Below are 72,089 nucleotides of genomic sequence, written 5' to 3'. Positions count from 1 at the left end.
AATCAACAGATATCATTCCTCCCAACAACCCCCATTCTATTTCAGTTAAACCATGATTATATCCGATTGACATGATTATGTGAACCTGCTATTCCCATTTACCTCCAATTACATCTTGCTATTCCGAAGGTCCATAATTCTGACAGTTCACTATTCCATTCTAAACTGGCGTTCAGATTCATGGAGGTCAGCAGCCTTTTGCCACCTCACACCTCTATACTGTGTCTCATCTCAAGTAGAGAGTAACGCCATGTTGGATTTCTTAATTAGTAGTGACAGATTCAAATTGTGCACGCTAACCTAATCACGCCGGGCGTATACACACGAGTAGAAGGACGATTTATCTGTACGCTAGTGACGCAACCGCGTAAACGCACCGATTCGAGTCTATCACTACAAAATCCAACATCGCCTTGCTCTCTCTCAACTTGAAACGAGACACAGTATATTGTTGACTACTCCCCATTCCAGATAAATACAGCACTAATTGTTTTGGATTAAAAAAAATATTATCTTATATTACTGACAATGAAGTCAAATTTGAATATTTGGTCAATTTTTGGAAATAAGGGCCAAAAGCAAGCGTTTTTATGGTGTTTTACGTATGCTGTGACAATCAAGCCCAAAGACTTGTACTAAGACTAACAGGTTATTTATATATTATATTTTTTGAAACCATATTTTCTGATACCTTTTTATAACCAATTATTAAAATTAACATAAAATATTTAAATTATGACCAATTTCATACCCTATACTCAAAATTTTGAATGCTTAGACATGTGCCAAGTCTGAATTTTGTGACTGCAAAACATTTTTGGCCCATTTTCCCTTAAATTGCAAAAATATTAAAATTTGACTGACAGTTGAACTAACTAAAGGATTAGGATTTAGCTAGGTTTCATTTGCCAAAATAAGATAATATTTTTTAAAATTCCAACAAAAAATAGTGCTGTATTTTTTTTTAAATAGGGAGTAGAATAACCAACTTGTCCAAATGTGACATGTGTAAGAATATTTTCGGTGTAAATAATAATGTAATGATTTGACGGACATCCTCTTCTGACGATCAAAGAATTATTTTCTCAAGTCACACAAAAAGTTGTAAAATATTTCATCACAGAGAATACAAGTATGGGCTATTCCACTTGAAATCCATACACCCCTATGGAAGACATGGCCAACACTGCTATAGTTTGATCAGCTCGTAATCAGCGGGAATTGTTAGGCTTTTACCACTACGCCGAAAAGTAGACACAAGAGTGATATAGTTGATCTGTCTGGTCTATATTGTGTGTGTTTTAAAGAAAATAGACAACATTATAGGACTTACAACATGAATAATTTGTGATGCTACTGGTGAGATGTCACAAGACAATTCTCGAAATACAAAATATAAATATTAATCACCGATGTTATAAGGCCCGCCGATTACGAGTTGATCAATCTATAGTGTAGATTTGAAATGGAATCACCCATTCAGGTAACCTCATTTGAAATTCATGCTCCCTATGTAGAAGATTAAGATCATGTCTTTCATCGTGGATTTCAACTGGAATAGCCCAATATATCATAATTCGGTACAATTACCGAATAGGGTGCAACTTGCTAGACTCGAGTCCAGTCCTCGTTTACAGAGTTTAGGGTTAGGGTTTAGGGTTGAGGTAGGGCAGACTAGTAGAGTTGCACCCTATTCGGCAATCGCTCCCATAATTCAGTTGAAAAAAGTCTGTCCAATATAATATAGTAATTACAATACTTTACATGATGTTACCCGCATTTGTTCATTACACGCCATTGGTGGTGCAGTAATGCCGTGTACAAAAGTCTTTGATTCTTTCACAGGCGATTTCTATCTTCTCTTCGGGAGCGACAGCACAATTCGAGCGTAATTTGGACACTCAAAACACTGCAAAAAAAAAGACAGTTGGATAAGATGTGAGATTATCCACCTGGAAGTACCTTTGAAATAATGGAAAGCATGCAAATATTTTTCTTTCTATAGGGAAAATGCATGATTTTTTGGCATTTTTTATCCAAAATGTGTGGTTTTTCTTCCCAAAAAGTTCGCATTTGCAATATTTAAAAAAATTGTATTTTTTTTGCAACAGTCTTATTTTCTACACCTTTTCTTTTTAAACATTCATTGTGTTGCAGATCACTATGGATTTTCTGATTTTAGTGAAAACTTCAGGTTTTTGACAAATGAGTATTTGAAATATGGTCATTTTGTGAAAATCTTAAAAAAAACTGGCATCTGAAAAGTTAATGGACCTCTTACTTACCTGCCCTGGCAAACAGAATACCGATTCCTCAGACATAAGCCTCTGTACAAATTCTAAATCATTTGTGAAACCTTTAAAATTGTGCACATCAATACCAAACTGAAATAAAAATGGTGACATAAATACAACATATTACCAAACAGAATAATTATGTGTACATTCACACAACACTATTTAAGAAAACACCAAAAAGTTCAGGTCTTGTTCCTTTATACAGGGGAAAACAATGAATTGATGAAGTCCTATGAACAAAATTATTTTTAGTAGGGAGGGAGAGGGTTGAACATGTTAATTATATTTCTATGATTTTTACAAATATCGATGTTATGTCACTTTCTGTTTTGTTACAAACGGGTTGCCCCGGAAACAAAACCTGTTACAGTTATAGGGCTGGATTCATTGATATTCTGGTTTGTTCCCTTACACTGTCTATTTACTGATTTTACAATATACAGAGTTGCCAAAGTCACTATTTGGTAGCCCAATTGGGCGACTTTTTAAGATTCTCCCTGCGACTTAACCATTGGTTTAAAAATGGGTGACTTTTCAACATTGGCTCCCATGGCTTTTGGTAGTTTCTGTGTCCATAGAAACCAATGGCCAGGGTTGCCAAAAGATTTCAGCCTGAATCGCGGGTCAAATAATCACCCAATTTTTCTCTTTACCATTGGTTTCTATGGGGCAGGAAACTATCGGAAGTCGCGGGAGCCAATGTTGAAAAGTCGCCCAATTTTTTTCTTAACCATAGGTTTCTATGGGACAGGAATTTGTCAAAAGTGGCGGGGAAAATCTTCAAAAGTCGCCCAATTGGGCTACCAAATCGCGGGTTTGGCAACCCTGCCAATGGCTATGAGAAAAAATGGGTGACTTTTTGATGTGACCATTGACCTTATTAGAGGTAATATTTTGAAGTGGAGATTTAAAGTTCATGCTCAATTTGAGGCTACTGACCAGAAGCATTTATAATCTGATTTATTCTGTATTGTGTTGATGAGGCTTAAGCATAAGCCATGCATGGCAGTGCATTCTGTTATTGTCCGAGTTCCAAACAATAACCTCAAATTATGCAGTGTATATAAGAATCATGTGTAAGAGGATCAAATGAAGCAAAATGAGTCTGATGTCGATCAAAATCAAAATTCAGTTGTTGCTCTCTTTATATGAGCCATTTTCAGAGCTTTATTTTGCTGAAAACCCCATCATAATTAGACTTAAATGGTTCCAGAGATATGGCTATTTCAGTGTTGCGTTGCTCAGAACAATAAAATACAAAGGAAGCTTGAAAACTATTATTGATTATATCTCAAAATCAATAGTCCAGACATCCGACTCATTTTGCTTGATTGCATCACATATACAGTAACTTACCATCATATACATAGCTCCTCTTGGCATAATGGGACTAATGCCTTCAATTCCTGATAAAGCTTTAAAACTCAGATCAGCATTTTCCTGTTTGATAAAAGTAAATAAAAATTACAAAAATCAGAAAAACAAATTCTGCACAAATAAAATAAACCAAACAAACAAAAATATGAAAATCTGAAGGCTAATACATGCTAATATGATGGCATGTTTCAGATGAATTATCTAACATAAAAGGGCTACATATCAAACTAACACAGGAAAATTCAAACATACAAGTTCAAGGTAATGCTTTTACAATGTATTTGTAACATATCAAAATACAAGGGGCAGAAAGAACAATGCATCAAACAACTTTAATGCTTCACATTTACACAAAATATATCAAAAAAGAATCTCTAATTAAACCATTTGGCTTTGGCTCACAGTTGCATATTTGGTATCATTTGGTTTGCACCAAAATATCAAACCTTCCATATTCAAGGCAGTTAAACTAGTAGTGCCCTATGTCATTACACCTCCATTTTTCTGATACAGCCAGGGTTCGCAGGTTTTTGCCGCAGGTGAAAAAAATTCCGGTTTTAACCGCTTGGCAAAAACTAAAAAAGTGATTTAAAGTTCAGGTTTTTTTTATCCCAAAGCGAATTATTAAATTAAAAAATTAGTTTCCTGAGTGTAACAAGGCCAGATTTTGTAATTAAAAGTAACATATTAAAGAATTAAAGGCATGCATTTTCATTGCTCTCTAGTGCATTTAACTGATATGTGGCATATCAAATTCAAAACTTTTCCATTTTAAGGACTTGATGAGACAAAAAATGTTGAATGATTCATTAAAAGTTGTATGTTTACTGTTTATGAGCTTTCTGTGTACTTGTTAATATTTGAGTGATATATATGAGCTTTTGCCATTTTTACCGGTTTAAACCAGGCAAAAACAGGTTTTTGCCAGTAATTGCCACTTTGTCGGCAAAAACAAAAACCAAACCCTGGAAACTGCTGAACCAGCCCCAGCTCCAGACAGTACCAATGGAGCTGCTGGAGGCAACAAGTTTCACGATCGTGCATTCACTTTTGAACAAAACAATAGGTGAAATGCTTGTTTGTGTCTTTCATGCGCAATTGTCACATTGTTTATAATCTGTGGATATTTTGTCCTGGAAGCTAATTTGCATATTCCTCCATTCACCAATATGGTTGTTGATCATCTATATAATATCTAATATCCATTTAATGAGTCTGTGGAAAAGGAAAAGAAAACACATACTGTATACTGACCTTAAATGTCTGCACTGCATATTCATAAAATGAATCTGGGCATTTCTTGAGGATATCTGGCATGGCTGCTTGAATGACTGTACAAGGTCCCAAGATCCGTGTGGATAACTTGAACAACCCTTTCCTCACCTGAAATAGTAGTCAATTTGAACAATATAATCAATTAATTGATATCACAAACTTGGTGCTCTATCTTCTTACTCTTGCAACGTGCAACCTCTGCGAATAAAAGTAAGCTTTTTGCCTTTGTGTGCGCTGAAACATTTAAGAGAAGTGACTGTTTATTATGGAGGGAAGGAAAGTTAGTTGTGGGGTAAATGTACCCCCTGGAGGGGCCACTTGACATTGATCAGGGGTATCATCCTTGAAAATGGATTTTCAAAATGCATCCCAAACATATATAAGCATTGATCTGAAAATGCACCCAATCAAGTATGGCAAGTGTCATTTCTATACCTTCAACAATTATTGACAATATTTTACTCGCTAAGTAAATTATCAATTTCATTAACTTCAAACCAGTTATTTGAGACACAAATCCCGGATTATACAACTGGAAAAACACTTTTAACAGACTTACAATGTCAGAAAATTAGGCCGATTTCATAAAACTTTTTTCTGAAAGGACCCTTTTAATACGTGTGATTTATTGAGCAAGGGGTAACCTTTTTCTCAAAATAACTCTTAGATACCCTATTCAGGTTACTTACAAACTGTGCTTTGTTATGGAAAATGACCTTTTTACATGAATTTTTGTTCACGGATGATACCCAATGGTCAATGGCAAGCAGCCCTCCAGGGATATACCAAAAAAAATTGAAATTAACATTAACCACACACACGCATAAAAAAAATGAGGGAAAAGGTATTTCTGTATGTTTGTAAATAGAGGCAAACTATGTAAAGACTTTTAAATTAATTTTCTTACATCACAACTGTTGAATCCATTAAAAGCAGTTCCCATAGTCAGACCCACACTGTCATTCTTAATTGGTTTCTTGTATTGTAATATTGTCTATATAAACATGCCAGGTGAAAATCTGAAAATGATTTTAGGTATGGTAGTCTGAAAATGATGCGCTGGGACGAATGCAAACACTGCAGCATGTCTGACTGAAGCAGTTATTTCAAATTCACCAAAGAAACACTTATTCTCAGTTCATTTCCAATATACCTGGACAAGTGTTACACAAACAGTGGTTATACATTTTACAGACCTGGCAATAAGGTGTTGTTTTTCTCCGGGTGATTTAGTCACACATGAGCCATTAGAAATATAGCTGATGTAATTATTTCTGTTAGTTGCAAGAATCAGTTTTAACCACAGCAGTAACATTCCCAAACTTTAATTCTAAGGGATTATGTTTTACAGAAAAACTACAACTGTACAATAGAGTACACCCTGTCATCCTCACTTATCCGGACCCTGGACGTACCAATCCAGATTCAGAGCTCTTTTGTACAGAATTCTTGGTTATCCACTAGAACGATCATCAAAGAACAAAGAAAAGTACATATTTGCCAATGCTTCGACACCTTACATTGAAGGCCATCTATGTGTTGTGTACACATGCAACTCTGTTATACTCCAATAGAATGAGATATTCCAGTTGAAATCCATAACCCCTATGGAAATAGTTAATCCCCTTTAATCTCACACACAGGGGGTGTAGATGGAGTCAACCATTCACATAACCCTGTTTGATTTTCACACTCCATGTGGGAAGATTACGGGATGTATGGATTACAACAGGAATAGCCCAATTTTTTCAATGCTATCAACTCATATGAAGCGATTTCTTGTGTCAATTTCAACACTTTTGATCATTGCAAAATTACACCTGATTCACTTCCTCGGATTTTCTATTATCCGGACATTGCTTGGTTACATCCATCATTGCCGGATAAATAAAGTTGGACTTTACTTTCAAATGCTAACAACAACTGATTGAAACTTCAGAAAAAAATGCAGTTATGGTGATGGATCCAATCACATCTGGAATGATTTCTGGATGATCAACTTCAAATCCAAAATTTAAAACATGCCGATATGCAACAATGCCTTTTGGGAAGAAAAAGACAATAGAGGAAGACATAAGACAAAGATGAGAGGGACAGAGAAGAGGTGAGTGGGAGCAAAAAGAAAAATCAAAACAATTAATACAATACAATACAATAAAAAGTACAAGAAACAAAAGAATAAACAAATCAAACAAGAACAAAAGCAAGCAAACAAACAAATACAAACAATCAAACAAACAAGCAAATAAACAAAGCAGCAAGACAAGGGACAAACCTTTGAAATTAACTTAACATTTAATAACAAATGCACTTATTCTGACTTGTGATATGCCAAAGAATATTGTGCAATAAGGCCAAATGAAAAAGAAGATTATAGTCTCAAAGCTCCTCCGAAGTTGCAAAATTTTATATGAAATAATATTTGAATCATTGCAGATACCATTTGCAGATTCAGGTAAACTCTTTACCTAATGCATTTGTACCAACTTCAATATTTAAATTTGCATATTGTATGCTTGCGAGCCACAAGGTGACAAGTTTTGCATAAGAAACGATACATTGAATAAACTACAGCCTTCTATCATTTTTTCAAATGGTTAAAAAATATTAAAATAAAAAAATTAAATAACTTGCATTTGATAATTTAGGCATGACTGACCTGAACAAATTTACTAAGGGATGAAATCAAAACTCGACCGGCGTTCGACCGCCGGTTCCGGGAGGTTCTGTCCGGTTAGAGCAGGTTTCTATTGTTCTAAACAAAGGAACGCGGTTCAACCGCCAGTCGGGTTTTGTTTCATCCCTAATGCTCCTGGGACCTTTGAGACTTACTTTTTCATTTGGCCTTCAAAACAACAACATGAAAAATAATAACAAAAAATATACAATTCCTTTCAAAATGATCAATCTAAATCAAATTTGGCAATCTGATACCATAAATTCACTCCAGACATGATTGGACCCTCCACATAGGATTGCAAGTCCCAAGTCAGTAAAATAAAATAAAAACCTCCTAGAAGTGAGAGAAAACATAGTTAAACAAAAATGTTAGAACATTTATCATCTATCGATCACTCCTGCTATCACCAACCACTCAGCCTAGACCACAGTTCTGTAGAAGAGACTGTAGTCTGTTCATCAACGATTTATTCCTGTCCTCACCTCCTCAAAGGCGCCATGTTTGTCGTTAATAAGAATCCATCCGACACGCCATCCAGGAACCAGATACCTATGTGGACATGTGATGTCATCATCAAAATGGGTCGAGGAAGAAAAATGAAAGAAAGATGATGTGAGTGATGGTTTGTGACAAAAGATTACAATGCTTGTTTATGTTATAATACCATGAAAGGGACCAGCAAATGCATTATTTTCACTTTTTGTTCAACTTCAGTTTATTCGCACCATACAGCTTCAACTGGACCGGTAATATATCTGATTACCAATGAATCCCTTAGCATACCTGCACCTTGATTCTCATTCACTTATGAACCATGGTATGATCCACAATGTGTATAAGGCCAAAAAAAAGGGTTTGTCTCAATGCTCGCACGCACATTTGTAAATATCGCACAATTTGAAAAAAAGGAAATGCAGAATTTTTTTATTTAAAAAAAAAAAAAACCACCATAAAAATACCAAGTCGTAAATAATAATAATAAAAAAAAATTGCATTTCGCATTTGTTTTCAAACCACTTGTGAGCTTGGAGACAAACCCTTTTTTTTGCCTAATGAACTATTGAACATGTATGTATGTCAACACACATGCAAAATGATCACACAAACCCTCTACATGAGATCATAAATTGGGGACAAGTAGGTGGGAAAATAGAGTACACATCAGTAAATCTGCCATCCCAACAAACAACACAGTATCAATAATTTGTAACAAATCCAGAAATTACTGGGAGTAAACGGATGTTAAACATGACAGTTTTGAACAACATTGTAGTACTTTCTCAAAATGATTTGACCAAATCTCCCGCTCCTCATCGTCTGCTTCCTGTTGAACTTGACATTGGTGGCACTATTTTATAGTTGAGCAATGGTCATAGATGTGTGGTAAAAAGTGATTCCCCTCCAACGTCAAGATCCAACGTAGAGCAGGCAACGAGGATCATGAGAACCAGGTTGGTCAGTGAGGAACATGTGCTAATTGAGAAAGGACTATGATGTAACTAGTACAAAACTGCCATTGAGGTATATTTAACAGCATTTTACACCCATAACTTCTTGATTTATTCAAGAACTTTGTAAAGTATGAATTATGGACAATCCTGATGAATATATTTACAGCACACCGCATCTTCTTTGATCAGTACTTACTAGCAGCCAGATACTGCAGTTTACTTTGGAAACAAACTGATTGAAAACAACCTTGCCAAAAGTTGTAACCACATACGGCAGCAATTACCACAAAATTAAGTTATAATATGTTCCAGCTATGGTGACACCTTGTGTCATCATGCTGGATAAATTCCATTCACTGTCAGAGGAGGTTTGTGGGTGTAAATGCAATGCAGCAAATAAATTTTTAATCAATACAGCATTGATTTGCTGAGAATTCAACAGGGCACCTATCTCATCAAATCATCACTATACCTCTTTGAAAGTGACAGATAGAGGTGTCTAACCACAAAATGCAGCAACTGCCAAGTTACCATGGTTACAGCAGTATCATGCACTGTAGCATTTCAAATATTATAGGTGTTTGTTTGTGTACCTTTTAGCTAATCCTCCACAAGTCAATACAGGAACCTCTGTTGTGATTGATGCTACTGAATGATAAGGCTCACCAGGGAATACCATGTTAGCATACACCTCGTCAGAAATGATTGGTAGCTGATACTTCTCGGCAACTGAGACGTAAGAAAAAAATAAATCACAGGGTTATCGACTGCTAAGTCGACACAAAATAAAATGCATGATCCTAGAAGGGAGAGGTTTTCTCAATGAACTGATAACAGACTCGGATGATCCCTACTCTTTTTGATACAATATGTATGCGCTTTTGCTGCACAAACCAAACAGCTTAACTAACATGCCATCTGAACCACAGTGGTTCCACACATTTCATAAAATCTATTTCATGTATCACACAGTGCCTTCTATTTTTTAGAAAATGCAATTTTTTAAAAATGTTTCAAATACCCAACTTTTCATGATTACCAAGTATCAAGACTCAAGTTTAGCTCATATTTAATAGTATAATAAAATATAATAAGGCCTAAAAATAGATGTTTGTTTCCTGTAGCAAGACAAAAAAGTCAAATGCGAAATGCATAAAATTTTTATAATGCATGTATTCCAATAGAAAAAAAAAATCTTTTTTGCTGCAAATTGGATAGGAATTACAGTGGATCTCTCCGACACACACAAAAAAATCATATTCAAGAATATTTATGATCTCCTTTCAACCTGCAGATTAAAAAAGTATTTAAAAAATGTGTGATGTTTTCTCCAGAAGTGTTTATATTATTTTTTTGTGATTTTTTTTTCCATTTTATTTTTTCTTTGTAAGTGAAAAATAAAATTCTAATGTGCAAAATACGCCGTCAAAAACGAAATGTACCTGCTACAGGAAACAAACTTGTTTTTTTTGCCTAATAATAAACTTACTTGCACATATGTCTTTTAAGTGTTCCTCACTATACACAGACCCACATGGGTTGGATGGATTATTGACCACAATGCACGCTGTTTTCTCATCTATTAATGATTCCAACTCTTTTAAGTCAACCTGCCACTCTTTCTCTGGCTGTAGAGAAATTGAACCAATGCAAAAAAACAAAACAATTATAATTATGATTGTTGTGCTTCCACCATAAATCTGGATGATCAAAAGTGCCCTCACACCCTGATTTGACATGATAAAACATATTTCCAAGAATATGATTGCTCCTTTTTTTTGTAAGCCCATCAGCATACCAGGTGATGATCATTATGATTATGTGTTTTCCAAATTATTCTTTCATGTGAAATTGAGAAATATACATTATCATGATTATTATTTTAATGAAATTTTACTTTTTGACAAACTTTCATGACATACCAGGTAAAGATTGTTATGATTTACCATAGCATGAGGCCAGGAAATTCCCCTCCCCCCACATATAGTAAATGCCCCCTGTTTTCCCCCACCCACACACACAGTCCAGTCAGAACCAAAAAAATCACCAGAATCCGACTGTTTTGAGCAAAAATGTTACACACATTTCAGAAAAAAATTCTTGCACCACCACTGGATTTTGAACACAAAAACAATCAAACACACCCCTACATATAACCTACCAACAAACTGTAATGTCTGCCTTCTATACCATATGAGCCGCACAGTGTATTGTAAAGGGAAAATCCCGGTCTTGGAATAAGAACATTCTGTCCTGGATTAGCCAACACTACCAATGCCATTTCTATTGCACCTGAACAGCCACATGCCAAAATAACATCCTGCCGGAAAAAGAGAGAGAAAATATGTTACAATTATCAAAATAACAAGCGGATGATATATTATTACAGGACATATCTTATTTCAGTAACTGTTTGTGCCTTTAATACTTCCTACGCTCATGGGGCATAAATACTTCCTACGCTCATGGGGCATAAATAATTCCTATGCTAAAGGGGCATAAATAATTCCTACACTCATGGGCATAAATATGCCACGAGAAAAATCCCACTCCTTTGCTCACATCTCATAAAAATGGCAAAGACACAATAAATAGTTCATGACGGCCATCATGGACATGCAATCAAGGGAAACATATACCGTATTATATTTGTTCCATTAACCACCCATGCAGCATGGGCCATGCCCCTATAAGCACCCACCCTGCAACCTTTTACACATGATCCTCTATATCATGATGTGCATAATCAATGCAACTACACAGGTATCAAACACAGAACCATCTACATCAAATCCATATTTTGGGCCAATGTTTTGTACATAATACAAGTATGTAAACTATATAAAAAAATAAGCACCCACACAAACAAAATGACTCAGTTAAATGCCCTGTGCAGTTAATGGAACAGATGCGGTACTACATATTACTTCATAAATATTTCAAATGGTTATTCCTCAATCGTCATAAACGTTTTTTTAAATTAATCATCTAAATTTAAACCTATTTGCTGTCAAAACCAGTGTCAACATGACAGCACATCCCTAAATACAAATGCACATTTGTTGCCATTACCATTAAGCCAAAAAAAATATTGTTGTGTTGCCCTCAACACAAGGGAAAATGGGAAAGTTGGGTCGGACGGTCCCCTCAAATATTAAATAATGCTTCTTCAATTAGGGGACATTTGTCAATTTTGACATCTGGATACCTGTTACTTATCAATTCAAGACTAGTCTTTCAATAAAATATTAATTTTAAGTGAAAAACATTGATTTTTTGAATAAATTTTTAAAATTCATCATTAAAAAAAAAAATGCAGACCCTGATTTTTCAGGATTTAGGGTCGGGCTGTTGAGGGCAACGCAACAATTTTTTTTTGGGGGGCCTTAAGCTACTTATGTCTAATCCATTACTGATTATATATCATAGCTGTGATGTATTTTGTGAACAAAACCTATTTTAGATAGTTCATTCATGTTCTAACAATGTTACATTACAGGAAATAATGGTGTGAATTTGGAATTAATAGTTTCAACACTAATTGGACAAGCCTGTATCCGAGGAATGACTAACACCTTTCCTCTGTAAGGTCATAGGACATATATACACAGGGGCATACTGCTGTATATTGCTCATACATGAACTCTTTTTAGTATTTGTTTATATTTAACATCCAAACTTATAAGCTGAAAATTCTATACCAAAAGATGAATATCCCTAAAATTGAGTCCCAATATAGTAGTGATATTGCAACAGGATGTTTAAAATGGATTGATATAGTTGGTGTCAGAATTGTATTGTGTATATACATTTGTAGGCCTATAAATGTAATGCTTGATGAACTTTGCTTTGTCCAAAACTAGCTCAGTAAGTTTTGTCTGCTTTAGGCCCATTCATGTACATGTCACTGTGTACTGCATGCAGGCAGTTGCAGTGACTAAAATGAGGTTCAAGTCATATACTGCGCCAATAAAGTATCCTTACACTTGGAAAAATAATCACAATTTCAACACTGAACAATATTGGGGTAAATTTGTTTTTTTAATAGATGCACTATCTAATCCTGCACATTATGACACCACATTGAATCCAATGTGACCTCAAGCAGTAAAGTTACAAGGAATTGAATAGACGAAGGTCCAGTTTTAAAAGTGACAAACTGGCCTATACAAAGACGCAAAAAGATTCCAAAAAGCGAAACAAAGAGACAACAGATTCTTCAATGAAGAGTTATTTAAAGCAGTTTTTATTTCAGTTTTTGCGTCCCTGTACTTTTCATATAACTTTCATTTTATTTGTCAGTTCTTTTGTTTCAGTTTTCTTTTGTTCCTTTTGTTTTAAATTAAAGCCAAACGCATAAATTAGCCATTCACCACCCTCAAACCAGATGTCTAGTCTGTGGAGTTTTGAATAGGCCAGTTTGTCACTTTTAAAACTGGACCTTAGTCTAATCAAATGCTTGTAACTTTGCTTCTTGACGTCACATTGGATTCAGTGTGGTGTCATAATGTGCAGGATTAGATAGTGCATCTATTGAAAGTGTAAGGATACTTTATTGGTGCAGTATAGATTGCAGTACATTGTACATGTAGATTAAAGTAAATTGAAATAAATTTGTCTTCAAATTTCCATTTATTTTAACTGACTTTGCTGAAGGTTCGGTCAAGTTTGATTCTAGTCACACCAACACCCTGCAGTGTCCAGTGCAGTGAATAATGAACCCAGCTTTATATCCAACATCTTGTTTGCTTTTCCAGTAAAGGACAGACACTTGGGTCCATGGGGAGGGGGTAAACAAGTTTGGTTTGGGTAGGATTGTGCCACTGGTAATTTGAAAGTGGATCCATCAATACACCAATTTTTCATGAAATTAGGATGATACATGTACCAAACATCAAAATTTGCAGCCAAATTTAACAAAAATTGTCTTAGTTTTTATATCGTCAAATTCTCACATTTTGGGGAAATTTCAACAATTTTGGTTACACTGAGGCAAAATTCCTCTAAAAATGCCAATATCATATGTGCCATGGTATACACTCTTTCAACAAAAGCTTCATATCTTCTTTACCTGATGTGTCAAAGGTGCTTCAGGGCATGTGAATAACTCCGCAACTGCTTTCCTTGGACCTTCCATACCTGAAATATGGAAGCAACAGAATGTTAAATTCATATTTGATATAAATATTAAATATGATTTGTAACCTAATTTAAAAGTGTACACATGCAACCAATGACATCCTAATGCGACAAAATATCTGATGCAATCAGACCAAAGTTGGAAATTTTTACAATTGAGTAGTAAAGCTTATGATGTTGAAATGCTTGGTTGCAAAGTTATGAACTTTTTGTAATTCCATTATCTTATCTTTTTATTGTTCTGGTTTTTTCTCCTTAATTTTACCTGTACATGTATCTCAATTTCATTATTACAGACTTTGATCTGATTGGATAAGATCATGTCACCTCATCCGATCATTGATGAAGACATTGTAAATTTCCATCCTGCCTGTTTCCTGCCGACTCCAAATTCACCCCTAAATATGTGATTCTTGGCCCCATTATTAGCACCCACTGGCTACTGATTCACATTGATAACCAACAGTTATGATATGAGCCCCACAAGTGGTCCCATGTGGCCCTTGACTCACCTACTGATGGCCCATAGCCATGATTTTTGACTCCGTGTGTTGCTTCAATGACAGCATCCTTCATTTCCTCACATGGCCCCAGGTTACCAAAGACTGTTGGATCACCTGTTGATGGGAAGTCAATAAATAATATTCAAACATGTAATATTTGATATAGAGAGAAAGAACATAGTAGGCCTAATGCAGTGAGGTAAATGCCATAGATGTAGAATCTGTTTGAAAGGTCATATAGTAGTACATTGTAGTTAGAACTGGTTAGCGAGCAATTTTAAGCTAGATTTATTCGACTTTAAAACTAAAAATTGCAATTGTTCTCTACTATTTGTGAAGACTGGTATAGGCCTATGGTCTAGCTTTCAATTGATTGCATCTCATAGGCATGCCAGTAAAAATGGGGAATTTATGAAGCTCTTTCCAGGAAATTATGTCATTTGGAGGATATTTTACATTTCTGAATTAAGATGTACAGTAAGAAATAGTGGGAAATCCTCCTTGGTTGGAAGGAAACGTTTATCTTCCCAGGGAATAACATTTTTTTCTGCCCTGCTCATAGGAAATGGTCATATTGTTTGTTTGATCTACATGCTTCATTTTAGACATGGTACAAATTTGGCAATTCCAGGAGAAAAATGGAATCTTAAATTGAGGAACTAGAAAGTTTTAATACTAATGTGAAAGATAGACAACCACTGGCCCATTAACCTGGACCTAAAAGGAAGTTAATCACAATAAAATTTAAGTGTGACTGTGTGAGACTTTACTGTTTGTTTGACATGTCATGCACATCATAAAAGAGATCACCTTGTGTTGATAAAATATGAAAGCTTACAGCTACATGTATAGTGTGTCTTGTCGCAAGTTAAGAGTAACACCATGTTGGATTCAGATTTGATTCGCGAATGCTGACCTACGCGTGTGGAAGGGCGAGTTTGGCGTCGCAGCGACGTAAACGCACCGTAACGCACTGTAACTGCGAAATCCATCATGGCATTACTCTCAACTTGAGATGAGACACACTATAGTGTCCCATATGACACAACTCATCATTATAACAACAATATTGATTATAATGCACTCCCAGGGTTGCAGATGTCATTAATAATCTATATAATCAACACATATGGTTGCATGCTGTATTGATCTCTCTCTGATAGTTAACAATTCAAAATGGGCACTTCTCCAACATATAATCAAAAACTTCCTGATAGATTCAGCATTATGTCATTATGGTTTATCAATATCCACTCATCACACAAATCACTGGCAAGGCAGCACTATTCAACACGTCTGAGGACAAATTTGAGTTTAATTTCAAATATAAATACTAGTACTAGTAGTAGTTCTGTACAAATGTATGTGTTGCTCTGGACAAAACAAGTGGCGTCATACATTTGACCCGCTCTGACAAAACCAGGAACAAGTCTCATTTTTGACATTTCATGATTTGAATAAAAATGTAAGCACTAGACAATAAGCTTTAAAATGATACCCAAAATTATATTTAAATAGCATAAATATTTTTCAAGATATGGATTATTTTGTAAATGATACCTTGATATTTATGCAAAATTGCTAAATTCTGAGTAATGAACCAATAAGTTTCCTGCCTTACACATGATTGAATACGAATTATCATAGTTCAGCTTTTATTTATTGATTTAAACCTCTTTTTAATAAGTACTTTCAATGATTTGTCCACTTGATCACACACACTAGGATCCACAACATGCTCATCTATCAAGGCATAGTTCTTTAACCCCAATACATTTGCACATTCATTGAATGACCTTTGAAAATGTGGGTACAAAAACTCATACTCAGAAACTTGAGGTCAAATTTTGCACTATGATTGTTTTTAATTGAGGTTATTGAACTATGCCATTTGGGATGAGACCATTGTGGTCCATAGTAACAGAATACCATGAAATTAAGAATTCCAAAATTTCATTCTTTATGGGAATGTCATCTTTAAAGGACTATATAACTCAAAAACATTTCTGGCGAGCTGCTCCGGGTTTTGTTGGCACTGGTCACATATATGTGATGCGATCAAGCAAAGTGAATATTGATTTTGAGATAATCAATAATAGTATTAAACTTCCTTTGTATTTTATTGTCCTGAGCAACACTAAAATGACCACATATCTCTGGAACCATAAGTCTAATTATGATGGAGTTTTCAGCAAAATAAAGCTCTGAGAATATATGGTTCATATAATGAGATTGAAAACTGAATTTTGATTTTGATCGACATCAGACTTGTTTTGCTTGATCGCATCACATATGATTCATTTGCAGGGACTAGAAATCATTGAATCATTTCTGGCAAAGATACTTATAGATTTGCCTGAGTAGTCCAGTTGATTCTAATTCTAGTACACTCAAGTTAAGGTCAGCACAGTATTTAATCAAATGATTAAAAAAATTCTTTTGCCTGAAGCAACTTTGATTTGCGCACTCTGTGACAAAACTTTGCCCCTGATGACTGGAAAATATATTTATTACCCAGGAACTCTGACAACTTGGACAAATATTTCATTCCAACATTTTTTTTTTCATGTATATACAACAATCTACAGGCAATGATTTCCCTCCAAATAGTTCCCTACTTGAGATTTATCATTTTTTAAACTCATTTACTCCAGGTGCATTGAGCTATTCCGCTATTCAAGTTGGAATCCACTACCCCTATGGAAGACATAACCTTAATTTTCCGCACAGGGAGAGTCTATTTCAAATGGGATTACCTGAATGGGCAACTACATTTGGTACCAGGATTTTTTTTACAGAGAAGGGGGCATGGGGGGGCAGAGTAAATGTCAGAGGTTTTACTAGAGTTTCGATTGGGGGAAAGAGTTTCGATTGGGGGAAAGAGTTTCGATTGGGGGAAAGAGTTTCGCCTGGGGGGGGGGCAATTTCCCCCATGCCCTCCCCCAAGCTGCCACTGACTGCCCCTCCTGTGTGGGAGATTAAGGTCATGTGTTCCATACGAGTGTATGGATTTCATTTGGAATAGTCCATCTTGTTTTGTGACCCTGGCACCCGGGGCACTCCAACTTAGAGGTGATGCGTATGTAGGGCTGTTAAGACCCCTGTTTCAACATCGCTGCCACCCAAAGACCCCATATTTTTTTACAAACACATGCTCTATCACCCGGGCCGAAGACCCCCTACCCCCTATTTTTCCATTTGATCTGTCACCCAAAGACCCTTACAAGTTCAATTTGAACAGCAACTTTCATTTTTTCATTTATCACTGATTTTGTTACTTATTTTGAAAAAAAAAACCAAAGAAATTTGAAGCCATTTATAACTAGAAATTCGATTTTCGAGGTTTCTGTGGCACTATTTCGGCTCTCACCCAAAGATTCCATTTTGAAAAAAAGGTCATGCTCTCACCCAATGACCCCATATTTTTTACATTTTGCTCTCACCGAATGCCAAAAATCATGCTCTCACCCAGTGACCCCATATTTTAGACATTTTGCTCTCACCGAATGCCCCTTAGTGTGAAAGTGCCAGCCCTACACCTATTGAAGTGCCCCCCCGGCAATTGCTGGCATGCACACATTTACTGCACTCACCAATGGACAATGCAATCACTTCTTTATCAGGGTTAGGTTCTAATTTCATTGAATCTACGACCGTTCGTATTGGATTGTATGTCCTCATGGACATCTCTGAAGCACTGACACTCCACTTGGAACGCTTTGATGGTGCCGCTTCTGAACCCATTGTTGTCTGTTACGTCTTCAATGTCTGAAAAAAATGACAGAACAAATTGGTACAGGTTACTTTTTTGTATTTGAAATAAATGTAAGCATTTGTATATTTAACTGTTATCAAAGCAAAACACTTTATTTTATTCTGCAAGCACTAGGAAGGCTACCTACAAGTATGATACAACCCCTTATCCAGCAGTCGACACAGCACCCCATAAGACGCTTGGGTGAAATGGGACAAATAAACCCTGCTCAACCTTGGGATCATCAGATTCATGAGTCCATCGCCCTAACAGCTGTGAAGCTTTGGTTATCACAGACACATTGGGCAATTCTATTGACGCTTCTCACCGTGCCCTGATGCGCTACTGCCTTGGAGTGCATTTTCCAGATCGCCTATCAAACGACAATCTGTATGCCCGGGCAAAAGTTGCACCCGCGACATTCACACTCACACGCAACAGGCTACGGCTTGTGGGCCACGCAATAAGGAGACCGGAACTGCCACTTTCCATCATTCTCCATCCTAACAATCAGGCCACAGAAGCCTATCGCCGTGGTGGAGCACTTCGCCGCACATATCTAGCTCAGCTCATAGGCGATCTCAACACCATTAACTTGACAATCAAGGACGCCTTCAGAGTAGCGCAAAACCGCACTGAATGGCAGAGACTTGTGGGATCTGTTAAATAACTGTATATTATAACTCTTTCAGTCACAACGCCTCATGTTCTTGAACTTGAGTTGCGTCACCTTAATAGTAGCCCTAACAATAATTAATTAGGCCACCGTATTCTCTACTTCAGGAGATTTTCATTACCAACTTTTGATAAATGTGATCCTCATTTAATTAGGATCTTGTTTTAAAAGTTGCTACCCTTTCTGTCATGACACCCATCATGTGGAACTGCCAGTTAGTTTGGTGAAGGTCTTGATTGGGGGGCCCCCTCGTTGGCCAGGACCTGGAGTAGATGACAATTTAGGCTTCATACTTATGGACAGGGTCACTGAAGATAATCGCTAGGAATGCACACAACTTGCAAGGGTGAAAATAAAAGCTTTTCTACCAGGACTCTGTTTGGGAAAAAAGTAAGTCCTGGCTCACCTGAATTTAGTCCGGACCAGAACTCACTTCCAGGACTCGCTTTTATAGTATAGTAAGTCAGTATTTTTACCAAAATGGTCTAAAATTAAATGGTTTAATAACTCCAATTCTGACCTCACATTCCAGTGAAACCCCTTTTTGGTTCACCATTTCTTATAGACTGTGTGGTCACGGGCTACGATTTCACCCATGCGCACAAGCATCAGGAAAAGTTCAATTTTTAAACTCAAGTAGCCTTCTCAAGCAACCTGTTTGATGTACCCCCGGTATGGTCATTGTACAAATGTAAAAATGGATGTACAAATGTATGTACATGTACATTGTACAAATGTAATCTCATTGACTAATCCAGTTGAAATCTTTACACTACCTATGGAAGATGTGACCTCAATCTCCCAAATTTCAAATGGGGATGAATCTGAATGGGTGACTCCGTTTGAAATCTACACGCTTGTGTGGGAGATTAAGGCCATCTTGTCTTCCAAATGGGGTGTATGGATCTCAATTGGAATAACCTCGGTACTCTGTTCTCAGGAGTCATGGATCCCTAAAATAAATTAAAACAAAAACAATTAACCAAAAACTACATTTTCTTCTAGTTTTAAAATAGGCAACATCCTTTTAACTGTCAAACAATATTTTGTTTTCTTGTTTACTCACTAGTAGTAGTAAACAATGATGTATACATAAAATATAATTGGTAAGGAAATCTTAGGCATTAATATGATTGCATGGCCAGCTGTTGCTTCAGCTTATCACAGCTGAAGTACGGTAATGCATTTGCTATTAAGTATTATGGCCTGTTTTAATGCATGTTGTGCATGAAAAGTAATAATATAAATTATAAAAGTAATAATATAAATTTATACAGCCTATAATATTAGACACTTATTTTTACAACTTTAGACATATATCAACACATGTTTTACACTTCAATAAATCAGTCTGTTAGAAGCAATTAAAAAATACTGTAATTAAATTTCAAATGTTGATATGAATATTTCGTACAGTGCTTCACAATATTAGTACAAGTTAGTTAGTACAATATTAGTATGTGCCTTGCAGGCAGGGTTGTTAGGTTAAAAATTGATGGTTAAAACTGGGCAGTTTGTTTTGGTCACCAATACAGTAATTCAAGAAAAATAACATTTAGTAATTATATAATAAGACATTTGAGTTAATAGCATTCTGAACATGTTCAACATGCTCAAGTTTACAGAAGCAAATATACCTGTACATACTATAATACAGTAGGCCTGCAATGTAAAATTTACATTTGAATATTTTACTTTCAAATTACTGCAGTGCTAGCCAGCCTAACAAGAAGGTAGAAAAATTTGTCTAAACTTGTTACCGTATTCTGGATATCAACTTCCAGACAGCCTACATGTATAGACAAAATAAACTTTTCATTTTCTTATTTTTAAAAATCATAATACGTGATTTGCTGCAAAGCGACGCCCTCAATTTTTCTGGAATTCTACTTTTTGCATGATTGTAAAAAATCTTAGACAGGCTCTCCACTGTCTATGTTGTAATAGGCCCAGTGGTGTATTAAAATACCACGCGCAAGACTGAGCCTGAAGTGCTTTGATTACCGTACTTATAATTTACGGGGGTACTACACCCCTGGCCAATTTTGTGCCTATTTTTGCATTTTTCTCAAAAATTATAGTGCATTGGTGGCAAGTAAGATATATAACAAATTAACATTTGCTGAGAAGAACGCCCTCAATTTTTTTTTTAATTCTGGTTTTTACACGATTGTAATGTACTTTAGTCAATAAAGAATTAAAGATAGGCCTACTCTGCAAAAATCAAGACTTTAGGTGTGGTAGTTTTGTCAAAATCCGAGATTTTGAATAAAACGATGGAACCGGCGTTTTATCATTACGATGGAAATATTAGTCAAACATGTACATGCACAGTACATACACGGCGTGTGGAATACACATACACACACACCCCGAGGATCGCACCGTATTACAACCGAGGGAGTAACATGCATGGGCGTAGTAGTAAATTCAAATTTTCTATGCTTTACCTCACTTGTTCGGCTCAAAATTAAAAGGGGACATATCTGACAGTAAAAGCTAACATTTTATGGAAAATAAATACTAATCTAACAATATAACATCGTGTATGCGTTCGACTAATAATTCCATCGTAATAATAAAGTAGGTATCCCAGGCAAACCTTAGTAAACACATTTGCTTGTCAGCAAAATTCGCCGACAATGTCAATGCATATTTACATAGAAATTTAAAACAACTGGCCGAAGAAGGAAACCTAATATGTTTTCTATACTTCACTCGACCCAAATATATGATTTTTTATGGTGATAAGTCTAGACAATCGCACATGGAATTTTAGAGGGATTTTGATAGCAGTTCCATTAAAAAAAATTGCTATCATAATGAGACTAAGATCTAGAAACACCCCCGAAATGCCGTTTTGGGGAATTTTGCTAGCTGAATCTTTTTGATGAAACTGAAAGTCAATCTTTGACAAGATGTAACTTTGCTACGGAAAGTGCTATGAAAAAAAGGTTTTCAGTTTTGGCTTTGTTTACTCAAGGGCTTTAATTTGATATATAAAATGATGCAGTTTGATGGCAAATTTGAATTCATCTAGCATACCTAAATATAGTCCGAGGTAAGGGTGTTAGTGAGTCCCGGGAATTCGAGTCCCGCCCGATAATCCTATTACCCGGTAGGAAATTCCCTGCCCGGGTACCCGAAATAAAAAAAAAAAAAAAATTCAAATTCAATGCATTTTGATATCATTAATAGAGTATGACATGAAAACTATGTATCAATTTTCATATTAAAATTACAAAACAATGTGCAAAATTTTTTTTTTTTTTTTTTTTAGGTCAACCATGATCCTAGCATTTATGTCTAGGTCCAGAGACACTACAAAACCGAAAAAAAACTTTTTTTTTTTTTTTTTTAATTTTTTTTTTTCAATTTCGGGTACCCGGTTACCCGCCCGAAAAATGCGCCGGGTACCCGGGCACAAAATTACCCGAAAATCACACCCCTAGTCCGAGGTGCTCTGACGATAACACTCCGATCGCCAGGCAATCTATAGTAGGCCAGTGGGACAACGAAAACGCTACGTGAACGAGCTAACCTAAATAAAGCGCCGAATCCGGCGTTTTTTATTTAAAATCTCGGATTTTGACAAAACTACAGCACCTAGAGTCTTGATTTTTGCAGGCTATATTGGTTTTAATAATTTAATCGTGTAAAAAAATGAATGAGTGAGGGCGTCCTCCTCAGTAGTCCGAGGTGCTCCGATCGCCAGGCAATCTACGCTTGTAGTAGGCTAGTGGGACAACGAAAACGCTACGTGAACGAGCTACCTCCTCAGCAAATGTTATAATATGGCTTTAAAAGTGTAACAACTACATTAGATACATTTTTCGATCAAATGAAATGTGTAGCGAATGATGGCATGCAATTGTATCTTCATTTATCATTATAACGTTATTGGACTAAGATCCATAGAGATGTCATTATGTTTTATGGTCTAGTGAAGTCTTGCTTGCAGGACTATGCATTTAAAGGGGCACTTCGTGATCCACAGCCTCATCCCCCCACTTTTCTCAAAAAAAAGTTGAGATTTTTATATCACTGGAATACTCTGGCTACATAATGTTTATGTACAAAATATTTCTTATATTATTTGTTTCGTTCTGGTGCACCAGAACGAAATTACTAGGTGAATTCAAATTTGCCATCAAACTGCATCATTTTATATATCAAATTAAAGCTCTTGAGTAAACAAAGCCAAAACTGAAAACCTTTTTTCATAGCACTTTCCGTAGCAAAGTTACATCTTGTCAAAGATTGACTTCCAGCAAAAAGATTCAGCTAGCAAAATTCCCCAAAACGGCATTTCGGGGGGGTTTCTAGATCTTAGTCTCATTATGATAGCAGCTTTTTTTAATGGAACTGCTATCAAATTTCAAAATCCCTCTAAAATTCCATGTGCGCCTGTCTTATCACCATAAAAAATCATATATTTGGGTCAAGTGAAGTATAGAAAGCATATTTATGTAGGTTTCTTTCTTCGCCAGTTGTTTTAAATTTCTATGTAAATATGCATTGACATTGTCGGCGAATTTGACTGACTAGCAAATGTGTTAACTAAGGTTTGCCTGGGATTCCTACAACGTATTGTCTATGGAGCAGTGTATTATACACATAAGGCCAAGTAAAAATAAAACATGTTTCACGTCCGGTTTTCAAAAAAAGGAGGAGGAGGCTGCTTTTTATTTTCTATTTTTATCGCAAAATTGGTGTAAATACCCATACTTAGAGCTGTTTTAGCGTATACAATAATGCCTGGAAAAAGAAGGAGGCCCTTTTTTATTTGTTGTTCTGAGAGTTACACCCCCTCCTATGATCACAAAACCTTCCTAAAATGTTTCTTGTATCTTAACAAGGCTATAGAAAGCATTCCAACTTCCTAGACATATTTTTTGAAAAGTTATAACTGAATTTCAAAAATAAAATATATTTGAGGAAACCTCAAAAAAGGAAGCGGAGGGGACGTGAAACATGTTTATTTTTTTATTTTGCCTAATCATGCATAACTCGCAAACGCAAAATCGGAATCAACTGAAATTTTGGGAATATGCTTTTTTTCGTGGATATGTACTGAAAAATGTCATAAAAAGAGGATGCTAGGATCACAAAATACTCCTTTAAGCCAAACATGCAAAGCTATTACTAGTATTTCATCCATGCATCGTCGTACTAAATTATGCCTGCCACTTCCACATACTTGTGCATAATACGGAAGGTCGAGTTGTGCCCATATAATGTTTAGGCCTATGTTAAACTGTATGTTATACAAATTGTACAGCTATCATTTCTACCCTATGACGAACCGACATACCTGTAAATCAAATAGCCCACAAAAAACTGGTCATCGCTGGTATTTTTCATGAAGAAAAACGACACTTTTTACGCCGAACATGTCCAAAACACGCCAGCTGACGTACAAGCCTCCCCACGCATGTACATAAACAAGCCGTGTTCATTGTTTAATTGTCACCTGCAGCTGTTCGCAAGAAAACTTTCTGCATAAAATTACCTGGGGTCGTTATCAGGCCTGAGACACACTGGCGCTTAGTTTGAGGACAGTCACTATGAGTTACTAATGTCGGCACATGCAGAAAATGCGTGATGGGTCGCCATTTTGTGACTCGTGCAAGCTAACACAAACAAATTATTGGACTTAATAATCTTTTCAAGTTTTAATAAAACGTGCATCTATCATGATAATATTACATTTTATTATTTTATTATTTGAATTACATAAGCTATGTCAATTTTGTGTCCATGTTAATTTTTATATGGATTTACCTGTGTTGATTTTAAACTGTTGTGAACGTGGAGCTACGCAAACTGGCAGGCGATTACCCACCACCATGCAATGCGAATACACGGAAACGATCCAGTTTAGGATGCATCGCAGTTCCTATTGTGTAAACCGCCCATCCAACCTGATCGTGTGCACAGGATTTGTGCTGGAGGCTAGTTAATGCGCACAACCAATGCGCAGAAGAAGACCTTGATACTAGGCGGAGCTTACGTTTCACAAGAATGATTGACAGCTGTGAGTAGGTGAAATTCTGTTCTGTGATTGGTACAAAAATATGGTTCTCGTATAAATGAATATATTATCCATGGCTTCAAAATTAGGAACCGTTTCTTCCACAGAGGCCTAGATAGGGCTCTATGGTCTCTACTCATCATACACGACCGTAGAAGATCTGGCCAGCGACGACGCTTGCCAATCAGGCTAGCTATTTGTACGGCGTGGCCTCTCATCCTTTATTATCTCTGGTCTTGTCACGCTGGTAGATTCGCCCATCCGTGATTACTGACCTGGATCTGACAGAAGATTGTGGAATTTACGATTTTCAGCAGCAGGATTTTATGAAACTGCCAATATTTGCAAGTATTCTGAAGGATCGGTAATAATTAAAATATTTTTCATGGTGTCGGTAGTGCAAGTTGAAGTTAGTGAATTTGTGGTTTTGTATGTTATGTGCAAGAGTGTTTTCAGGAAGCGTAAATAGGCAGGCCGTTATGCTAAACTCTCCATCTTATATGTAAGTTCGGCGAAGAACTGGACACATCACACGGTAGTGTGATGTGTCCAGCCTGGATATAGTACTAAATCATCATTATCAATATCATGTACATTGTCATTGCATGATTGACATTTCATGCATTGTCAACATCGACTCTACTTTCAACTCATTTTTACCACCATTTCGATCGTCTTATTTATCATCAAAGTTACAGTCGGTTTCTATGAGATACAAATAAACACAATACCTTATTAGAATAAGTTGTAATTATGCAGCAATGGTGAAATTCAAGCCAAATAATGCGACGAAAAAATACACGTGATGAGCACACACTCCGATACCCGACGACTGCGGTGTTGATATGATGACGTCAATTACCCGGCAAAAATTATCTGGGAGGTGTGTCCGGTTTTCTACGTCATGATTGGATGACAGAAATGGGCAGGTCTATGAAATAGTATAGCCGCTATGCTCTAAAATTTGGTATAATTGTGCATTTAGTGGTAAAAGCATTTAGTTTTCCACACGGTAAAATACTTTGGTGGCAGGGGCTGGAAAATAATCAAATATAGGGGGTCATAAAATTTTAGGAATTCTGAATAGGGGGGAGGGGGAGTTAAACACATTTTGGGTGTATGAACGGGGGGGTAAAAGTTTTTTTGGCACGTTGGGGTAAAAACTGAAGCAAAAAAAATACAAAATAGGCTGAAATTTTTTTCACGCAAATGTTCCAGTAAAATCAGAACAAAAGTACATACCAGATTAGAGTTTAAATCAGGCCAGGTTTAAATTTAATAAACATAAATAAACTTCAATCGAGAGAGATTGTGCTGAGGGAACACTCTGTGAACAGATTTGAAAATTTCACTCTAAAAAGATTGAACTTGATTTGCAGAGTGAAAGTTTTACTCGTATGGAGAAAAATATGTGATTTTCACTCTTGGTAGATTGAAATGTCAATCTTTTCGATTGACCCGAAGAGTCACTCCGAGCGAGGAGGATTGACTTTTTCACTCTTTAGAATTTAGAGAGTACAGCCTGATAGACGACACCCAAAATCATGCGATTATCTAATCAAATTGTCTTTTAACTTAATTTTGAGGTTTAACGTGTCAGTTCCTTCTGGTCTGCTCTCTAATCACTAAAAAGCTGCAATATCTTTGTTCTTCTTTAGTGTTTTCAACAGGAAAATATCTCTTTGTGTGTACTTCAATTTTTGAGAAATTGCCTTGGTGCCCATCTCAAATTTTCAACAGTTGCCACGCCCTTTTGAAATATTACTAATTTTAGGGTCTTAGCTAGCCACCCGTCTGGCCGTCATTTTAGACGTGGAGTTTGCTCCTGGGATGGGCAAAATTAATGCCTTTGACAGATGCTATAATTATAAATTGTATGTTTTGAGAAGCTAATTGACTTTTTTAGTAGACCCAATTTGTAGGCCATATCAACACATATTTGAACTCATTGAACCCCCCCCCCCCCCATGGGCTATAGACGTCTGGTAAATGTTTTAAAGGTCAAATTAGGAGAGGAAAATTGATTCAAATGACGGGCAACTCTCAATTTCTATCTAAGCGCCTTGCCTTTTCAATGAAAATGCAAGGTAACTGGACTTTCTCATGCTTTTAACACAAAGTGAACAATTATCAGCTCAGCTAGAAGCAAAATAGGCAGTGATTATAAAGGAACAGGGCGAGCAAATGAAGAATTTGTCACGAGAATATGAATGAGTATTTTTTTCCAATTTGATTGCCTGTTGGATCTGGTGGTGGGAGAAAAACATGTGTACAAATAATGGCCCATCTACCAGACCCCTTCAATGTAAAGTAAATAATTAGTATTCATTTAACGCCTATAGTCCCAAATTAAACCAAAACAAAATGTCGCAAATTTTGAAATTTGAATTTGATTCTCAGCCCGGGGGGGGGGTTCTTCGAAAAATTTTGTACGGGGGTGTGCCACGCAGACTTTCGGATGCTGACTTTCTCTATACCTACTTTTTGCTGTTTTTGCTACCCATCAGTATACCAATTTTCAAGAAAAAGCACCCAAAAAGCGCCCAAATTGGCCATAATTGGGCGCTTTAAAGGCACTTTTTCCAAAATGCGCCCAATTGGGCGCACTGGTCTCCACTGAAGACCCACCCATCGATATACCAAAATCGCTGAAAAGGTACCCCAAAACCGTGGCACATCCCCGTATACCTTCAACCAGGAAGAACCCCCCGGGATTCTCAGTAGATACGGTATAGCACCAGTAGGCCGAATTCGATTCGAAAATATATATCTCTCGCGCGCAGGGGACAATGGAAACACTGCAGCTATATACTATATTCAGTAGGTAGGCCCTAGAACAAAAAACCACATGCAATTACAATTATAAACCAAAACAAAATGTAGCAACATTTGAAATTTTAATTTGATCTTCAAAAGATAGCACACCAGTAACTAGTGATTCTATACAATATCAGTAACATGATTCTATACAATATCGCTTTAGTAATTCATATACTACTAAATCCGCCTGTGAAGCGGTTTCCGGTAAAAGTTTATCACGCCTATAGTCCCAAACTTTGCATAAAAATTCTAGAAAATCGGTACAATATTAACAATTTTAGTGTTGAAAATCGTGTTTTACTAGAACTTGTGAATGTGATCTCTACAAATTTGAAAAGAAAATGCGAAAAATTGAGTGATATTTACGATTATGTTTGCATGAACAAACGAGGTCAGAACGCGGTTAGCAGTCGGATCCGATGTAAACACGGGAAAATTTGGTCTTTTTATATTGCACTAATTTTCTCCAAAATTAGTCGGACCTAAAAAATGTGTAGTCATTATCAGAAATGTTATGCAGAATTTTGTTCTAGTTAAGATGATATCAAATATATATTTCAAAGTTGGACGTAACTCGACTTATGGCCAAAACGCGACCCCTATTTAGCACGTATAAAGTCTCTGGAAATCTTTTTGTGGTATGTACCCTTTATCTCGTTCAGCAGACAAAAACGACAACCAACGGGCATTTAAATTTGAGCTAGCTGCAGTTGATAGCAAAATCACACGAATCCGACAAAGACCAAAATGACATAAAACAGATAGAGAAATGTAAAAGCTTTATTTCAAAGTTTGTTTCAGCGTCATACGGTATTCGGTTCTTGAGATATTTCAATTTTAATATTACCCATGTAAATCAATTATGCAGGAGCTCTAGACATCGGCACCAGAATAGAGCAAATTACGGCATGTCTCGCCACGTTTTCTTTTAGTATAAAATTCGGCACTAGGCCGAATGCAAAGATACAAAGAAATGTTAAAATGACGAAGCTAACCCAAATTGATATCTTTAGAAGATAGTAAGCAAAAAAAAAAAATAATAATAATATTTAACAATTTTTTTAAAAAATGAAAAAAACCATTGCCTAGCACGCGTTGTAGATGATGATTCAGTACGGCGCGAAACGGCAAAACTGCATTGAACGGGGCTGCGCGCCGCAGAAAAAAATCGGCATTATGCCGACTGCAGAGCTATAAAGAAATGTAAAATGACGAAAATTTAAAACGGCACTTTTAAAGTAGAGATTATCATCTGCCTGTTTCTCTATTTTTATCTCCCCCCCCCTTTTTAATAGCGCGGCATATAGGCCGAATGCCGATTTCTTCAATTCGGGCAGAGTTAACGTGCGGTTTTAGGATTTTTTCGCTATATCTACTGAAGATAGCATTTAGAATCTCATCCCGATTCATTGCATCTTTCTACTCTAGAAGTAATTATATTATTTTCTCTAAATGTTTACTTCATCATGTAGCGGCGAGTTTTTTCTTTCTAATACATCAGTCCCGATCAGAAAGTTTAAAGCGATATTACAGACTCATCACTTTCCGCATCTGTCTGTTTCTCTATTTTTACCTCTTTTTCCCCCCTTTTTTTTTAAATAGCGCGGCATAGGCCGAATGCCGATTTTTTTTATTCGCGCAGAGTAAACATGCGCGTTTTAGGATTTTTTCGCTATATCTACTGAAGATAGGCCTAGCACTTAGAATCTCATATAGTCCCAAATGACGCCTATAGTCCCAAGTTAAACCAAAACAAAAAGTCGCAACATTTGAAATTTTAATTTGATTCTCAGTAGATATAGCACCAGTAGGCCTAATTCGATTCAAAAATATAGGCCTAGGCCTATATCTCGCGCAGGGGACAATGAAAACAATTTATTTCAGCTAAATACTAGTATTCAGTAGGTAGGTAGAACAAAAAACCACATGCAATTAAAATTATAAACCAAAACAAAATATAGCAACATTTGAAATTTTAATTTGATCTTCTGAAGATAGTACATCAGTAACATGGTTCTATAAAATGTCGCTTTAGGGTTCATATACCACTAAATCCGCCTGTGAAGCAGTTTCCGGTAAAAGTTTATCACGCCTATATAGTCCCAAACTTTGCATAAAAATTCTAGAAAATCGGTACAATATTAACAATTTTAGTGTTGAAAATCGTGTTTTACTAGAACTTGTGAATGTGATCTCTACAAATTTGAAAAGAAAATGCGAAAAATTGAGTGATAGGCCCTATTTACGATTATGTGCGCATGAACAAACGAGGTCAGAACGCGGTTAGCAGTCGGATCCGATGTAAACACGGGAAAATTTGGTCTTTTTATATTGCACCAATTTTCTCAAAAATTAGTCGGACCTAAAAAATGTGTAGTCATTATCAGAAATGTTATGCAGAATTTTGTTCTAGTTAAGATGATATCAAATATATATTTCAAAGTTGGACGTAACTCCGATCGACTTATGGCCAAAACGCGACCCCTATTTAGCACGTATAAAGTCTCTGGTAATCTTTTTGTGGTATGTACCCTTTATCTCGTTCAGCAGACAAAAACGACAACCAACGGGCATTTAAATTTGAGCTAGCTGCAGTTGATAGCAAAATCACACGAATCCGACAAAGACCAAAATGACATAAAACAGATAGAGAAATGTAAAAGCTTTATTTCAAAGTTTGTTTCAGCGTCATACGGTATTCGGTTCTTGAGATATTTCAATTTTAATATTACCCATGTAAATCAATGCAGGAGCTCTAGACATCGGCACCAGAATAGAGCAAATTACGGCATGTCTCGCCACGTTTTCTTTTAGCCTAGTATAAAATTCGGCACTAGGCCGAATGCAAAGATACAAAGAAATGTTAAAATGACGAAGCTAACCCAAATTGATATCTTTAGAAGATAGTAAGCAAAAAAAAATAAAAATAATAATATTTAACAAATTTTTAAAAAAATGAAAAAAAAACCATTGCCTAGCACGCGTTGTATATAGATGATGATTCAGTACGGCGCGAAACGGCAAAACTGCATTGAACGGGGCTGCGCGCCGCAGAAAAAAATCGGCATTATGCCGACTGCAGAGCTATAAAGAAATGTAAAAATGACGAAAATTTAAAACGGCACTTTTAAAGTAGAGATTATCATCTGCCTGTTTCTCTATTTTTTATCTCCCCCCCCCTCCCTTTTTTTAATAGCGCGGCATATAGGCCGAATGCCGATTTCTTCAATTCGGGCAGAGTTAACGTGCGGTTTTAGGATTTTTTCGCTATTATCTACTGAAGATAGCATTTAGAATCTCATCCCGATTCATTGCATCTTTCTACTCTAGAAGTAATTGTATTATTTTCTCTAAATGTTTACTTCATCATGTAGCGGCGAGTTTTTTCTTTCTAATACATCAGTCCCGATCAGAAAGTTTAAAGCGATATTACAGACTCATCACTTTCCGCATCTGTCTGTTTCTCTGTTTTTACCTCTTTTTCTCCCCCTTTTTTTTAATAGCGCGGCATAGGCCGAATGCCGTTTTTTTTTATTCGCGCAGAGTAAACATGCGCGTTTTAGGATTTTTTCGCTATATCTACTGAAGATAGGCCTAGCACTTAGAATCTCATATAGTCCCAAATGACGCCTATAGTCCCAAGTTAAACCAAAACAAAAAGTCGCAACATTTGACATTTTAATTTGATTCTCAGTAGATATAGCACCAGTGGGCCTAATTCGATTCGAAAATATAGGCCTAGGCCTATATCTCGCGCAGGGGACAATGAAAACAATTTATTTCAGCTAAATACTAGTATTCAGTAGGTAGGTAGAACAAAAAACCACATGCAATTAAAATTATAAACCAAAACAAAATATAGCAACATTTGAAATTTTAATTTGATTCTCAGTAGATATAGCACCAGTGGGCCTAATTCGATTCGAAAATATAGGCCTAGGCCTATATCTCGCGCAGGGGACAATGAAAACAATTTATTTCAGCTAAATACTAGTATTCAGTAGGTAGGTAGAACAAAAAACCACATGCAATTAAAATTATAAACCAAAACAAAATATAGCAACATTTGAAATTTTAATTTGATCTTCAGAAGATAGTACATCAGTAACATGGTTCTATAAAATGTCGCTTTAGGGTTCATATACCACTAAATCCGCCTGTGAAGCAGTTTCCGGTAAAAGTTTATCACGCCTATATAGTCCCAAACTTTGCATAAAAATTCTAGAAAATCGGTACAATATTAACAATTTTAGTGTTGAAAATCGTGTTTTACTAGAACTTGTGAATGTGATCTCTACAAATTTGAAAAGAAAATGCGAAAAATTGAGTGATAGGCCCTATTTACGATTATGTGCGCATGAACAAACGAGGTCAGAACGCGGTTAGCAGTCGGATCCGATGTAAACACGGGAAAATTTGGTCTTTTTATATTGCACCAATTTTCTCAAAAATTAGTCGGACCTAAAAAATGTGTAGTCATTATCAGAAATGTTATGCAGAATTTTGTTCTAGTTAAAATGATAGGCCTAGCATTTAGAATATCATATAGGCCTAGTCCCAAATTATTTCAATACAATAGGCCCTAGCATCAAATAAATGTATCAAAAAGTTTGTGAATAGGCTACAATGATCATGATGATTGAGCTATTTAGTGCAGGGTTTTTGTTACGGTATGTTTTTGAACAGACAAAAACGAAACAAAGACAAAACAAAAATACAATACACAAACACAAACATCAGACAACTCTCACACCCATACACTTCTCCCCCCTCCCCCCAAGAGAAGTCAAACAATCAATAATCTTGGGTACCGGTATGTCATGTTTACTGTTGTAGAGAAACACAATAAATATTAATAAGCATATTTCAGAGGCACTAAGTATCAAGGTGTCAATAGTCCATTTTTTTAAATGAAGATGACTAAGTTTGTTTTTCTTTTCAGCAATTTTATATTCAACATTTCGCTTTAATTTGACCAAGGACAAAAAGACATTGAAATTGGGAACTAATTGTTGAAATTTACATCTGTGAATATAGAACTTAAAACACAGAAAAAGAAAATTAATACAAGTATCATGTTCAGAAATATCTCTGATTCCAAATATTTTGTGAAATTTGGAAAATGTGAAATCCGTGCTAGTCAAACTGTTTATATAAAAACAAAGTTCATCCCACAATGAGGATATTTTCCTACAACCACATAACATGTGGAAAATAGTTTCAGGGAGGTCATCACAGAAATAACAATTTGGAGACTCTGCTCTGCCAATTTATGAAGAAAATAATTTGTACAAATAGCCCAGAGAAAATTTTTGAAATAGAACGATCTCAGCTGAGTTTCAATAGTGCATTTTATAGTTGCTAATATGACCAAATTCCAGTCTACCTCTTCAACAACATCAAGAAATTCAATCCATTTAGACTCAGTATTTTCTGTTGAAGAAGTTTACCTAAGAATGGAATAAATATATCTTGGAACTTTTACAGCTTCAAGAAGAGTAGGCCTACCACAATTATCAAACACATTCTCTTGAATGAAAACCCGGGTTCTGGCCATCTTTCAATCAGCGGGCCAATATTAAAAAAATTGTGTTTTGCAACTTTTTGGGCGATCTAAGTTCATGATGTAGGCCTATAGGTCTCAAATATTTATATAAGTTATAACATGCTTCTTTTTTTTCCTTACAAGTCCACAGAAATGGCCCAAAATACCTCTAAATAGATTTCGTTTCTGTCGGAACTCATGTGGTGGTGTGCGCCCTACAGTCTTGCAAAAAAAACAAAAAAAAACAAAACAGGACTACTTGCTGTCTATAAATCTTAATCGAGCAGAAAATGCGCGGGCGCAAAAGCTAAATTGAGTGGTCATGAGATGAAAAGTAAATACCACGAAACTGCTCACTAAATTACTCGGTTTTTCATCTTTACCGCGATGTCTGACCAGGTAAATTCGATGTACTTTCAAAGATCTTAAATTTTTCTTGCAAGATATTAATACTGCTAATAGATATTATACATCATTATTATTAAAATCAATCATTGTATGTAGGTATTCATTGTACAATGTATGTGGCTATTCAATCATTGTATGTGGCTATTCCTGGCCTACATAAATGACCTGTCGGACTGCATTTCTGAAGACTCCCAGGTCAGATTGTTTGCCGACGACAGTGTGGTATACAGGTTCATCAATAACATCGATGATTCCTCCCAACTCCAACGGGACCTGGACGCACTGCAAGACTGGGAACGGAAATGGTTGATGGAATTTCACCGGCCCAGGTAAATGCCAGGTACTCCACATCACTAAACACCGAAATCCCAGCATCTCAACATACTCCATTCATGGCCATCGCCATCCACTAGAGGCAGTCCCATCAGCCAAGTATCTAGGTGTCGAGCTCACCAACAAGTTGTCTTGGAACAAACATGTCGATAACATCACCAAGAAAGGAATGAGATCCCTTGGCTTCCTTCGTCGCAACCTGAGCAAGTGCCCTCGAGACATCAAGACCACCTGCTACAACACTATTGTTTGTCCCACAGCAGAGTATGCCAGTTGCGTTTGGGACCCCCACACACAGAGGAATTCAGCCAAGGTCGAATCCATCCAGCGCAGTGCTGCCCGGTATGTCATGGGTGACTACTCCAGAGAAAGTAGTGTCACCACCATGCTTGAGAAGTTAAAGTGGGACTCCCTACAACATCGCAGAGCTACCACCAAGGTCACCATGATGTATCGCATCACAAACCAGCTCATTGACATTCCAGACACTCAGCTCATACCTGTCAAAACACCAACCAGAGGGAACAACAAGAGATTCACCATACCAAACACTCGTACAACTTTACTGAAGGGGACATTCTTCCCAGACACCATCCGTCTTTGGAATGCCTTATCTCAGCAAGTAGTTGATTCACCATCTGTCGACGTCTTCAAGACCAGGGTCAAGGACGTCGTCTTCGATAGTTACTGTGTGGATGGAAGATAGAGGGTACTAGTATAACACGTTCAGTCATCATATCGTCTTAAAAACGCATGAAAACAATTTTTTTTTTTAGATTGTCCAATTTGGCTACAATTTAGCTTGGCTAACATATTTATGTATCTTAGCTGAAGTGTTTGCTTACTTGTATCCGGAAACACAGGCGCTGAAGTACAAATTCCGACCATATTATGACTATGAGTCCGTTTAATTCTTGCTTGATCAAAGTTTTTTTTTTTTTTTTTAACTGCGTAGCTGATTAAAGATTTGAGAATATCTAGTGCTGGGCAAATCAATCCATCTCCCGATTTCCAAAGGTTGGCTTGTCATTGCAAACTGATGGTGATACCCTTCCGGTTCTTGAACATGTGAGCCCAGCACAAAAACATCCATCTTCAAGTGAGTGAGCGGCAAATAACAACACATTTTACATGCATGTTGGTCATAAAATGAAAGGCAGAAAAATAATGAAATTTAAGTTACCTCACTTGTTTTCAGAAATTATGTGACGGGAAACTCAAAATTGACTGTTAGGGGTCTCTGACTGGTATGAGCCCCTATCAAGAGGGATCGAGCCATTCATCAGTTGGAAGTCATGCAATGCAAAGCAGTAAGATTTTGTCTGGGCGATTTCAGACGAAGAAGCAGTGTGACCATATGATACAAAATCTAGGAATAAGGATGAGGAACCCCATTTCTAAGGGCAATTTTTACTGGAAAAAAAATCCGGTAGAATTTTGATCACTTTAATAGGGGAATTTTTGTTTCAAAATATGGAGCCATGTCTAAGGATTTTCTGTAAAAGCCAGAAGTATTTTGGAGAAACAAACTCTATATAATACATAAGAATTGATTCATCACAAAATGACAGTCATTGATTTTACCATCTTTAATTATTTTTACTTGAATCAAGACAATTCCAGGGTCAGATGTGGGAGAGACAGGCACCGCAAATGGAAGTCAATTACGCAGTGTGTTGGTAGATACTATACTCAACCTAGAAGAATTGGAACCAGGTTTATATAGGTATGGAAAATACATTTTCATTCTCTGAATGTTAAATTCCTTGGAAGAAGCATAATCTTGGTAATAAGGACTGTACATTTAACATTTTGGACTTGGAGTAATGTGATGTCAATTCATTATAACTTGATCGATAGCAGAGATGTCAACAAGTCATTTTTTGCAAGTCAAGTCCAAGTCACAAGTCCTTTTGTCCAAGTCCCAAGTAAGTCAAGTCATTTTGAAAAAGTTGCAAGTCAAGTCAAGTCACAAGTCATCAAATCACAAGTCAAGTCACAAGTAAGTTCCAATATTGTCACAAGTCACTACAAGTCTATTCACCAGTTGGTCATGGTGTGATCTGTTGATGGGTATTGACGGAAATCAAATTGAGTACAGTACTAAACAAAGTCTGATGCACTAATCACTATAATAGTGAAGCTTATTATAATTGTAGGCCTATACAATGGTCACATTGGTAGTTCAAGAACAAGTTAATTCAAAATGTAAATTGTAGGCCTACTAATATTCATAAATTCTATGGTACATTCATAAATTTCAATTTACAGGAAAGTAACCTCAGACTTGCGTTGGTGACAAGTCATTTTTTTCAAGTCCAAGTCCAAGTCATTTTGTCTAAGTCACAAGTAAGTCAAGTCATTTTGCAAAAGTTGCAAGTCAACTCAAGTCCCAAAAATAATGACTTGAGTCAGACTCGAGTCCAAGTCACACGACTCAAGTCTACATCTCTGATCGATAGTGACAAATCCAGATATTACATTTCAAGCACATGAAATGAAAACTTGATCCTTTGGCTAAATAAAGTTGTGTGCCAGTTTCAATATATAGTAAGAAAGCCAAGTCCACTTAAAATGTACATTTTGATTTTTCAGTAGCAACAAAAAGAACCCAATAAATGCAGTTCTGTGATAACTATTTCTTACTGAATATTCATAACCTCATTAATATACGCGGAGCCTGTAATCCAATCAAAAGAAATTGATTGCCTGACCATGCACTAATTGCGAGGTCATTAATAACTCACAATGATTCCGGACGCGCAACAATGACTTCTGCGCGTGCGTGCGTGTATAAGTAACGCGTTATGGCAACGCACACGCCTACGCGATGCCGTCGCGCTTCTGTGTTTGGTAGCTATTGTTGTCGGCGCGAATGTTATATTCGCCTAGTTGATTTTTTTGTAGCGTAGGTTACAACAATGATTAAAACTGGGTATATTTAACAGCGTTTTATGGCATAAAATAACATAAAATGCCATTTTGATTTGTTCAAAATATTAGATACGACGGTAATGAATGGCAATAATAACTTTGCACCATCTATTTTGAGGTCATTGTGTGAAATTGTCGGGTTTTGTTTTGGGCCTCGGTATTTCATACCTCAGCCCAATACAAAATCCTCTGATTTCACACAATGACCTCAAAATAGATGGTGCGCAGTTATTATTGTCTAAACAATCTGTATTCAACAAGACAATGATATTTCTAAAGTCAGAGATAAACAATAAACATACATGTAGGACTGTCCACAACTCCACATCTCTGGACTATCGCATTTGGTAAACATCATTATATCTGAGTTTTGATATAGCATGTTCCTTTTTTGACTTCTAAAAAAAAAAACCCAATTTTTTTCCTTATCAGATGGGCATGACTTTCTTACCAAGTATGCACCATTGCAGGTAGCTAACGAGGTAGAATTCCACGATCTGAGAGTAAAAAGGAGAGCACACAAATAGGCCAAATCATTGATTTGAGAGTCTCTCAGATGCGCTAAAACGTCGATCTGAGAGTCTCTCAAATGGGCTAAATCATCGATTTGAGAGTCTCTCAAATGGGCTAAATCATCGATATGAGAGTATCGCAGATTCAATGGGTTATTGATTTTAGAGGAGGAAGTACACGAACGGATCGTTGCTCCCGGATATGGCCCATCAATGGTCTGTATAAAGCATATCGCGACTATATAAAACATTGAATTTCAACTAAATAATTAGGTGCAAAGTTTTCAGAACATTTTTCAGTTCAACTTTAAAATTTGTTCTTTTGTTCAATAAGACTTCTGTTGTAGTCGTTTAAAATTTCGCACGTGTGATTTGACCAAGCTTTCCTTGTGTTTACGATAATATAGGCTATAAGCCTATCATAAAAATGATACCCCGATGATACCACGTAAAATAAAAAAAAATTAAATACTGATATCATTGACGGTGTGCCGCATTTATTAAAAAATAATGATATTTTTAAAGCTATTATATATCATAAATATTATTGCATCTAATTTCAAACATTGAATCATGTGTTGGAAGCATTGTATACTATGTATAGGCATATAATAGCGTGCAAAAAACAAACAAACAAAAAACAAAACAAAACGATGCACGGCTTCAAGTTCAGATCATCAATAATTTTATCACTATTTTTTTCATAGACTTCCGTTGCAGTCGTTTTGGAATTCGTATGTGGTTTTCGGTCTTTCGTCATTCCACTCTTGATGAAAATAGACCTCGAAATATTTGAATTCTGAATTTGAGAAATTTAAGAAAGGAGTTTATACAAACAAAATAATGCATCAGATCGTGCCTCTGTCCTTAATACCGAGTTGCCTAATTTGTTCATAGACTTCCGTTGCAGTCGTTTTGGAATTCGCATGTAGTTTGCAGACCGAATCAAGTTGGTATACTGGTCACTTTTGAGAAAACAAAATGGACATGATCGACGAGCAAACAATCTTTGTCAAATGAGCTAGATATTTTTCTCTTTGCACTAAATTGAATAGACACAAGGAATATCGGATCTCTTTATTTGTTTCTGTATTCGTTTCTTTCTTTTTCAGAATGTCATATATTCATATTCATATTCATATTCAATTTATTTCCATCAAAAATCACAAACATAATAATAACACCAACGACTTAAGGATAAAAACAAGATGGAGGAGGTGCAATGACTATAAAGCAAAAGCCTGAGAAAATGTTGCACCACCTGATAATTAAATTAAAACACTCATTGCAATGACAAATTGCAAATATTTTAGTCCATATTGTTATGAATTAAAGTTTTAACTTCAACACTACACTATTTTTCACTCACCTAGCTCATGACACTAGCGTCTTCAGCAGATGGTGATGCTGTGATGATATATCTTGATATCAACTGAGATATCATCACATCATCACCATCTGCTGAAGACGCTATAGTCGGAATAGTGAAAACGTTCCGTGGCGAAAATAAGTAGTGTTAAAGTTAAAACTTTAATTCATTTTATCTACCACTAGGCCTACGTATGATTCAGTACCAAAATAAATATAGGCCTAGGCCTACATCTGGCGCAACGCTTGTAGGCCTAGTTGCCTTTACTGTCATGTTACCGTATGTTTTCAAAAGACAAAGCAAAAACAAAGAAGCAAATCGACTTGGACCTTTCCGACAATTACCATGATAATTAAGTCAGTATAATTATGCATGTCCATTAATGGCGTAGATGAGGTTCATGCAGTCTAGGTAAAGTCAGAGTCTCCCACGTCAGGTTCTATGCTTCATGTCCATGATCCGGGATTGTAGCATTATGCGCACACCTAAAGACCCCCCTGTTTTTTGGTGTGTGTTTTTTGTTTTTGGCCCGTTTACCCCACCGTATGAGACCTCATATTACTAGTGCCCTCCCCGACACCATTTTTAGGCAAATGCTCCTAATACATGAGATTCATGCAGTCTAGACCATAGTCACAACCAGTGTCATTCCCCATGCATATTTTTTGCACCCAATACCCTACTGTTACAACACTCTGCTCCAAAAGACCCAATATTTAGCACCTGACCCTACTGAACCCATTTTAGGATCTTCCGTCGAAAGACGTATAGGCCTACCCTTACATCTGCCCCGAAAGACTCGATTTGTTGCCCCCCGAAAATCGAATAGCCTTATTTTTGGTAATTTGTGTTTGTTCGATATTATCCAATGGATAGTAAAACTTCTGCAAAGTAGGATACACTTGTAATAAAAGAGCAAAAAACGTACATGTCACTAAAAAAACTGACCAATATGCAGCATGCAGCATGTCAAGATAGGCATATAATCCCCGGGGTAACATTTTCTTCGGAAGAGGGGGTCCCAAATTTACAAAAAGTCGACGTCAATAAAATTTCCCCCTATTTTTGCAACAAAACTCATATAATGACCCTTCCCCCATCACTCTCTGTATAATTGGGACCCCACCCCCTTCCGATGAAAATGATGATAGCCCCCTTATGTGTCACAGGTGATCTGCGCATAATCAGACATCTTGGTCGTTTGACCATGGTCATAGGGTGAACTGAAACAAATTGACTCTGAACTACTCATTATATTCAGCTGAACATTGGAGTGGGAGAATCTCAGACTATTTTTCGAACATCTCCATAGACCTCCAGTCCTTTATATGCATGCGCTATGCATTATGCATATGATGCGCAATAATGAAGTCCCAAAGTTTCTTATTTGCCCACCAAAGACCATTTTGGTGTAAAGTCTTCACTGACTGCATTTTTTCTCTAAATTCCTACTATCGGAAAGGCCTACTATTTGCTGGATTTACCCTCCCCCCAAAAAAATCTTTCACAAATAAGACCAAACATTTCATAGAGGGATTTTCAACTAAGCATTCCCCCACAAGACCCCTATTTTAGCGCCTAGAAGACTTTCCATCATGGTTCATAGCCACTACCACCACTCTAATGACCATTCTGTAATGAACAGGGAGCAGAGTATCTCCAACAAATTAACGATACTTCTAATGCTGGTATATCACTTGTTATTTAAGTCTTATGGCCTAAATTTCATGACGGTTTATGGATATGTCTCCTCTCCTATAAATCAAATTATGATTGAAAACATTTTGTGCAACTCGTTCTTTTCCTGTCCACACGCATAACCTTCCATATCTAGGTAGTATCAAACACCCAGATTTGGAAGCATAGTATAAAGTGGATCGGTTTTATGTGCATGGTCAGGCTGTATAGACCCGGGGGGGGGGGGGCACTCCAACTTTGGAGGTGACGCGTATGTAGGGCTGTTAAGACCCCCTTTTCAGCATCGCTGTCACCCAAAGACCCCATTATTTGCTCTGTCACCCGAAGAGCCCCTATTTTTCCATTTGATCTGTCACCCACAGACCCTTACAAGTTCAATTTGAACAGCAACTTTCATTTTTCACTGATTTTGTTACTTATTTTAAAAAAATAAAGACATTTGCAGCCTTTTAGAACTCGAAATTCGATTTTCGAGGTTTTTGTGGCGCTGTTTCGGCTCTCACCCAAAGATTCCATTTAAAAAAAGGTCATGTTCTCACCCAATGACCCCATATTTTTACATTTTGCTCTCACCGAATGCCAAAAATCATGCTCTCACCCAATGACCCCATATTTTTACATTTTGCTCTCACCGAATGCCCCTTAGTGCGAAAGTGCCAGCCCTACACCTATATCCATTTCATATTGAAGTGCCCCCCGGGGCTGTAGACAGTAATAGCATCCATTTCTTAGATAAAGTAAGATGACTTTCTTTTTCAAATTATATTAAAACATAAAATATATTTCTTTCTCTCTTTCATTTTGTCTTTCAGTGACTTTCTTTTAATTTTATTCCACATTTTTTAACAAAACATTGCTTTGTCTTTTTAGCGTGTTTTTTCCTTTTTTTCTAAACACTATCCTCAATATACTCAAACATGTTCAGCATTCAAACATGTTTAAAATTGATTGCAATAATGTGTTTAGCGATATATAGGCCTATATACATTTCATTTTAAACTTCATATAACTCGTTATTTTTCCTGCTCACGCGCGCATCTAAGGTCTTCCATATCTGGGTATATCAAATACCCAGATTTGGAAGCATAGAAGTGGATCGGTTTTTTTATCTTTGCAATCAAATTTGTGCCCATTTGTTTTGCACTACATTATGTAACTTGACTATAATGCTTTCAAAATCAAAAAGAAAAATTGAAATATCTCATTTACTTTTTTAATTATGAATTTTTAATTAATTCCGGCAAAATGCCATGTTTGAGCATTTCCGAAACTACAACTTTGGTTAATTACAATGATTTTTTTCAAACATAGTGACCCCAAAACAGTTCCTTTTGGTTATAATAGTTAAAGAACATTCAAGGCTACTATTATACATCAAAAATTATTTTCCTAAAATTTTATATTCATTTTAAGTACAGATTTCCGGAAATCCCCTAAGGATTTCCCAAACGGGAAATATAATCACCAGAAGGGAAGGTGGCATGAAGATCAAACAACCACCAAAATGTGTATTTTTGTCCACACTATAATGTCATGCCAATAACTTAATTTCAGCCAAAGGTGGATGTAAGGGCTTTTGCATCAGAGCTCTTCGTTTAATGAATTAACTATAGTATTTGGCAATATGGCCAACCCTGAATTATAATTATTATCATATATTTCCTATCTCTATTGAAATGTTTATTTTGCCAATTTTTATATTAAACTAAATTATATATACATCACTTTCATTATTCATTATCACTTTCAAAATGCAAGTTGATTTAAAGAAATGCATCATGGTACTAGTTTTATGATAATTATTATATGGTGTGGGCAAAATAATTTACTGGGTATATTAATAGCATCCATTTATTAGATAATTTAAAAAGATCTTTGTAAAGGGGATGACTTTCTTTTCAAATTGAAAATAAAATATATTTCTTTCTTATTTGTTTTTTCTCTTTCAGTCACTTTCTTTTAATATTGTAATATTTTTATTTATAGTGAAATAATGTTTTGACTTTTATTGTGTAAACTCTTGTCACAAACACATCTCACAGATTAAGGAAATATAATTTTAATTAAATCTGTTTTGGATGAGTGGCATTTTTTAAATGTGTTGAAATTATTTGATATGAAATTTTGAAAATCTGTTAAAAACACGAACAAATTAACTATACGGTATTTCTAAAATATAAAGTATTGCCATATTTTTCTTCTTTTGCCCGAATTCCTTCTTTTATAAAGTAAAACCTTCCACACTTTTAGTTTTCTTCAGCCCATTTAGGGACTTTTTAAATCTAAATTTACACATTATTTCAGGCATTTTTTCCACAAACTACCTGGTTTAATTTTAAGCTTCATAATAAATACTCGTTATTTTTCCTATTCACGCGCGCACATAGGTCTTCCATATCCAGGTATATCAAATACCCAGATTTGGAAGCATAGAAAGTGGGTCGGTTTTTGCCGTGTGCCTAGTATCCATTTCATAGATAATTATTAAAGATCTTTGTAAAGAGGATGACTTTCTGCGTCAAAATTAAAAATAAAATATATTTCTTTCTTATTTGTTTTCTCTCTTTCAGTGACTTTTTAATATTGTAATATTTTTATTTGGTATTATAGTGAAATGTGACCGTACAGCACGAATGAGCCGTAAATGTCCTCAATTGTATTCTGAGTTACAGTGTAAAATGGGCATGAAGGTCGTATTCATAGGTACCTCAATTTGGTGCTACGTGTACCTCATTTAATGAGATACACGTAGCACCAAATTGAAATACCTATGAATATGACCTTCATGCCCATTTTACACTGTAACTCAGAATACAATTGAGGACATTTACGGCTCATTCGTGCTGTACGGTCACAAATAATGTTTTGACTTTTACTGTGTAAACTTTTGTCACAAACACATCTCACAGATTAAGGTAATATAAATTTAATTAAATCTGTTTTGGATGAGTGGCATTTTTTTAAATGTGTTGAAATTATTTGATATGAAATTATGAAAATCTGTCAGAAACACGAACAAATTAACTATACGGTATTTCTAAAATATAAATTATTGCCATACTAGTAATTTAAATGTAAGTATTTCCCAGTAATTTCAAATATCAGAGATGCCACCTTTTCTTCTTTTGCCCGAATTCCTTCTTTTATAAAGTCAAACTTTCCACACTTTTAGTTTATCTTCAGCCCATTTGGGGACTTTTTAAATCTAAATTTATACATTATTTCAGACATTTTTTCCACAAACTCCCTGGTTAATTTTAAGCTTCATATAAATAACTCGTTATTTTTCCTATTCACGCGCGCACATAGGTCTTCCATATCTAGGTATATCAAATACCCAGATTTGGAAGCATAGAAAGTGGGTCGGTTTTGCCGTGTGCCTAGTAATAGTATCCATTTCATAGATACTTATTAAAGATCTTTGTAAAGGGGATGACTTTCTGCTTCAAAATTAAAAATAAAATATATTTCTTTCTTATTTTGTTTTCTCTCCTTCAGTGACTTTCTTTCAATCTAATTCCACAAACCATTGCTTTGTCTATTTTAGCTTGCATTTTGGATGTTTTTGTATAATAGGCCAATATATCAAACAGCTTTGAACTGATTTTCTTTCCTTCATTTGTTTTTTTCTTCCTTTCTTTTCATATAAAATCGGGCTAATTATCTGTTTGAAGGCAGAAAGAATAGGAAAACCATGTTTGTTTCTTTCTTCATTCATTCGAAGGGCTATAAAAATTATCCCTCATACTCAAACATGTTCCACATTTAAACATGTTTACAAAGTGATGACAATAGTGCGATATATAGGGGCATTGATTTCGTTTTAAACTATGGCTTTTAGCCTTTTATACATGCACATCATATTTCTATACTTCTAGCAAACACCACACCTACAATGTAAATCCAAACGTTTAGGTTTCAAACACTTATTTAAACACCCCAGATATGTAGGTGTAACACCTTTTAAACACAAATGTGCTTATTTCCTCCGGGGTGTGTTTACAACCTACACACTCTGCGCAATGGATAAACACATTTAGTGTTGCAGGATTAAACATGTTTAATATAATAAACACCATACTCAAGACACAAATAGACACTAAACCAAACATTCTGTTTAAGTGGTCAACACTTTGTTTATTGATATAAACACACATTGCATTTATTAATTAAACACATGCAAGTGTTTATCAGGCTGTAACAATTTTTAAATACAGCAAGGTATTTACTTTACCAATACTAAACACAATGTTTAAAATACAGTTGAAATTAAACACATGTACACAGTACATACATTGGTATATACTCTAAACACTTCAATAACTTCAATTTAGCTATTTCAGTGTCAACAACATTCATTGTAAAAAAAATGTTTAGGACTTAAACACTTATTTGAACACACTATTTCTTTCTATATGACTTATTAAACATTTTAATACATAAATATGTTTATTGATGGATGACATTTAAACACGAATGTTTAGCAATTTACACATTGTTTACCTTCTAAACATGTTACAGAGTGATAAATGATTATTGCTAAATAGTTTATATAATGTTTTGGCAAGTCTACCTCTCAGAAATACCATAATTGCCTAAACTTCTTAATTATTCATACAAGCTATAGTAAATATATAAACATCTCAAAAAAGTAACTAACCCCCTTTAAATAATGGCCATTTCTCAAAAACGGGCAACTGTATTACAAATCTGTACAATGCATTTATTTCTGCGCATTTTGACACCTCATGTAGCAGTTATCTAAATATTGATGTCACAGCGTACATTTAAATCAATGTAACCCAAGATTATGATTGAAAGTTGCAGTAAATTCTATTGATTTGTATTCAGTATAATGGAAGGAAATCTGTGTAATGATATCTGAGTGCTTTTGCATTGTTGTAAGTGCAATTTTCAAATCTGGACCTCACTACATTAAATTGACTGGTGTTTTATTGTTTTCTGGGCTATCGTATCAAATGCGGTGTCAAAATGCGCAGAAATAAATTCTGCTTCCAACATATTTTACAGATTTGTAATACAATAGCCCGCTTTCGAATAATGGCCATTATTTAAGGGGGGGTTAGTTACTTTCTTTGAGATGTTTACAATTGTTAATGTAAATGGAGAAGTAATCCAAAAATACTAGGGGGGTAAAAACATTGATTTTGAGACCATAAAAAAAAATCAGGCTTTTTATAGTTTATATACCAGTATAGTATATTATTTTCAGAAACACTGGAAACTCAACATTTCTTTTGGTACACTTTTTGAAGAAAATATATCTTGCATGAACAGTTAAGTTACAAAAAAAAAAAACACCACCCAGTATTTCTTAAGGTTAACACAGCCTAAATCAGTACATGTATGTGTGCCCAACTTCAAAGATTACAACACACAATGTTTTGACATTTTAAAGTCCAAATGATTATTTAATTATTCCCTTATCCTGGACAGTTGTAATGTTTCTTTTCGCATCTTCCCTGGTTCATCTATAGTGTTTTTATCATATGCCCTAAACATATATTTGAACCATGCATGTTATTCCTGGTTTATTCTCAGCGTATTCCAGCTTTAAAGACATTATTATTAAAGCCATGTGTGATTTGCTCTATAGCAACGCCCTCATTTTTTTTGAATTTCTACTTTTTGCACCATTGTAATGGCAAATTGCATGAAAAAGTTCTATGGTTGAAATCATGCACTTATTTTATATAATTTGAAAGTGAATTTGGAGTATCTTTTTTATTTTATTTTATTTTACAAATTCAGCTAAAATACATCAAAAAGCAAAGTAATTATACAATTTTACATAAGGAAACAAAAATTAAATAGACCCAATGGGCTAGCCTGGAAGAGTCAGAAGCATCAAGACACTGTCACCAAGAGGTGTGACTCCTCCAACCCATTGGGGCAATTACATACAAGATATATGTGACCCATCACATCGAAACAGACCACCTTGCGACAGAAATGAAAATGGAGATTTAAACACTAGGATAAACTGCTGCTTTTTAGCTTGAAAATGACACCTTCCTTGTTGAAATCAGATACAGTAAAAATGTTTTATGAGGCAAAACAAGCTATGAATTCTTTTTATTTTCTTTATATTTTTCCATCTTCTTTCATTGTTATCTGCCAATGAAGCTAGCCGCCAAGTGGTCTGTTTCGATGTAATGGGTCACATATACTATTGCACTATTTAAACACAATATGTGTACATCCGCATCACAAGGATGCACCCGTCAGCCACCACACGTGCCCCCATTCCAGTCAGGAACAAACACTAGACCCATGTTGTGCGGAGGCCACTCCAAACCATCCCCAAGCCACATGGCCTAGGAATACAGAGAACATTCCCAAACCAGGTGGCCCGGGGACTAATCAAAGAGAACCGCACCTGGGACGAGGTGGCATCTAACCCCAGCCAACACATGAGAAGAGACACATGCAACAGCTGACAAGCGCACCCTCCCGATATGGATGTACACATGACTGACTGCTCAGTGACCTCTACCAGTCAGACATGTGAAAATTTACCACCCTCCCCTAGCACACGCTGAACACCAACACACCCTGTAACACAAATATTGGTGTATACAGAGTATTGGATATTCACACACCTCATTTAGCAGTTTTGTATCTAATCAGGTATAATTCTAGTTGATATATTCAACCTTTTAAAAATGAAAAATGTCTGGGCAATACAGTGCTAACCCACACTCACACAGAAATGTACTGACATATTTGAGTAGATTCAAAATAACACAACATTCAGGTTGTTCATGTATACATCAGCCAAATAAGATATGCAAGTTGAAACCAGACGATGGTGGCCGACAGTCATTTAATGCAGCAACAGCCAATAGCATAATTAACATGACGGCAACACTGCCTGGACGTTGGACGCCCGAGCCGAGTTGCGTTTTTAGCTCTATTGGCCCCGTTACAGAAAAAAATGCACAAAATATATTTTCCAGTGCAATGTATACATTTTCACATGAAAATAAATAATTTTGGATTCAAAATGAATGAAAAAATTACCATTGCCACTTCTTACAAATTCAGCTTTATTTATGAAGCTGATTTTCATCTAGAAAGGTATATTCAACAAAACAGGACTGTGTTCAAGTATATATATATGTATTTACGTTAAATTACCGGTAAAAAATGGTAAAATAAGTAAATTAAGTAAATTATAAAAAAGTTAAAATGAACCAAAAAATCAAATTCTTTTCATATTAAGAGCTACATTGTAGCTCTTAATATGAAAAGAATTTGATTTTTTGGTTCATTTTAACTTTTTTATAATTTACTTAATTTACTTATTTTACCATTTTTTACTGGTAATTTAACGCCATTTTTTAATTTACTGGTAAATTAACAACACTGCTTACAATGAGATTCACTGTCAAACCTCAATAGATTTAGACTGATAAAATAGTGCTTGATAACATACATACACTTTTGGAATTATTTGAGACATTTTTGTGATTATGTGTTAAACCAATGATGACGTCAAAATTCAGTCAAAAAATGCACACAAGGCTATTCAAGTTCAATGTTGATTTTTTCAGAGGGTTATCACTCCCCTGTCCCCAGCAGTACACAACAGGTTGCAGGTAATTCTCGTACTTGGTAGACCTCTTGCCTACATACAGCTCAGGTGTAAGAAGTGTTTGGACAAGCCCTAATACTTGAGAGTAAATTTGCGGGTACTCAAATTGAAACACATAATACAAGATATCAAATTGATAATTTAAATATAGTCAACTGGACTTACTATTTTTTGTCTAGATTTCCAGTTAACTAGATTTAAATTATCAATTTGATATTTACAAGGCAATTTTACATTTACAAGGCAATCAGTTGGAGAGAGGCACCTGCAGAGCTATCCCTACACTGTATGTTCACACTATCTCCTACAATGTAGTTGGTTTCGTTGAATATTACAAGATGAGGCAGCTCGCCACTCTTCAATGCAGCGTTGATATTTGACACATTCTGTCATAAAAACACAAAAGGAATCATTTTAATTCATTTGTAGCCTAAATATTTTGCAAAACCAGGTTATATGAATTAAATAAATCTCTTTTTTATTATCTTGCAACATTATATTTTAAATACATTGACTTTTAAGACTTCAGAGCAAATGATATTAACTTGTGTAGTGGAAGGATAGAGTGGGCAAAGAAAAGGGAAAGCAGAGAAGAGGGAAGAGCAGAGTAGGACACCTGATTCACAGTTTGGTCCATGTCTAAGTGATCACTTTCTGATTTGACACGTGCATAGATAGTTTTTGTTTTGTTTGTTTTATTTCTTCTTTTGCCTGGATTACTCATTCAGTGGATGTTTTAAGGTATCCTCTGTCCTTCCATGAGGCCCATGGGTCACATTGAAATAGTAACACTTTATTGGAGAATTTTATAGTAACACTTTTGTGAAGAAATATTGCATAGCAAATAACTAGCAAAAAACACCCTCAATATGGTGTTCATTTTAGGGATTTTGCCCATTGTATACTATTGTTTATATATAAAAAAAATCTTGGACAAGCAGTAGTTAGCATCTTGTGTGATTGTCAGAAGTTTGGGGTGCTCTCGTGGATTCAACTTGTAAGATGCGACGCATACATGCGCATTTATTGTGCATATTTTACAGTGTATTTTTGTGTATCACACAAAATTGCATTTAACTGTACATGCACTGTTTGAGATGTTCCCAAGTGTACTAACCTCTTTGATGATGATAATAGACTTTGTCTTGTCTCCCTTTCCCCAATCCAATGTAATGCGGAATGCTTCTCCATAGCTTGTATGGCACTGATCATCTGTCAATTAAAAAAAAAGAAATTTAGAATGTTTGCCTTTACCCTAAGTCTGCTTAAATTTATAGATATGAATACAATCATCAACCAATTCAAGACATGGGTGCAAATGCTCAATTTTGTTGCTAAATTGAGTTAGGCATGGTTTTATATATAGACTATATGGCATGCATCTCTACGGCCCTACATTAGTTACATGAAAACACAACAAATCAACAGTAAAGATATGTCTAAATTGATATCCAAAAAGTTCCCACGTTTTACTTGGCACATTTAGGAGTTATTTAGGGTTAAATTGAAAGAATTTGAAAGGGCCATAGATCAAAAACTATAGCTCACAGCCATTCACCATCATTAATTTTTTTGTTCAGAATAACTAGGTTGATATAATGACATATTTTTTAAATCAATAAAATATATATTTATTTTTAAAATGGAAAAAAATCACAAAAAACACATTTTTAACCCGAAATAACTCCTAAATGTGCCAAGTAAAACGTGGGAACTTTTTGGATATTAATTCAGACATATATTTACTCTTGATTTGTTATGTTTTCATGTAGTGCCCAAGAGTGGATTATGGAAGTGAAAGATAAATGCTCATGCCTCATAATCTAATAAGGTTGGTGAGCTATAATACACGCATTGTGAATTGGCCCTTATAGAATGAAATAGCAATTTTCTTTGTTTTACCTCATTTGCTTGGCTCGAAACTTAAAGGGGACAATGTGATTAGTGAAAACTAACATTTAAATATGAATCTAATAAGCTTTATGCAAATCAAACATTGCTGCTTTAACTTCACCCACATGCAGACTTTAACAGCCCTTTTTTCAAATCAAGTCTGAATGAATAATTAATTCATCATAAATGTGACTTGTTTTCTGGTATTTTCAATGACAAAGCCAGCTCAAGCAGTACTTGTGTCCTTCAGTTTGTTTGTTCGTTCGTACATTCGCACTTGCACTGGAAGGTAACCCTTTAGCGTTTGTGCAGGGTCTCCCTAAAATGTCTTGTGCATTTGGAATTTACACACATTACCGGTACCTAGTGAATTAAATCCAAATATTTGTGGATTAATTGAAAAATTAACATAACATCATGTTTAGTTCTGTATTACTTATTGACTGTGTAAAAGGTTTTTTCCAAAATATTGTACAATTACGAAAATATGGCTTTAAGGGCAGAGTAATGGAAGAGAACATGCCCTTTTCCAACTTCATTATTTCCAAAGTTTAAGTCCAAAGTATATAAAACTTTTTGGAATGGAAACAAGTTGGGGAAGCATTATGGTAAGATCAGATTTATACACTTTAAATGTTTAGTTTTTGACGTTCACAACATTTATTTTGAAAATGACCACATGCGTTTTGAGTTGGGCCGGTAATGCGTTACATGTTTTCGCGAGATGAAAATTGCATGTTTTTTCGTTTAGATCATTATGAATATCTTTCACATATTATACCCAACATATATAAAAGTAACATTTTCTGGCTGCAAATGAACCAAGGAATATGCAAAATTGCTTCTCAAAGTAAATTAAATTACCTGGAATATGATTGTATGGTGTTATAGTACCATGCAGTTTAAAGTGAATTGTAAAAATGTGAAAAAAGAAATAGACCTCTTGCATCATATGACCCCTGGGTGTCACTTTTATTAAATTTGCTCCTCCTGATCCTCCTCCACCCTGCACATTATGCTAATTAGATGCAAATTATTCAAATGTTAATAACTTGTAACAACTTTTTGAAGGTTTACTGTATTGGTCTCATCACAAGCTTTAATTTGACACCAAATTTAACTACATAGGCTGCATATTTATTGAGAAAATTAAAAAGATGAACCCTAAAATGTTGCGTGCATGTAACATCTCCACCTATTTACTGGCCCTACTCAAAACACATGGTACATGCAAAATTACAATTCTAACTTTTCAGCAAATTTAATTCAGAAATAGATCAGCTGAGAAACAATGAAAAGGTCAACTAAAAAGCCTGCATGCTGGAAGCCACTAAAAAACTGAATATGACAAAATGTATTTTAGAAATCATTAACATGTATTAAATATACACATTTTTAAAAGTGTTTATTACATTATCAGTTCAGAATATTTCAGATTATAAATTTGATGTCTGTTCTGATAATATTATATACATGTAATGCCTACATTATACAGTGGAACTGTAATTTTAGAGACATACCGCATTTGTGATTTGTCTTGATTTTTAATGGGGCAACATAACATTGTTAAAAATCAAAGTGTTTCCTGCTACATAATTGGTTGTCTGTGATTTTCATACCTTTTTGAATATAATTACACTTGTATTTCCACTTCTTTTATTATCCTGTCGGAATGACTTGTATACAACACATGGGAAGGTGATTTACATCTAACAATGTCATTCAGGCAGGATAATAAATGAAGAAACTGAAAAAAAAACCCACCAAAATACTGGTATACATACATACACATGTATTTACCATGGTCACACAAACATGTAAATATAGCTCCTTGGTTGCCTCACGTTGGACTCTTGAAGAGAACCTTCTGTGCTGAGAAGGTGTACAAAAGTAGGCCCTTCATAGTAGTGTTTTGACCAGCCCTCGAATTAACCCACGGCACCCATGGCATTTTGCCGTGGGTGCCCAACCCCACTGCCGCAATGCCCTCAAAATATGACCTTTACCCAAGGCAGTCACTTGCCGTGCCCTCTAATGAAGTTGCCGTCGGTGCCCCAGCCCTGTCCCTTCATTATAAAATCATCTATCTATGTTTGTGTGTGTTTTCTTCACTTTTGAGAAGTTGCCTTGGTGCCCTTCTCAAATTTTCAACAGTTGCCATGATGCCCTCTTGAAATATTGCAACCTGCTGTGCTGCCTTGCCTTTTCAGTGAAAATCCAAGGCAATTATCAACTTGCCCTAAAAAAGTTGCCGTGCCCCTTCAGATCCTTAATTCGAGGGCTGGTTTTGACTGCTGCTGTAGATCACAGTAGACGCATCATATAAAGGTAAAAGGACTTATCACTGGACCAGCAAGTCTGCAAAAGACAACATAACGAGAATAAATTAGTACTGTATTATGGCTCTGGTTTTTTTAACATGTATCAAAAGGCTAAATGACACTTTGGGAGGCCCCAGCAGAAACACATGACCTATTCTCGGATAACTTTTTATATTTTTATGTAGTGTAGACCTAGCCTAATCTCCCATAGCTTAACAAAATTTGTCCCAGTTTTCTTTTTTTACTTGTGACAAGACCAAATGTCCAATTGTTAACGGAAATTTGTCAACCTAACAAAAGTGACTACCGGTAATTTGTTTTGTTTACAAAATAAATCCAGATCAGCTCTGAGTATTCTGTTCAATATTTTATGAACACATGTTAGTACAAGATCCAAGAAATCCAAGATTTACCTAAATAATTTCTAACATGAAAAAATTGTGAGCACTTGAAAATTATTGTTTCGGATGTTACATTTTCCGTTAACAATCTTGCTCTATTATTAACATGGTCTAAGTGATTGTTTTATCATGTAAAACATACACAAATACTTTAAATGTTTGCCTCAGAGCAATATAAATAATTGCAAGTGCAAATTTTGTATCGGTTGAATGTTTTCAAATTATGGTGAAGCATTACTTAAATGGGTCTCATTTTCCGTTAACAGTTTTGTAACATCCGAAAGAATACATATTGTCTTATAATTATGTGAAGAACAATACTAGCTTTGAATTTTCATTATTAAGTTGAAGTAGACATCACAACAAGTATCTAAATGAAAAATGATTTCACTTCCTCTTGACTTTATGTAAAATGTTGGCCACACAACATTTCCGTTAACAATGGTAACATCCGAATCAAATGTAACATCCGAGACAGAAAGAGTGACATTTTGTTGAAGAAATTTAATCAGAGGGGAAATAAAAAGGTCAAATGGATTGGAAATCATGGGAAGGCCATAGTAGAAATATTTTTTACCATACCCGGGTTTGTTCTTTGAGTGTGCAAACCGTTAACATGTCAAGTTTGTTTCGGATGTTACAAGGCAAAGTGTTAACGGAAAGTGAGGCCAATAACAGGGCATTGTAAGAAGATTTTAGAATATACACTTAAATGAATGTGAATTTCTAGTAAATATGGTGTACATCCTCATTTTCCTAATATTGCAGACTCCATTTCACCTTTGTAAACCTTGCTAGTGGAAAAAATTACAAGTTGTTAGCTCTACAATATCTATTGTCTCTATGCATAACACATAAGATAAAAAGCAACATAATTAATTAGGTTCACTCCTTTCAAATTAATTTCATTACTGACATATACACATGTCCTAAGAAATTTATTTTAAATTTGAAAAGCAACTTACACTGAATATTTCTCCATTACACTAGCAAAATACTTTGATTTAAAATGTGTTTAGGATGTTACCCATTTTTTGTTAACAAGTCCAAAATGAAGTTGTAATTTCAATAAACTTTATAATATTTTAGCATTAGATGATATCTAAAACTTATTGAAAATAATTAAGTACCAATTTTGTCATAATCTTTTATTTCAAAATTGAAAAAAGCTGCATTTTCATAAAAAAGTGATCATTTTAACATAAAATATATAAGTATGTACATGTGTTAGGCCTATATTGGAATCACTATGCACATATACCAGAAACGAAGCAGGAGAAATACTTACTATGCTTCATACAGCTTCATTATGTAATAAATTATCAATGGAAACAAATTAACCACTAAGAAAAATACTCTTACAACAGAACAAGTTTCATGGGAATTATTTGTTAACACAGACTTATGAGCTGTTTTAATACGATCAGTTTTTGCATATTTTATATGTGTGCAAATGATAAATGATTGTGCCTTGCATTAAATATTTTCTGAGCGTCCATCATGGCAAAATACCTGTTGTATATGGAATGATCTCATGCTTGTTAATTCAACTTCCAACCATCAAACTTTGGAAAAATGTTAACATCATGTAACATCCGAATCACTGCCTTTAATTATACACATATTTGTACATATTTTGAATCATTTGAATAATTTCAACAGGTTTTCTGATTCAAAGTGATTGATATTATGTTAAAATAATGAAATGTCCCAAATGTTTCCCTCAATAAGTTCAATTAGATTGCAATTGCACGTTAACGTAATGTAACATCCGAAACACTCTTAAGTTGGGAAGACGTAAAAGAAAGCCTAATTATGATTGTAAGAAAGGTGTAGCCCTTTGTATTATCAACTTAATGCTTCAGGGAAATAATTAATTTGGTTTATTATGATGTCCAGTGCACATTTACAATAAGGATGTGGGTAACAATGTATATGAATAAATGCCATATCAGTACATGTATATACATCTAAATTTAAAATTTCTTCAGTAAGATGAAAATATCATTTAATGATGATTAGATTTTCAAGTGATAGGTTTAATCATCTGACAGTGATTATCATTTACATTTTTGAACTAATATGTGCTTAGAAATAGGGCCAGATGCCTGCAAATAATGCATGTTTACAAAATAATGTAACATCCGAAACCTACAAGTATCTAGAGTTACATTTTTACTATAAAGGCATTATCAAACTTATTTTGATATGTCAGTACTTGGTTATCATTACCTTGTTCACATATGGATTAGCAATATATGTGGATGAAATTAATTACATTTAGAGCATATTTTTGACCACCAAACCTGCTATTTTGCCCATTTTTCAGTTTCATATGCCTGAAAAGTTACCTAAAAGTGATCGCAGAATGGCCATATTTGGTCAATAGTAACTTGGACTCATTATTTTCCTATGACAACTAATTTGGTAACTAATGGGCATTACAGTAAGCAATATCTAGCTTTGGCAACAAGTTGCTTTTTTATGAAAAAATCTCATTGGCCAAAGGGTCTACAAAGTTTACAGACCAAATGAACAGAATTAAGCTCCAAGTTTTGTATTTTCATAAATTTCAAGTCATCTGCTTTGAGAAATGACATATTTTAAGTGTCTTCTGTCAATTTCATTTTACCCTCTCAGTTCACACTTTTGATACATGTTAAAAAAACCAGAGCCTTATGGTATTAGTACTTCTTGCCAAGCAAACTGCTGTGTAACACCACTGAACAATGAATAATATAAATAAACTAATTTAAACAAACACCCACTTGTTGCCGTCACGATCGGCTGCGGTGTGAGTGGTGTCATGCTTCTGTGAATCCGACTCAATTTTGAATGCAATGATCTCTACTCTCTAGCCTCAAATGTGAACCTAATCGGTGAGCAAATTTGTGACTTGACTTCTACATGTAGAGCAAGTTCAGAATGGCAAATTTCAGAAGAAATCATTATTTAATTGAATAATGAATTTTTTTTTTGTACACAGAAATATCACATTGATCATGACTATAAAACCGGGAGCCTGTAAAAAGGAAGTAAAGCTCACGCATGTTCTTTGTCAGGGTTCTTTGTGTAGTGTGATACTGATACTTCAATGTAAATGACAAATTATAATACTTGTTTTAAGCTGTCTGCAAAAGTATTATTTAAGTAGCTGCATCCATAGACCATAGCAAACAATTAGCATGATTGGTGAATGAATCTGTGACAGTCAGGCGGTGGTGATCATATATTATTTAAAATAAAGTATAACGAGCTTTGGGCGAGTTTTACAAATTACAATACCGGTACTATTTATTCTCTTGGTCGGTATGACGTCACTCACGATCATACATTATTTTTTTTTTTTTTTGTTTTTTTTTTATACAATAAATACCCTTACCTCTTGTCTTGGTGAAACAATTGAAAAAGTTCTGTTTTCTTATCAGAGGAATAAACTTACAAAAGCAAATTGGTGTTTTCTAGAGAAAATTGGCTGGAGACTTTCATTTCTGGAAACTGGTAAAGCTCTAAAAATCAGATAACAACTTTATGGAGCTCAATTTATAATGTCCAATTTATAATGTCCAGCATTTTCAAGAAACGAGGAGCTTGATACATGTGTGATAGTTTTCAGGAGACTCTCCGAGGAGTTCCAGAGCTACATAATAGAGCTCCTTACAAATGGAAGGTCTGCTGGAACTGAGAGGCCCTACAAACCTATAGTGATTTCGCGAGGGGATCCCTTTTGACAGGTCTACGTGAGTGAGAAATTATGGGTATTGTGTGCACTGGATGGAACGGAGAACAACCCGACCGAAAGTGATCAGTTTTCCAGGAGAATCATCATAGTATCATAAGTATGATACCATACAATGATGATTAGGCCCTTCACACTAAATTCTTAGTTTACTGTTAACCGCCCGCATCCAAAATTGAAAATTGCAAAATATTTAATTATTTTATTTTTATTTTGGATTTTCTCCTTTAAATAACTTTTAATGACTTTTACTTGCTACTTTCTAACATGAATCATATCAACAATAAGGCGCTTCGCACTTGATTAAATTAGTTTCCTGTTTAAGATTTTGAAAAAGGGACGAGGTGACTTTTAATTATTAATTATCTTTTATTTTCTTTATAGTTTGAACAATTACAAGCAACTATTGACTTGTTTTGACTAGAGCGGGCATCTGATCTGAGGTAGCGCTAGGTTGCTTTTTGGGGTCCCGGACCCACCAAAATAGAGTTCGGACCCCCTGTTTTTAAATTTTCTGCAAGTTCAGGGGTCCCTGCAGACCCCCAATTTTTCAATCTAGCACTTTTGCAGACATACTATTTATGCTGCATTTTGGCAACTCGGACTCGCCAAACTCTACTCCGGACCCCCTACTTTTTAATTTTCTGCAAGTTCGGGTGTCCCTGCGGACACTGGAGTGTTTAGTTCTAGCGCTACCCCTGGCGGGCATTTAATTATTTCACAACAATATTTGATTTTATAAATTTAAAGTGAAGGTGGAGTTGTACTCTTTTTTCATTCATCATTATAGTTGATATTATTAAAGTCAGAAAATGACAAGTAGAAGTAGTTGAAAGTTATTTTAAAGGAGAAAATAGAAATAAAAATAACATAATTAATTATTTTGAGATTTTCAATTTTGGACGCGGGCAGTAAACAGGAAACTAATAATCAAGTGCGAAGGGCCTAATGATGAATAAACAAAAGTATAACTGCACCTGAGAGGGTGGAGAAGGAGGCGGAAGAGGAGGTGTAAAAGTAACCATTCATGTACATGTACGTACAATAATTAAATAAAATGCCGACTCCCGTCAAACTGGTTTGATAGTTGGTTGTGGTATAAAGAAAATAATAGATAATTAATAATTAAAAGTCACCTTGTCCTATTTTTAAAATCTTGAACAGTAAACTCGGAATCAATTGTGAAGGGCCTTAATGATTGAAAGGCATCGATCATGATTCATGAAGTGTTAAATTGAATGAAGTTGACAAAATTTGTAAAATTTAAAGAAGTTGATATTTAAAGGAGTATTTCGTGATCCTAGCATCCTCTTTTTATGACATTTTTCAGTACATATCCACGAAAAAAGCATATTCCCAAAATTTCAGTTGATTCCGATTTTGCGTTTGCGAGTTATGCATGATTAGGCCCTTCTCACTTGATTATTAGTTTCCTGTTTAAGATTTTGAAAAAGGGATGAGGTGACTTTTAATTATTAATTATTAATTATCTTTTATTTTCTTTATTTAGTAATAAAGCAACTATTGACTTGTTTTGACCAGAGCGAGCATTTAATTATTTCACAACAATATTTGATTTTTATAAATAAGTGAAGGTGGAGTTGCACTCTTTGTTCATTCATCATTATTGTTGATAATATTAAAGTCAGAAAATGGCAAGTAGAAGTAGTTGAAAGTCATTTTAAAGGAGAAAATTTGAAATAAAAATAAAATAATTAATTATTTTGAGATTTTCAATTTTGGACGCGGGCGGTAAACAGGAAACTAATAATTAAGTGCGAAGGGCCTTATCATGATTAATATGTGTACTGCTCCATAGACAATACGTTGTAATTTCGTTCTGGTGCACCAGAACGAAATTCAAATTTCGCGATATCTTTGCTAAACGAATTAATCTGCAAGAAATATTTTGTACATAAACATTATGTAGCCAGGGTATTCCAATGTGATATAAAAATCTCAACTTTTTTTGAGAAAAGTGGGGGGATGAGTCTGTGGATCACGAAATGCCCTTTTTAATTGTTCGATAAGGGATAACATCTTTACTGTTTGGATTCACTTTGCATAATTATGAATTAGATCATAAAAATATCGGAACTTACATTGTACGTCGTCGTCATGGTCGTTGGTTCTCATCGGCAGAGTGACGTGAGTCATGTCATTCAGTAAGCTTACGACGCCTTTGCTTTGGTTGTTGAAACACCGATAATACCGCATTCTTTTTCTTCCCTTTTGACAATAGTACTACACCGTCCGTGATCATGATACGATTTAATTTTACCTGTTGACTTCGACTTGAGGTATAATTATTTATAAATTGATATGATATTTTTTAAATTTGAACTTTAAAAATACGAAAATCGTCTCGTCGTTTTCATGCAGCTCGTAGGAATAATGAATTGTCACCGGATATGGTGATGAGGGCGCTATCACTCTCATTTGGCAGAATTCTTCGATTTGAGAGTACTCTCAAATGAGCTATTTTATGGATTTGAGAGCTCTCATATTGGACAATTCTTCGATCTGTGAGTACTCTCAAATGAGGGTTTTCCTGGATTTGAGAGACTCTCAAACTGGACATTTCATCGATTTGAGTGCTCTCAAAGCAACTCTCAGATCGAGGAAATCCTATGCTCACATAACTCACCATTGGGCTAATTAATAAAAGTTTAAATGTGCGTGTGTGAGAGAGGAGTGGGGAGAGAAATTAAATGTGGCATCTTGATTTTCTCTGCAGAGCAATTCATCATTGGAAGACATTAACTGGGCGGCTTTATGGTGGTCAAGTTGTTGGTCAAGCATTAGTTGCTGCCTCCCATACGGTCAGTCCACAACTACACGTACACTCACTACATTGCTACTTTCTGAAATTTGGTAAGAATATTATTTCCTGTCAGGTGTATATGCACCAAGGTGGGCCCTTGAATCACAAGCCTTGAAAATCAATGTGGGCCTGCTATTACCAAATCACCAAGATGTAGGTCGTATTCAGGATTTTTGGCAGAGTTGGCAAAAAGTGTACCTTTTCTTTTCCACCAAAAAAGCATTTAAATCCAAAAGTGTGACATGGAAAAGTGGTCGCTGTTATAATTTGTCTAATTTGGACCTTGGATACATTTGGATATTTTTACCCTGAAAACTGGCAGCGGTACAGAATTTCCCAAATGTGGACCTTCTTCCCCCCCCAAGAAAAAAAAAACCCAACAAATTGCTCATATGCAAAAAGTGGACTTCACCCTCTAAAAATTGACTTTTGAGGGGCTATTTTGAACAGATCAATATAAAAAAGTGGTCCCTTTGTTATTTTTTTCCTCATTTAGATCTTCTTGGACATTTTTATCACCTGTTTATGGGTTTGAGCACTTTTAATTCCAAAGTTAGTCACCTGAAAAATAATACTTGTTATATCTGGAAAAGTGGACTTTTCCTTGAGGGAGATTTTCTTTTGAGAGCAATGCATGCAACACACTGCTACAGGCCTGGTAAAATGGGCTCAATGTTGACGTCAACATCAATCCTAGTCCTTCCCTGCTAATGGCATTACTTGTTGTTGATTTGCGAGTCTGAAGTCTTACCAGTGTCACAAGTGGACAATGTAACATTTAAATCTATGAAATGTTCAATAATTGTTATGTCTCAATTGAGGTCTGGTGCTTAAAAATTGGTAGGGGGCATAGATTTTTAGAATATTAGCTTGAAAATGTTGACCTACTTCTAACCACCTGAACTTCTTTTAAATGGCACAGAATAGTTGGGCAGGTAATATATAACCAATAAAACTTTAGGAACTTTAACATAGATGACATAAGGCAAAAAAATTTGTTATGTTGCACACAGCGACCCACCCTAAATCCTGAAAATTCTGGGTGGAATTTTTTTTTTGAATGATGATTTTTACAGATATGTTAAAAAATTAATGTTTTTCACTTAAAATTAATATGTCGGGACTTTTGATCAGCACCATAATTCTTAGTTCATAGGCGTTGACATTGTAATGAAAACTCAAATCTGACTTTGGTCTGACTGATGATAGCGTTTATTTATCTATTCATTATGACAGGAACGCGTAAACATCCAGTGTTGTATAAAGTACATAATGTCAGGGACGGCAAAAGTTTTTCAACAAGATCAGTCCAAGCCAGTCAAGATGGCGTGGTAAGTAGTCTATGAAAATGTTGATATGGAACAACTTGATGTTCCTCCATGTTGTTCCATTTAAAATAATGGTATCTACCATGTTATGTCAGGTGATAGATAAACGGCTGGATCTCAAAACAAATTAATCTAATACTTAATTCTCTAACAATAACACTAGGCAGCGCATTAAGGGCTGGGGTATGAACGTTTGGACAGTATTTATTTTGGGACATTAGAGCACATCAGACATATCGAATTGCATTCTGAATGCGAAGAATGTCATTCTGATATCAAATAATTTTGATTTTTGAAATTGCAATTTAATACACATTTTATGGCAAATCATTAAAATTGATATTTTTGATATTTAACAGTACTTGAAGTAAACTTTATAAATCTGATGATTTATATATAAAGTGTATGTAGGTGGGATGAAAAGCCGACGATCAATTGAAAATTTTGACCTTTATTATTGAAGATATGGATTTTTTCCCAAAACACCAAAAAAAATTAGGTCTTTTGGGAAAAAAATCCATATCTTCAATATGAAAGGTCAAAATTTTCAATTGACCGTCGGCTTTTCCTCCCTGCTACATACACTTTAAGAATATATCATTAGATTTATATAGTTTACTTCAAGGACTGTTATATATCAAAATTTTGAAAAATATCAAATTTTTATAATTTGTCATAAAATTTGTATTATATTGTGATTTTCAAAAAATGAAAATTATTTGATATCAGAAAGACATGCTTCAGTATTCAGAATGCAATTTGATAGGTCTAAGGTGCTCTCATGTCCCACAAAAAATACTGTCGAAACGCAATAAATGCTCATTTTAGATCCCTTAAGCCATATTGTAACATAAGGAATAGAATTGTATTTCTTTTCCGCCAAATGTTAGTTTTCACTGTCAGAATTTTGGCCCAAACAGATGAGGCAGCTAAAGTACAAAGAGAATTGCTATTTTTATACCATCATATATATGTCCCCAATCTGAGCTACTCCATTGAATGTGACTGATGTCAGTCCGTTTGATGTAACGCCATGTACCCACAGTGTATTGTGACATTCTACTGATTGATTGTAATAATTAAACTTCTTATTCACTGGTTTTATTCAAAATCTTGTAAGTTGTCAAAACTAAACTAAAGTTTTGATTTTTGCAGGGTATGTTAGTTTACTAAAGTGCATTACAATCATGTAAAAAACAGAATTTTGAAAAATATTGAGAGCATCTCCATCCTCCTCAACAAATGTTACAATACAGATTTAGGTGATATTGCCATTTTGCATCTGAGCTAATCATATACTCCAGAGGCAAACTGATTACACTGCCCAACACAGTTTTTGGTGACTTTGGTTTGAGAGTTGTTTTTAGGTATAATTTTGGGTCGCCGATTTCAAATATAGCATTAGTTTTTGCATATCACGTCAAATTTTCACTCTATGACTATAAATCATGTAGAAATATACAAGATTCCATGTGTTTCAGAGCTCCATTATGTGGTGCAAAGCATCATGGGAAGGTATGATTGTCTGCTATTTTAAAAGCTTAAAAGCTGTATTTATCAGTCATCATGTTTCATGTACAATATTTTAAGACAAACATGGCAAAGGCAAAAAGTATAACTCATCCTGTCCTTGCTTATTAAACATATGTGTTCTAAATAGTAATTCATGAAATTTCACCATTTGTCATAGAAAAAACTTGACCTGATAGGGAAAAACTGATGCCATATTTGAAATCAGCGACCCCAAATTAGTTAAAAACAACTCTTAAATCCAAGTCACCAGAAAAAAAGTTAAATTTTGTTATGAGTATGTGGAAACATTGAATATGAAAGCAGAGAGGCTATCTCTCAAAATAAGGTTTACTGATGTCCATCTCATTTTGTTCAATCACAAAGTTATCAAAATAAATGTTATGTTTTTCTTCCAGGCTATCTTTACAATGATGGCATCATTCCATATTACAGAAGAGTCTCCCTTTCAACATCAGTATAGCATGCCACATGTGCCAAAACCTCATGAGTTGAAAAGTGACAGAGAATTGGTTGATACATATGTTAAGTAAGTTACGATTGAAGTCAATTCGCGGGGTCAATTCAGTGTTTTTAAGGCCTAAAATGTGACGTGTCATGTCAAAAACAGACACTTTTGGGCAGGTTATCAATTTCAAGATTTTTACATATCTTAAATATAGAGATATTTTGCTCCACAATGCCGTTTTCCCCAATGAAATTGGACATTCCTAAGTGAAGATATTGAGTTTGTAAGTTATGGTATTATCCCGGGGGTATTATAAAATTAGAAATTGAGATATCGGCCTTTACAAATATTATTGACAATATTGAGAGCAAGAATTACCTTGAAAAACATCTTAAAAAATACAAGATGCCAGTTATATTCTGGTCTGAAACTATCAGACAATATTTTGAACATTAATAACATCACAAACTCAAATTGTGAAAAAATCACCCCCGTGCAGATTTTTGGCTATTTATCCATTTACGATCCTGCCCAAAAGTGTTTGATATACCATATACATGTCACAAATGTTGATCAAAATGACTGAGTACAACATAAATGAAGTGCTGTACACTATAAGTGTGGGGCAAACTAAAGGGAAAAGTTAACCAAAATGTAACATTGGTATATATTTGATCATGAAGGCGAAAATAGTGCTATTGATTGTTTCCCAAAATATATTAAGAACATGCTTGTTTGCAATATTATGAAATATGTAGTTTATACATATACTCGGGGAGCTAGGACCACTTTCTGTGCACCCCCCACAGGACCAAACCAAACCAAATTTGTAACACTTATTCTACCTTGTGTATATATAAATAAATCTTGTGTTATTGCTGATATTGGGCTTGAACTGAAATGACTATAGAGTCACATTACTTTGTCCCCACAAGTAACAATCCAATATGGCATCATCTGAATTCTCATTGTCTAATTTCTTTGACCCTGCATTAGTTTGTTTGTTGATCTAAGTGTTCAAGTTAGGGCCCGATGAAACCACCAATTTGATTTTTTTAAATGGCCCAAAGCAATAAGAGCTTACTAAAAGTGGAATATTCCAGTTGAAATCCATACACCCCCTATTGAAAACATGACCTGAATCTTCCACACAGGAAGTGTAGTAGATTTCAAATGGAGTTGTTCATTTAGGTAATCCTATTTGAAATTCTCACTCCTGCATGGGGGTGGGGGGGGGGGGGGGGGGGGTAAGGTCATGCCTTCCACAGGGGCGTATGGATTTCAACTGGAATAGTCCAATAATTAGGATAACCATCCAAGTCAAATAAAACCATGGTTGGAATTCACTAGCAGTTGCAACATGTCTGAAGTCCTTTATCCATTCTGAAGCCAGTCCCACCGTAGCTCTTACATAAAATGGAAGACTTTTTTTTTTTTTCTTAATTGCCATAGGTTAAAGGATGTACAACACATCATAAATATTTAGCAAACTTGATCCATGAGATGGAAGCAGCATGCTGCTTTGACTATAATAGAGAGTTTTCTCCTTCATATGTGCAAGCTTGTCGCCAGAGAAAGCCTTGTAAAAGCCTAACCCAGGCGTTCTGAATGGGTGGTCAGACCGCAGACCATTTCAGTATTGTTGGCCTGCATGGTGTATAACTCTGCATAACCAATAATAACCAGTGATTTCAAAATCAGTATTAAATGACCATGTACATTGTGATTTACCAAATGCAGACATGCACCCATATCAAGCCAAATGAAAGCAATGGTTGAGAAACAACTAACAAGAGAGATAGACGTAGAATTCCGAAGAATAGATCCGATGAGATTATTTATGAGATCACCTACGGAGCCGCAGATGAGAATATGGGTGAAAGCTAAAGACAAAATAGGTAGGTACAGTGTCTTAATGCGGGGCATGTCAAGCATATTGAAAAGCAGAGGCCTATCCATTGACCTCAAGGTACGCCTACTTCGTGCAACTGTGTTTTCCATTGCCACTTATGGATGCGAGTCTTGGGCTATGACCAAGAATGATAGGAAAAGAGTAGATGCTTTTGAGATGTGGTGTTTCAGGAGGCTTCTACGAGTGACATGGAAAGACAGGAGAACAAATTCCTGGATCCTTGACAAGATTGGTACAAGTCTAACCATCAGAAGCGGCATAATGGAGAGAAAGCTGAAGTACTTTGGCCATATTGTCAGGAAACATGGTGTAGAAAAACAGATTTTGCAAGGGGCTATGGAAGGCAGGCGAGGAAGAGGATGTCCACCAACATCTTGGACTAATGACGTGAAGCTGGTTTCTAACCAAGGAATGCAAGGTGCAACAGATCGAGTGAGATGGCGTACTCTTGTGAAGACCACAGCAGGGCTACACAGCGCCACCTGACACAGAGAGAGAGAGTGTGTCTTAATTAGCCAGCCTCCTGTCATTTACATGTCTTGGTGTACCCACAAGATGTGCAAATTTTATGATTTTAACAGATGCTAAATTGAAAAATAAGTTGTGTTCACATGGTTGGAAGTAATTAGGCAGGAGTAAGTATTGGAGTGGCACTGGTTGGAGTAGCCAACTACAGAGAGGGTGGAGTAGTGACTGTGTACACATTACATTTCACTACCTGAAGAGAATTGATCAAAAATTGAATTCCCTCCTGAGGTTGGTATCTGTCAATGAGTTGACCACATCACCAGGCTGTCATCATAGCTAGAGGCAGTATATGGGCACACATGGGTTAATGAGTTACATTAAAATAACCTGGTGTGTTATTTGGTTCCCAGGATGTGAGTTTTGGCTGAGGCAATTTGTGGTCGTACCTTCATGTAATTATTTCGTGTAAGCTAACCCTAACCCTAATCATAACCCTAATCCTAGCCCTAACCCTAATCCCAACCCTAAACTTAACCCTAATTTCGTGTAAAGTTACATGAAGGAATAACCCAATTTGTGGTTAAATGTTGATCCCTCACTGCAAGAGTTATTACCGTCGATTTGGTTGAAAAAGGAGGTTAGACATGATCAAATCTCTCCAGGTAACAAAACGTAATGCATGCATGGGAATGATTGTTGGAGAGTAAGTTTATTGAAATTAAAGCCACCCTTCCTGTGATATACTCCTGCTAAATAGGAGTATCTACCTAGGAGTATTCATTTGGTAGGAGTTGCTGCACGGCTGTTTGATGTATATATAATTGGCTTCATTATTAACTAAATGCAAACTATAGATGGCGCTATTTATTCTAAATCATATTTCTTTATTTGCAAGGGTTAGGTTATTAATACCGCCATTAAAACAGCTGAAATAGGTGAAACAAGCAACAAGGAAATTTTATAAACATATTTATCAAACAATAAAAGGAATTATTTGTATTAAAAGCTTGAAAGGGTAATTTCCAGTAACTAAATAGCGCCACCAATTTTGTCATTAATAGATACATTTTATATCCGAAAAAGCTTTAAAAATACCATAAAAGTGAATAATTTTGTAAAAGAAGAGAAATTAAAGTTGATAACGACTCAAAAGCATCTGTATACATTAGCACGATATCACTTTTAGCTGTTTAAGCCTAAAATTTGGTTATACATGATGTCTTGTTTGAAACACTAATAAATGATCCCATCAAACAACCGTGGCTGAGCACAGGGTGGCAAGTTTGACATTTTTCTGATGGCATAACCACTATACTTAGCATGCATTAATGTGGGATGAAAGGTTCAAAAATTGAGAAAACATTAAAGGTCCGTGACCCGATCGACAGCATCATCCCCCCGAATTTTCTCATTGTTGATTAGTTTTTGGTATCATTTAATAGATTATATTTTGCTCAATACCATCCTGAAATTTGACGATCCAATTTGGTGTATTTTCGGAGAAATCAAGAAACAAACAGGCTATAGTGGTAGCCACCTTCGACATTCTGGGTAGGAAAAAATGAATCTGTGAATAAGAGCCGTTTTACTCCCATACCAATTCGCACGAACGGAAATAGGTCCGAAATAATGAGGGCGCTATAATGATAAACACTTAAAACAAAAATAAAGAAATACATAAGGGATGAAATAAATACAAAACAAGACCTTATCTTGTTAAGTATGATCGAGGATATGAAAAAAATATGAGAAAAAATGCCCCCACTATAAAATAAATAAATAAATTAATTAATTAATTAGAAATAAAATTTAAAAAATCATTTTTATCATTAAAACAAATCCTAAAATAAAAGAAAAGTGTAAAATGTTTACTATAATTCACCAGAATCTGTACATCTGTCCATCTGTCTGTTTGTCTGTTTGTCTGTCCGCCTCTTTTCTCGGAGACTACGGGTCGCATGTTCCTCAAACTTGGTGGGTGGGTGCAGCTCGGTATGAGGAAGAACGAGTTTATATTTTTTAAGGTCAAAGGTCAAGGCCGGGGTCAAGTTCAATTGAAGTCTAATTTCAAACACTTTAAATGGCAAATCTAGCCATGCCAATGTGTTGACCTTGGACTTTCAAACAAAAGTTTCCACGGTGACCTTTTCGTCAGACCTACGGTTAAGAGGTCAAAGGTCAAGAAAGGTAAAAATTTCAAATTGCCCCTATAGAGCTGAAACTTGGTGGGTGGGTGGACCTTGGACAAACAAATAAAAGTTTCCACGGTGACCTTTTCATCAGACCTACGGTTAAGAGGTCATAGGTCAAAAAAGGTAAAAATTCTAAATTGCCCCTATGAGTATGAAGCTCAAACTTGGTGGGTGGGTGGACCTTGCACTAACAAATAAAAGTTTCCACGGTGACCTCTTCGTCAGACCTACGGTTAAGAGGTCATAGGTCAAGAAAGGTAAAAACTTCAAATTGCCCCTATAGAGCTCAAACTTGGTGGGTGGGTGGACCTTGGACTAACAAACAAAAGTTTCCACGGTGACCTTTTCTTTAGACCTACGGTGAAGAGGTCATAGGTCAAAAAGGTAAAAATTTCAAATTGGCCCTATGGAGCTCAAATGTGGTGGGTGGGTAGGTGGACCTTGGACTAACAAACAAAAGTTTCCACGGCGACCTTTTTGTCAGACCTAGAGTTGAGAGGTCATAGGTCAAAAAACATACAAATTGCAAATTGCTCATGAAACTTGGTGGGTGGCCAAGGAAGCTCAGATTTGAGAGCGAAAGTCAGGTCAAATGGCAAAAAGCTGCAATTGAGCTCATCTGTGAGAACAGTGATCCCAGCCAAAGGACACACCCTGATTTTGAGATCTGCAAAAGCCAATAACCATGACAGCCGAGAACCGCGAAATACGGGTAACCGCCTAGTGATGATAATATACAAAATTAAAAGGAAATGTATCAGGGTAAAAAAGAATGAGATATTTTGTCACAAGAATGATGGGCGTAGTGGTATGGCGAAGCACTCGACGGGAGTGTTGTTTCTGGATGCGGACCACAATGCAATTCATGCGTACCAACGTATTGGCTTGCTAATTGTGCTAATTATTCACTTTTACGCTAAAAATGTTCTCGTTTTCTCACATAGATGCATAAAGGGGATAATATTTGAAATTGTATACATGTAAGTTTGAAGACAATCCATATCCTAAACTGATAGGGTTACCCCTCATTAAGTAAAATGGTCTCCTAGTACTAATTTTTGGGACAAACTTCAAATTTTTCCTATGCCCAAATTTGACTTTTTGACCTTTGACCTCACCTCATTTGCATATACATATTGAGGCACACAAAAAATATCAAGTTCAGTCCATATGCTTTTTATATATAAAAAGCCATACTTCAAGTATTTTAACTCTTTAGATCACAGACCAATCTTAAGAATGATTTCTGAGATTTATAAAAGTGATAACATGTAATGTCATTTACTATTGTTTCTTGTTGTAGGTGAGGATATGCGTATGCATCAGTGTGTGGCTGCCTATTTATCTGATTACTTCTTGGCCATGTCTCAAACCTTGCCATTCCGTCATATTAAGCTGGGACAAATAGCATCTTTAGATCATTCCATTTGGTTTCACTGTCCATTTAGAACAGATGAGTGGATGCTGTATGAATGCGAAAGCCCCAGAACAGGTAGGTAAAGTGGAGGGAGGGGGGTATGTGGGGGAGGGTGCTGGAATAAAAATCGATAAAATGCATAAGAAAATAGACATCATAAGAAAATAGACATCACCAAACTTACGAACTTTAGAACCAAGTATATGCTAGACCTGTGGTTTGTATAATTATGGACTGTGATGGAATGTTATCAGTTTCACTCGACAGGGAAACTGATAAAATTTCATCATAATAATTATAGTAACTCGCTGTTCAAGAATGCCTTCTTTGCCCCCCCCATATAGCAAATCATGTCGCATACTGACTTATTTGTCTCCTTATTTCATGACACAGGTGCAGCACGTGGTATATCCTTGGGTAGACTATGGCAAGAAGATGGGAAGCTAGTGGCAACTGTAGCACAGGAAGCAGTCCTTAGGCCACAACTCTAATCGGGGTTCAGAGGTATCCTAACTGGAAAATAACACTTGAAATGGACCAATCAAAGAAAGAAATTAAATTATCTTAGACCAGCTCCAACAAAATCCGGAACAAGTCGCCAGACATGTTTTTGAGTTATAGGCCTTCAAAGATGACATTCCCATAAAAAAAATCAAATTATGGAATTCTTAATTTCATGGTATTGACAGGGCCGGATTTACCATAGGGCCAGATGGGGCAGATGGGCCCAGGGCCCCCAAATTCTGGGGGCCCCCAAAAAAGTCTAAAATTAAAATTTTTCGAGTCGTGCGCATATGTCCTAGTTGATTCTAAGAACTTGCCCAATTGAGTGCACATGCCTTTTTCATAGTGCGTTTGGGGGCCTCCAAATTATGGCCTGGCCCAGGGCCTCCAAAAAGGTAAATCCGGCCCTGGGTATTGATGGTGGGACTAAGTGGTCTTTCATATACTTGAAAGTACTTATTAAAAAGAGGTTTATTTCATCAATAATTAACAGTTGAACTATGATAATCCCTATTCAATCCTGTGTAAGGCAGGAATCTTATTGACCCATTACTAAGAAAAGCAATTTGGCAAAAATATCATGGTATCATTTACAAAATGGTCCATATCTTGAAAAGTATTGATGCTATTTATATACTTTTGGTATCATTTTAAAGCTTATTGTCTAATGCTTACATTTTCATTCAGATTATGAAGTGTCAAAAGTGCGACTTGTTTTTGGTTTTGTCAGAGCTGGTCACAATTATATTATTTGTATATATTTATAGTTATATATAAATGAGAGAAATTTTTAACTTGAAATTATTGAAGGGAAATTATATTGGAATGAGATGGCTATCACAATATTGGTCTATTCCACTTCAAATTCACACTACCCCTGTGGAAGATTTTGTAAACATCTTCCACAAGGGGAGTTTGTTTTTCAAATGTAACTTGTCAATGTTAATCATTTTGAAATCCATACACCCCCTGTATTACTATTATAGCTTCACCTATATCTTCCACAACTGGAGTGAGTAGTTTAAATGGAAGTTACCCAATTGTCTGTTCTATTCAAAACTCATACTCCCTCTGTGGAAGACTTTAGCTAAATCTTCCACAGGGGTAGTGTGGATTTTAAATGGAATAGCCCATTAAACATAAATACACAATTTGAAATCTACCATACCCCTGCGGAAGAGTTTTAAAAAGTCTTCCAAAGAGGTAGTATGTTTTTCAAATGAAATTGGCTTTGGGGTTAATTATTTTGAAAAACATACTCCCCCTGCATTATGGCTTCACCTATATCTTCCACAACTGGAGTGAGTATTTCAAATTGAAGTTAACCAATTGTCCATTCTATTTGAAACCCATACTCCCTCTGTGGAAGACTTCCACATGGACGCTCTGAACACAAGCCAGGTCTTAGTAATCAAAGGCGTAAATTGTTAGAGGAAGAATTTATTTGGCATTTATACATTGACAGTACCTTATTTATTATGCAGATGGGGAATTGCTCATCCAAAACATCACCTCAGATGATATCTGAGTTAGGGTTAGATGAATGCTAACCCCTGCTATAACACTAACCCTAATATCACCTAAGGTGAGGAGCAATTCGACATCTGCATGTCAATTTATTGTTGTACTCTGAATGTATTTGGTTCATCTGGTAAAGCAGCAGTATTGTGTGCAATAACATTAAATGCATTAACCCCATGGGTAGTACCCATCGGGTACCCATTTTGCACCCTGATGTGGTAGTGACTTCAATGCATAGAGGCAGCTGTTTCTAGTGCGCATACCGCTCATTCTACAAAATCCGGTGCCAATCCACTAAAAAATTGAAAAAATAAAAGTTGTTCAAAAAACCTGCTTTTTGTGTTTTTAAAAGTAAATGTATCACTACTTTCAGATGTAAAAATTGCCAACACCACTTGCATATTTTTCTTTCAGGATGTCATGATGTTTTTTAACATTAAAACTCAATGTAATGTTAGCTACGTTACCGACTATAAAATGGGCTGTTTTACTCAATCCAAGGTCATAAAAAGCAAATTAAAGATCACTTGAGTGAAATGTAAAACAGATTTCACCATTTCATAGAAGTTTTGAAGATGCATAAATGAGTGTGTAACATAGCTCACAGTAACGTAGTTCACTGGTTTTTAATGTTTTTAATGTGATTTGCGAACGTTAGAACGTTATGTCGGTTAATTCTAATATAAATGGGGTTCGACCACTGGTGGCTTTCACATATTATCAGGAAGTACATGTAATACAAGTGCATACTATAGAATTCTGGTAACGTAGCTCACCAATCTTAACATGGTCGGTCGAAATTTCAATGTTTACAACATTTCTATGCCAAAAATGCTACAGCATCACTATGAGTGTTTCCTTTCAAAAACCGCAAATTACATTGATACCTCTGTTTTACTTCTTTCCAATAACGTGTGTTAAAAAGGGGTAACGTAGCTCACAGCGTTTTGGTGGAAAGTGCAATTTATTTTAGAATTACACAAAGACATTTTAATCACTAAAAAATAATGTTGATAAACAATATGATGGTGCGTTATCTAATTAAAAAAAAACAAATATGTAAAGAAATCACATTTATTCAAAGAAAATATTTAGGGTTAGATGTGACACTTGAGCTGTGGAAACGCATTTTTAGCGATTTTTGAGCCTTTGCAAGGGTTAATCAGGC

The 72,089-nt window shown here is 35.5% G+C and overlaps 3 protein-coding genes across 4 annotated transcripts; 1 reads left to right on the top strand and 2 right to left on the bottom strand.

Moving 5' to 3' along the window:
* Positions 1-941: 941 nt before the first annotated feature.
* LOC140135686 (tyrosine aminotransferase-like) lies at positions 942-26,017 on the bottom strand. Its single transcript, XM_072157272.1, is given in 13 exon segments — positions 942-1,870; positions 1,873-1,909; positions 2,286-2,384; positions 3,654-3,737; positions 4,929-5,057; positions 8,112-8,178; positions 9,674-9,809; positions 10,570-10,708; positions 11,242-11,400; positions 14,152-14,219; positions 14,732-14,836; positions 18,316-18,490; positions 25,918-26,017. Coding segments are annotated over 12 exon segments (1,257 nt in total). The 5' UTR covers positions 18,467-18,490; positions 25,918-26,017; the 3' UTR covers positions 942-1,787.
* A 7,822-nt stretch (positions 26,018-33,839) lies between these two features.
* On the top strand, positions 33,840-71,206 carry LOC140135697 (acyl-coenzyme A thioesterase 8-like). The gene is made up of 8 exons (XM_072157286.1): positions 33,840-33,950; positions 35,906-36,018; positions 59,515-59,651; positions 60,838-60,932; positions 62,858-62,988; positions 64,648-64,805; positions 68,783-68,971; positions 69,290-71,206. The coding sequence occupies exons 1-8, from the start codon at positions 33,939-33,941 to the stop codon at positions 69,385-69,387; spliced, it is 933 nt and encodes a 310-aa protein (XP_072013387.1). The 5' UTR covers positions 33,840-33,938; the 3' UTR covers positions 69,388-71,206.
* Positions 48,067-59,423, bottom strand: LOC140135699 (uncharacterized). 2 transcript variants are annotated; one of them, XM_072157289.1, is made up of 3 exons: positions 58,880-59,423; positions 49,541-49,635; positions 48,067-48,809 (listed from the first exon to the last, which is right to left on the bottom strand). In XM_072157289.1, the coding sequence occupies exons 1-3, from the start codon at positions 58,992-58,994 to the stop codon at positions 48,660-48,662; spliced, it is 360 nt and encodes a 119-aa protein (XP_072013390.1). In that variant the 5' UTR covers positions 58,995-59,423; the 3' UTR covers positions 48,067-48,659. The 2 variants fall into 2 exon arrangements, 1 of the variants encoding a protein (XP_072013390.1); XR_011856557.1 differs by lacking the exon at positions 58,880-59,423 and adding an exon at positions 52,117-52,234 and having other exon boundaries at positions 48,070-48,809.
* Positions 71,207-72,089: the final 883 nt, after the last annotated feature.

The sequence above is a fragment of the Amphiura filiformis genome, chromosome 16, assembly GCF_039555335.1.
Source record: "Amphiura filiformis chromosome 16, Afil_fr2py, whole genome shotgun sequence".
Classification (NCBI taxonomy): Eukaryota; Metazoa; Echinodermata; class Ophiuroidea; order Amphilepidida; family Amphiuridae; genus Amphiura; species Amphiura filiformis.
This window is presented reverse-complemented; position numbering and strand designations above follow the sequence as displayed.

Bases quoted from the DNA above. Each gene is read 5' to 3' on its own strand.
- LOC140135697 (XM_072157286.1), top strand. The intron at 59,652-60,837 runs GTAAGAATATTA...TCATTATGACAG, and splicing joins TTGCTACTTTCTGAAATTTG to GAACGCGTAAACATCCAGTG. The intron at 68,972-69,289 runs GTAGGTAAAGTG...TTCATGACACAG, and splicing joins ATGCGAAAGCCCCAGAACAG to GTGCAGCACGTGGTATATCC.
- LOC140135699 (XM_072157289.1), bottom strand. From the start codon at position 58,994: ATGCGGTATTATCGGTGTTTCAACAACCAAAGCAAAGGCGTCGTAAGC. The intron at 49,636-58,879 runs GTAAGTTCCGAT...TTTAATTGACAG, and splicing joins CCATGACGACGACGTACAAT to ATGATCAGTGCCATACAAGC. The intron at 48,810-49,540 runs GTTAGTACACTT...TTTTTATGACAG, and splicing joins CTATTATCATCATCAAAGAG to AATGTGTCAAATATCAACGC.